At 35.9% G+C, this 60,948-nt stretch overlaps 1 protein-coding gene across 2 annotated transcripts; it reads right to left on the bottom strand.

Moving 5' to 3' along the window:
• Positions 1-4,450: 4,450 nt before the first annotated feature.
• On the bottom strand, positions 4,451-41,072 carry LOC145693201 (uncharacterized). Of its 2 annotated transcripts, none has more exons than XM_081768984.1 (5): positions 40,939-41,072; positions 26,396-28,689; positions 17,567-17,825; positions 10,103-10,276; positions 4,451-5,519 (listed from the first exon to the last, which is right to left on the bottom strand). In XM_081768984.1, the coding sequence occupies exons 1-5, from the start codon at positions 41,000-41,002 to the stop codon at positions 5,353-5,355; spliced, it is 2,958 nt and encodes a 985-aa protein (XP_081625110.1). In that variant the 5' UTR covers positions 41,003-41,072; the 3' UTR covers positions 4,451-5,352. The 2 variants fall into 2 exon arrangements, with proteins under 2 accessions (XP_081625110.1, XP_081625109.1); XM_081768983.1 differs by lacking the exon at positions 40,939-41,072 and adding an exon at positions 32,083-32,213.
• Between the last annotated feature and the right edge of the window lie 19,876 nt (positions 41,073-60,948).

Raw genomic sequence — 60,948 nt, 5'->3', positions numbered from 1 at the left:
TTATTGTTTTTATTTTTTGAAATGGATCAATCTGTCATAAGGAAATGAAAAGAAGACAGCACGTGGTTAAAAGCAGTGCCATTATTGAAGAAAAGAAGAGAAAAATTAATTCAAATGATAGTTTTGCTGATGGATTACAACCTGAAAGTGACAATGGAAATTCAAATCTCGTATCGGTCACCATCACCATCAATGTCTATAGAAGAAACCTCTCAATCTCCACGTCTAGCAAGTGGTTCAGATTCTCCCCGCCCTTCGAAATTTTCAAAGCCCAATTAAACTTTAGTGTTACCTACAAATTTTCCACAACAGTCTCTGAAAGGTCGAACATTGAAATTTCTGCCAACTTGGTTACTTCCGTGGTTGCACGTCTATCCAAACAAAATTAACGCCATAAAAAAGTTCTTAGTAAAACCATGGAAGATGCTTTCTCTACTGTAGGATTTTGCAACTGGAAGAAGGCTAAAGAAAACTTCCATATACGCGAAACTTCAGAATGCCACCAACTGGCCGTACTTCGCTACATACAGAGAAAAGAATCCAATAGAAAACCAACTAAACAGACAAATTTTAGATGAACAACTGAAAGCCAGGAAATCCCTGAAAAAAAAAAAAATGTATTCTCAAGTATACGTTATCTTGCAAGACAAGGGGTGATATCAATAAAAATAAGTAACTACTCCTGAGAAGTCCTGCTCGAGAATCGGAGTAACTACACCTGGAGTAATCTCCTCCCTCAATTTTGTATCAATAAAACAAGCCACTATTCAAGTCTAGACTGCTCCAGATTTATGAACGTTCACTCGCGTTTCCTCTGCGTGTAGCAGTGAGTCGTATCAAGAAAAGAAGTTATTACTCATTTCTCCCATCCGTCGCGCGGTCATTTCGTTGTTTTTAACCTATGGCGTAGTATCCTAAACGTCATGGAACGGGCAAGTAGCAACGACAGCTTCAATCACAGTGCATTTGTGGATAGTAGTACTTTCAAAATCACAGTTCCAGAAAGTAAACGAAGGAAAGCCGAAACTTTGAAGGCAATTACAGTGAAATGCAACGAAACACCAAATACATCTACGACTGAGACACAAATCCAAAAGAGAATCTTTAATATTCGAGCGAGAATTAAAAAAAAAAAAAAAAAAAAAAAAGGAAGCAAGAAAGTAACACTGAAACCATGGGAACGAACCTATTAGAGCTGATGGATGTTGATTCAAATCCAACAATATCCATATTAACACGAGCGCATATCGCGTCTTGTCCAAAGTCTTTGTAGATTGTTTGACTTTAAGAACGAAATCAGACACTTGCCCCTTTGTTTCCTTTTTTTTTTAAAAAAAAAGTCCAGCCAGTCACGTCATAAAGTACGTCTATCTGATTGCATTTTCTACACCATACGTGTCCCCTTTCGCCTTGACATAAACAAAATACATTCTCATGTATACACCCTTCTTATTAACGTTGAGTTGATTTTAACGTCCTTTTCAGTAGCGAGGCTATATGAGACGGGACCCACTGATTAACGTGGAATCCGAACCACATGAGCTCCCGCCTGGAATCGAACGCGGGTCTCCCATGCCAAAGGCATGTACGCTAACCGCTTAGCCACGAAGGAGCTCTTCCTATTAGTGTATTCGTCTCCAAAATACTAGGTTTCTTTATTGCCACGTGTGTATAGTCAAGTGCTCCGATAGCACCCTAAAATGTACATTGTTCTTGCCACTCTGCCTTTGCTGTTTGCATATTACGCACACTTCCGGAAACAATCAATTTTCAGATTTCGAAATAATCGCATCCATTACACTTGTAGTAGTCATAGACAGAGTACTTTGAGCTACAACAGAATCCCTTGACATTTCGACCTCGAAACCCGGATCACTCACGTAACGCAAGAAAACCCGCATCTTTTCCTCATTACGTAGTGCACCACCCCGAATTTCGGTTGATTCTTCTAAAAAGTGTTGTGCTAACCACTCTACATTTTCATTCATGAACCTATAATGTTTTTTTTTTTTTTTTTTTTTTTTTTTAATCTCCATTTGCAACATTTCTATGCAGTTTACAAGTTTTTCTACGTAGCAGAACAATCATATACTGTGCCATATTTTGCACGGAGTCACCTATTTAGCTTGCTCCACAAATTTGGAGAAGTTACTAGCATCACAGAGGAGTCTTATTTTTATTGATATCAAACGCGGAGTAGTTACTCAAATCGAGAATAGAGGTGTGGTTACTTCAAAAGGGCGGGGCTTCTCCGAGGTCAGCCGAGACAAGTAGTGCTCAGTTCTCTTTTTATGGATATCAATGCGAGTAACTACTACAGAATTGGAAGATATCACCCAAGGACTTGCATTTAGAGGACATGACTCCCGGTTCAGGAATTTATTTCAATTGATGAGCCTTCGCTCTGAAGATTTTCCACAATTGAAGAGCTGGATAAAGGAAAACACGAAGAGATGTAGTTTCATGTATATTAAAATCCAGAACGAAATCTCGAAACCATGGACCAAGAAATTGCTTTTCATATATGTAACAAAATCAAATATCAAAACTATCCTCTGCTCTCTATCGTGTATGATGGTTCCCGTGATGTGAATGGTGAAGAACAATTAAGTATTTGTGCCAGGTGAGTTGATGAAGATCTCTGTCCTCATGAAAGTTTTCTTGTGTTCTACAGTATATCAAAAAACTACAGGTGAGTTTATAGCTTCAGTTATTCTGGATGAGATGGTGAGACTCCAGCTTCCCATTGCTCAACTTAGAGGACAAGTTTATGATGGCTCTGGAAATATGAGTGATGCAAACATTAGTGTTCCATCTATTATATGTAAACAGCAACTTTTTGCTTTGTACGTACATTGTGGAGCTCCTAGTACTAATCTTGTGATTAACCCCTTCAGTGTGGGTGGCGAGATGACTCGTTTCTTCAAAACGCACCTGCTGTGTGGATGGCGTATATATACGCTTTCATTTTGCTTTGGCTATTTTGTATTGCCTATGGCGAATATACTTGTCCATAGTATGAGTAATGTTATTCCTGACAATATTTATCGAGTTTGCGCTCACTTAGGAACCCCAAGAGACAACACAGAAAAATTGGGCTTAATCTGTTGAGGCATTCCCAAATTTTGTGTAACCTAACCATATGATGATGATGATGATGATGATGATGATGATGATAAGCATAAATACGACAATAACAAGTTATAGTAGCTAATTAGAAGCAAGAAAGATCATAATGCAGAAAATTTCATTGTGATTGCTTGAGAGGTTCAAAAGTTATTAAAAGGTAACACATTCCAAAGTTCTAAAAAATAAAAATAAAAAAAAATTAAAAAAAAAACTTTTTACAGCGGTTCGCATCTGAAAATTACGCACTGAAGGGGGATAAGGGTGCCTGTAGTGCGTCAGAAGTAGTGAGAAACTCTTTGCACGGGTGCATGAACTAGGAGTAGTGTTTTCGCAGTCACTTTCAGTAAGGTCAAGATTTTCTGCTCTGATCGAGGCTAATGCTGATGGTCTCGTCTCAAACATTATAAACATTAAACTCTTGTGTCCCACTAGGCGAATTTGTAGACTCAGTCTAATAATGGGAGTTGTTTAACATTATGAAGAAATTCTCTTTACGTTGGAAAAGATGACTGACGGAATTGTCAACACATTTTTAGGATCAGCAGCTGGGCCTTTGAGGCTTTTTGAAAAAAGGATCCACGTTTCTTGGACTCATATGGCTAGATAGACCCTATTATCAGAGGTTGAAGCTTCTTAACAGGACACTTAGAGACCCAATTTCAGTGTCAAAATGGGAAACAATACAAATCTTAAGTGAAAACATGAACTTGAATAATATGCTTAGTCACTGATCATAAGTTCATTGTACTGTCATGAAACCTACAAATCAATCATTGCCCTGGAAACCCCATTAATTTTAATAAATATTGTCAATAGTACCATGAATAGGATTTTTCGTGTCGTTGGAATACATTCTCTTATCACCATTGATAGGATTTATTTATCCTAAATTGCAGCACTATGATTCATGTTATGTGACATTTTGAAAATTGGGGGGGATGACATAAGCCTTTCTTTAAATTTGGCCCACAATGTTGAGTGAAGAGTACTACCCCACCCGCAGAAATATTTTCGTGGGCACGCCTATGCATTCACTTGTATTCTGTATTGAATCAATATGGCGGGCTGCGCAACCCGTTCACCCAACCAAGCTGTAATTTCTTAGTATTATGTAAACGAAGAATGACATTTTTGTTACTTTGTAGTTGCTGAAGATATAAAAAACAAGAGTTAAAAAACACGTCTGTTAGTGCAATTACTATACTATTTTCGCATAGATGTGCTGTTATGAATTGTCCAATGTCACTAGAATGTAGACCTATCATTTTAAGTACAAATAAAAGGAAATGGTTTATAATGGATAAATAATATTCTACGATCGTATGTATAATGATTTGTTAAAACTTTTTATTTTCACTTGTAAAACACATTAAATACTAGTGTAATATGATATATAAATAATTATTTTTCATATACAAAAAGTCGAAATACAATAATAAGATCCAGAATATGAACATCTACACACAGTTCCATACATAAACATATTATATGACGCATTCAGTGCACAAGGAAATGTTAAGACATATTGAATCTTTAAGATCTGTGCGTGAAACTCCTTTTAGCAATGGCGGATCTAGCCCGGGACCGGGGGTGCTTAGGCCCCCCGGTTTCTTAGTGATAAAAATAATTTAAGCTATTATTTATATATTTTTGGAAGTTTATAGTAATCCTACGGTACCTATACCATAGTCTGGATACTGGAGCCCCCCCCCCCCCCAGGGCACCTTCTAGATCCGCCTCTGCCTTTCAGAGTTAAAAAGATTCATGTCCAGATATTGCAAATGATTGTTATAAAGTAAAATCAATGTTAACTTTTCCATGTACAAACTTTATGCCTCCTGCTCTCACAACTTGGATAACTGAACTTGATTCCCTTGTGCTCTGAGCGACCTATATACAAAAGAAATAACCATTCATGATATTACAATAAAATCAATGGTGGTTTGTCGCACACAATGCCGGACAAATAACTTAGGCTTGCAAAAATAATTTAAGGACACTAGCATTTCTTTTCTTCAAACTGTATAAAACTCTTTTCTTTCTATTATAGTTGTAACTCGTTGAGAGTTATGTCTATATATTAGAGATGAACACAGAAAGACACGTTACATAGTATCGTGTTATAACATTTTTTTTTTTTTTTTTTGTATCATCCGTTTACTTAAGTGTCCACTCACCACTGAAAATAGTCTGTCCTCTAGTCCAAAATGTGACAAAAGTCATCTAAAGCATAAGTTCAGATTTGTATTGTGTCCTTGTTCTAACTTTGTAGTAATACACCAATCCACCGCCAGCAGCGATTAGTACTACACATGGAACCGTAACACCCACAGCAATGGCTACAGTGTTATCTGAGTCATCTGAGCTACCTGATTGTTGACAATCAACAGCTGGAATAAAATTCATATTATTAATTGTTATTACTCACACAGACAATTACGTGCAGCACTATATGTAATTTTGAATTCGTGGAAATAAGTTACTTTTAGCGGTTTGAATAGCTACGCCATTCTTCTTAGTCCATTGATTTATAAGAGGAATTATATTTCTCTTTTTCTTTTCTTTTCTTCTCTTTCTTTTTGAGTTTAACGTAACACAATTATGCATCGAGGCTAGGGGAGATAGTGATGACTGATATTGATAATAATGGTGGAATGAAGAAAGCGAGAACAGAACAAGGGCGCCGATTTCTTTGTAATATGCGGAGGAGGCATTCAGATGTGTGTTTGGTTGAAGACAAGGGTCTAAGAAGGCAGATTTTAAGACAAATTGAATTCGAATTAAGATAAATATTGTATATTCATAAAAGATACACATAAGAATACATATAACAATACAAAATACATGTTCATAAAAATGTAAAGTGGCCCACATGTGCATTGGGGTGCCCGAGCCCCCTCGAATCGTTGCCCTTGGAGAAGAACCCCAAGAAAACCTGCGCACATGATGTTCACCCATTACAAAGTTCTCTTGGCGCGGATTGGGATCGAACAAGGGACACTATACACACCAGAGGTGAGCGCTCTACCATTGACTGAGCTTCCGCGGACCCCATTTTCTTTCAAAATGAGGTGGTACTTTTAATGAGATGTAATTTTACTGATTTCTTCCTCAAGTCTAGTAAAATGTCCCTTTTTCAAAATGGATTTTCATTATATGTAAATTTGCTATTACTTTAAATTAAATATGATTATTAAATATTAAAATTATATTTCCCAAAATTTAATTTTTACGAAGTAAGGGACTTTTAAAAACAATTCAAGAAGAAATCAGTAAAATCAAAAGATTAAAATTCCAGTTCGTTAGAAAGAGAACAGAAAAGTAATTTCCTTTATAAACCAATGGATTGAAGAAAAACGTAACAATGTTGGTGCAGCATTGAACATCGTTAAAAATAATCATAGTATGCTTTTGTTTGTTTGTTTGTTTGTATACAACTTATTGTTTCCTTTTCAGAGCCGATTCTATACGAGACATAGATCTTCAGCTTGACATATAATCCATGCCTCAAACTGGGTTCTTAATTCTAAAAGTAATCCACATTAAGCAGTAGGTTCATGTCTGATATACAGGGTTTGTCCGGAAAGTAATAGGACTGAGTCGATTTAAAAAAAAAAAATTATTGAGCCAATCTTTACAATTCTTTAAAAACTTTCAAAATAGGCTCCTTCTGCGTCGATCCAGCGCTGCTAGCGCGATTTCCAAGCATTGAAGGCGTCACGGAAGTCATTCTCCGGAATAGCTTTGAGAGCCGCTGTGCAAGCTGCTTGGATCCCCTCTGTCGTCTCAAAATGCTTGCCTTTCATCGGGCGTTTCAGGCAAGGAAACAAAAAGAAGTAAGGGGGGCCACATCTGGGCTGTAGGGCGGCTGCGGAAGCGTTGGGATGCCGGCCTTGGTCAGGTAGCTGTTCACAAGAAAGGCGGTGTGAGCCGGGGCGTTGTCGTGGTGCAGCTTCCAGTCGGCTCCGATATCTGGTCGGAGACGATTGACCCTTCGTTTGAGTCTCTTGAGCACTTCCACGTAAAACTTGGCGTTGACGGTTTGTCCAGGAGGAACAAATTCATGGTGGATGATGCCTTTGATGTCAAAAAAGACAATGAGCATCGTTTTCACTTTGGATTTGCTCATTCTTCCCTTTTTTGGGCGAGGAGACGCCGGCGTGTGCCACTCGGAAGATTACCTCTTTGTCTCGGGATCATACTCAAAGATCCATGATTCGTCACCTGTGATTACGTTATTCAAAAATTGGGGGTTACTTTCACACATGTTCAAATTTTCTTGGCACAATTCCACTCGCCGCAATTTCTGGTCGTCAGTGAGCACTTTTGGGACAATCTTCGCGCACACCTTGCGCATGTTCAAATGCTCCGTCACAATTTCATGAACCACAGTTTTTGGTAAATTTAACATCTGGGCAATTAAACGAATACTTAGTCGACGGTCTGAGTTCAAAACTTCGCGCACACGAGTCACATTGTCGGTGTTTGTCGAAGTCGAAGGTCTTCCAGCACGGTCTTCATCGACAACCTCTTCCCGGCCCTCCGAAAAGGCCTTGTGCCACCGAAACACACCACTTCTTGCATCATCTGGGTAAGCCTGCTTGATCATATCAAACGTCTCTGTCGCAGATTTACCGAGTTTAACACAGAATTTAATCGCGTACCTCCGCTCTAATGAACGCTGCATATTCGGCTTGCACCACTCACAGAAACACGTCGCGCGAAAAAGCCTGTCCTGACTCTCCGTGTGCTCGGAGACAACTGACCAGCCGCTCGTTCGTTAGCTAGGAACGCTCTCTACCGGATCCAATCGGTGCGTGCACGCTCCGAAATACAGTCATGGCGGAATAAAATCAGTCCTATTACTTCCCGGACAAACCCGGTAGTCTCGGGTTGAAATCCCTACAGTTGTATTGTATTTTTGTAATCTATTATACCGGATCATCAGTTTATTCGAAACCATGAGTAGGCCCCCGTGATTCCAATCAATTTCAGGCAGACCATCCAGAGTGAGGTTTTTCCCGGGTTTTCCTCATTCACATCAGGCAAATGTCAGGTTGGTATACCTAAGATAATTATATTAGGCTGCTTTCTTTTGTCCCCATTCCTTTCTTCTCCAATTCCCCGGTCAATGTGATCGCCAAGGAACGTCATCTCTCATATATGTGACGGACTAACATGGCCGTAGACGTCGAAAGCCCAAAAATCTAATCACTAATACCTAAAGCAATGGTGAATTCATAAACCATTCCTTATACCACGTATGTTAAAAAATTAATTGAGGGACCCAAAACATGTCACGAAGCTTTCAAGGAAATGACTGGACACTTCAAACTATGAATTGACTGTGCTAATTCAATAGAATGACTATGTGTCACCCGAGTTGTGTTAAATTTTGATACATCGCTGGTGCTACTTAAACTCTAACGCACTTTGGAGTAAAGTGTTCAAATGGCAGTCAGTAAATTAACCACATGATTTGGTAAGGAATCATTTTAGTACACATCATTGGTGTTGTATATACAGTTACCAAACAACTACTTTTACGTACAAGAATATTTTCTTTTTGTTTATGAGGAATAATAAAGAGATAATTTATCTCTCTTAAAAGAGGCATAATAAAGTGTAGTATAAATTATCTGAAAGTTGTTTCAAGGAGCGAAATGTACTTGGCGATGTGAAGGAACATCTAGGAACAACAGATAGCAGCACTTCTACTAATGTAAATGTTGAAAGAAACTATCGCACACTCACAAAACTAATTATTTTCGTGTAAGATTACAGGAAAATATAGTACGTTGTTTGTTGCTTAGTATAAATGTCAAATAAACCGCGTAATGCTTTGTTTATGACAAGAAAAGAAAAACTAATATAAATTTTCAATGTCAGTTATTAAATATTTATGATATAGTCGAAAGGCAATGTACATACGTAGACATATCTATCTGATACACAGTATTTTTAAGTGACAGTGATACATTTGTTAAACCATTGTTTTTAGCAAATAAAAGATTTTGCAGACCACAGATAAATAATACGGTTATTAATATTAGTATCTCAATAGCATCCGTTTACCATAAGAACATATTGAAAGATCATCGTGGCGCTGTTCCTACTTCCGCATTCCTTTGTTCATTCACCTGGTTCTGTAAGACCGCTTCACTGGTATTTTCAAACCGCTCAATACCGTCTCTGTGACAGATCGGTGCTGTGTTAACCGCAACATCAGACTCTTGGTGTTCAAATAACACGCTAAAGGGATCGTGCTGAGACCACTCACTCGCCTTTGTTAAAATTGGGTTCTTTGAACACTTTTTTTTTTGTTTACTGTGTAGTAATAAAACTTTGAAAATCTCCAGCACATACTTACAATGCTCGCCTAATTATTATATATATGTTAATAGGTACATTAAGTCAATTTTAGGTAGAGTACTAAAAATTTATAACGAGAAAAAAGTCAAGAAAATTAACAACAACAAAAAAATATAATTATATCCCCAAGTATTTAAATTAAAAAAGAATGTACAGTCTGTGTTTTAATATATGTCAAGCTTGTAAATTTAAGATTGATTCAAAACTGTAGTAATTAGGCGAGCATTGTATATTTACTAATTTATTTTTAAACACAAATACTGTAGCTTTGAATGTACTTTTGAGAAAATGCTGCTCTTGATTTACCACTGTTACTAACACTATAAATAAGCACTTTATTATTAGGTCTATTCTGTTAACATTAAGTATAAAGGCTACCAATTGTGCAACCAGTAAGTAATATACGTATGTGTGATGGTCCCAATTGCACTTTCAAATGTTTTTTGTCAATAAAGAAATTGACATGGAACGAACTCTTTCTATAGCTAATAAATACGTAGAATGTACACGTTCTTAATTTATCCAATATTGAACATTAAAAAAGAGGCAGCTAAATATAACAAACTAAATCATAAGTTAATTAATTTGCATATTATCTTACCTAATTTGAATCCTTTATTGTTATCGTCATTATATGCTTGATATTGGAAATTGCTGAAGTTAATAGTTGTATTTTCGCCCAGCTCAACGGTTTTCTCCAAGTTGCATTTATAAGACTTCCCTACAGATGTCTCGAATAAACCTAAATTGTCTTGTTGAAGTGAAACATTGTCACCTATATTAGGAAATATAGAAAAAATAAGAGAAAAAGTTAAGCAAATATATATTTATCAACAATAGTGTTATATTTTATTTACATTTAAATTTAATAATTAAACTAATAAAATTGCAATGTATAGCATAATTTGAGTATTCTGCATGAAAATGCAGACATTACCTTCGTGTTTGCAACTTCGGTTGTAACCATGGCAATTATAGAGTATATCAATTTTGTTTAATACAATTTTATACTTTTTATCAATATATCGTGCAATAATTGGCATGGCTGATGGCTGCGGCATTTAATTCATATAAAACCACAAGTGGTTCTAGAACAAGAACAGGGATTACCTTAACGATATTAAGAACCTATACCATATTATTTTTATGGGGGAAACTACTAAATATTTTTCAAAAGCTAACAATTTTTCTTTTGCCTGTTTTTCGTAAGTGAAAATAGATAATGATCATCATCATAGGTATTCTGCCTTTATTGGCAGGTCACTTGCCGCAGCTGAGAAGCTTCCATGCTCCACGATCCTCCGCTAACCTTTTCGTCTTCGCGTATGATCTTTCTGTTTTAATATCATCCATTAATTGTAGTCTCCTTCGCCCCCTCCCTCTCTTTCCCGCCACCATACCCTCTAGGACGTCCCTCATGATACAATCTATATCCCATATATATATCCCATATATAGTAGTCTGCCCCCTTAAGTCAGTGATTTATATGGGAATAGATAATGAAAGGCAACGAAAATACGAATCGGAAGAATAATCAGTGTTGCCATCCATAGAAATGACAGTGTGGCCAAAATTTGAATTACCCAAAATCTTGGTTAAGTCAGAGACTAGAAAAATAAATTCAACGGTAATTGATGACTTATCATGATATCTGTGTTCCTTGTTAACTACTTTTTAAATGTTATTTGTATTTATTTTGCAATAACTTACATAAGTTTTTACAAAATAAATAACTTATTAACAAAATAAATACAAATAATATTTAAAAAGTAGTTAACAAGGAACACATAGCCCTATATCATGATAAGTCATCAATTACCGTTGAGTTCATTTTTCTAGTCTCTGACTTAACCAAGATTTTGGGGTAATTCAAATTTTGGCCACACTGTCATTTCTATGGATGGTAACTTTGATTATTCTTCCGATTTGTATTTTCGGATGTACAATAACATTATCTATTATGGTGGTAAGTTACCTTTCATTATCTCTCTTCACTTACGAAAAACAGGTAAAAGAAAAATTGTTACCTTTTGAAAAATGTTTAGTGGTCTGCCCCCTTAAGTCAGTGATTTATATGGGAAATTATTTTTCTGGATTCTTTGAAAGTATCATAACTGAAGTTTTAAAGATATGATCTTACTGATTTCTTTATCAACACTTAAATTTCCCTTGCTTTTGCAAAATAAATTTGAAAAAATATGTAAATTTAATGTTGCTCAAATTAATTTTAATTAAAACATCAAAATTGTATATCAAAATTTAATTATTACGAAATAGATTTACATATCAGGAACAAGAAATCAGTAAAATCACATTATCAAACTACTTGTTTATTTCAAAGAAAAAAGAAAAATAATATCTCTACATATAAAAGGAAATGTAAGTTTGTGTGTGACCTCATTACGCAATACTCTATATACACTGTTACGCAATAACTACTAACCAATTAAAATGATAGCATAATTATCAATCTTAGACCTCTGAAGGAGCTTGCGATATTACATTGATTATTGCATGGTGGTTGAAGGGGAGAACGGCAGGGACTCACAAGTAAAAATAACAGAAAACAACCTATACTAGTGTCCAATTCATGGTTTTCGAGGTTGCTGAGATGCATAATGACACTTCCGATGCATCTGAAGTCCAAATTCATCTCCTGTTCGCATGTGAGTGAGAAGTGGAGTTGGAAAGGAATGGCAATAAAAATAATCAAAAATGACCGATATTCGTGTCCAATTCATAGTATCCTGGCTTGCCGAAATGGATAGTTGAACTTCAGATGCTGTTTAAGTGCACGATAAGCCACTATTAGCATGAGGTAATAAGGAATGAATGGAACGGGGTGACATTACAGATTTTTGTAATTAAATTTTCATTGAAATGCGTATCTTAAGAGCTGAGGAGTTCAAATATTTTCCACAAATCTATTCTTCCCGTGCGAAGAACGACTATTTCAGCTAGTTCTCCATATAAAACAATGAACTATAAGACAAATATAGACAGATATTGAACACTAGAACTAAGTTTTTTGAATAGATGAGTGGTGGAACAACAGTTGACAAATCTATTATTTCGGATAAACACTGTCTTGCCCATTTATATTTGATTTAATATGTTACATACTGTTCTTTGCATGGGAAAAATAAGGTTTATGGGAATTATTTGAAAGTTATACACAATATTTTCTCTAGTTTCAAATACTTGCCAATGTAAGTTTGATTTCGCTTAAGTTATGTTCACAAGTACTCGGTAAATTGCTTCCAAATAATTGTTCACTACGTCAAGACCGAGTTAAGTCGTTTTCTCGCATCCGAAAGCAGCAGATTCACTCAAATACATAGAAATCATTTGGGTAATTTTTATTCAAATTCCATCACCGTCGGGAAAATAACTTTCACGGGTACCAATTTTGAAAAAGTTAGGTCGTAAAATCCTCCCTTGCACCTGAAATCGGACGATTTTCTCCTCTTCATAGAAGCTGTCACTCAAAATTTATTTATCGCAAACTGAATTTTCCAAGAATCATCTTAAGTCTTTTTTCCAGTGTCGATAATTAGCCAAATTATCTTTTTGAATATATTAATATTTTATATGTGAAAATATATAGTAGCTAGACAAATTTCATATGCTGAAAGATCTAAAAGAAATTCCTATAAAGGTAACCAAGAAAGTTCTGTTTCTTTTTTTGGAGGTCTGTGTTCAATTGGCCCTCAATTCCGTGAGTAGAATGCGAATGGAGTTAAAGCGAAGGTCAGTTGTTGGTGTCGGTATATCCAACATACTAGTTGTGGCACTTCAGTTACACCGTGAACTAGCTTCAGGACAGAGTGAACATGGGACCTCCACAGAGCGTCATAAGAGCGTGTATGCAGTACAAGTTCGAATTGGGATCAAACGCTGCTGCAGTGGGGCGAAAAATATGCCAGGCCTTTGGTGAGGGTGTCGTGACTACGCGGACAATGCAGCAGTGGTTTAATAAGTTTAAGGACGGTGACGAAACACTCGAAGACGCAACACGTACCGGAAGACTAACACATGTACAAAATGAAGATCTCCAGCCAGCAATTGAGGCAAACAATGGCCAGACATGTGAGAAATTGGGACTACAATTCAGTGTGAGTGGAGAAAACATTCTGCAGCGCCTGCATCAACTTGGGAAGCACTATAAGTTGGGCCGATGAGCCCTACATGATTTGACTCCGGGCCAGAAGGCAACGCAAGCAGACACCTGTGTTTCTTTGCTGTCTCGTCTGAGGAAGGAGTATTTCTGGTTAGCATCCCATGAAGCAGTTCCGAAACATCCGAAACCAGCACTGCACCAGAAGAAGGTCATCTTGTGTGTTTGGTAGATGGCTCGCGGGATCGTGCATCGGGAACTGCTACCAGCTGGTCAGAGTATCAATGCAACTGTGTACTGTCAGCAGTTGAGCCGTGTTCAAGAAAAACTCAAAACTGTGGAGCCAGCACTTCTGAATGCCAAAGGGGTCCTCCTTTCACAGGACAACGCTAAGCCCCACATGGTTTGGAAGACCCAGGATACCATTCTCCACCTTGGATAGGAAACACTATTGCATCCGCCATACTCCAAGGACTTTGCACCGTCCGAGTATCATCTGTTCCATTCCTTGGACAATCACCTTAGAGGACGCCAGTTCAAATCCCTAGTAGAGATGCAAAATGCACTTGATACCTTCTTCACTTCATGCCCACCAAGTTCTACAGCAACGAATCCATGGCCTTCCAAAACGATTGCAGAAGGTCGTCGATTCTGATGGAGACTATTTTTGATCCTCCAGGTACGTCTTAGGTGACATATCGATGTTCGAAGGTGGTAGATGCAAAGGTGACAGAACTTTCTTGGTTACCTTTATAATAATGTAAAATTTTCTATAAAGCTATGTACATCTCGGAGTAGGATAACTCAAAGCTCAATAAGTAAATAAGTAGTATTCAATAAGTAAATTTGTACCAATTTCACGTTCTACAACCAACTGTTCCAAAGATCTGGTAGATATTGAAACAAATGTTTAAGGCTGCCTTCTTCTCTATACGAGTACCATTTCGTAATTACATCATCAAGGAGAACATTTGTACGAAATGTCAAGTTCTTATGATCAAATGTTCGTAAGATGTGATAAAAGTCGAAGAAAATTTCCAAGGCCTCATTTTGAGTTATAAACCTTACTCCCTCAGTCTAGGGTACATGGGATATATACAAAGTTTTTGGGTTCTATGCCTAATAGTCCGCAGGATCTGATAACGACAAAAAATATTCATGCCTCCCTTTAACCTCATGCCGACGTAGAAAAAGTCTTATTTACAGCCTAAAGTATCAGAAGAAAATTTATACAAAATTTCAAGATTCTGTACCTGACAGATTCGGAGATCTAGCGAACAGAAAAAGTTATTAAAACCTTCATATTCCTCCTCCTTGGCGCACTTTTCGCGAAATACTGGTTTATCTACAGCCTAGAGAGTAAGGAAAACGTACATACAAAAATTTCAAGTGTTTCAGATGCCTGGTTAGAACTTTTAAAGATGGCCGCAAGAATGTTCATGATGAGGAACGAAGTGAGTGATCTGTCATCACTGGAGACTTGGTGCAGAAAGTTCACATAAACGTGAAAGAGAACAGACGCTTTACAATTTCGTCGCTATCTGATAAGTTTTCCTCAAGTTTCAAGAAGTATTGTCTATGAAATTGTGACTTAGCGCTTAAATTATCGGAAGTTGTGCTCACGCTAGGCACCGAAAATGTTGACTGAGGTACACAAAATTAAACGTTTAACCACTGCGTTGACTTTTCTTGAGCGGCATAGTGAGGAAGATGATTTCTACAGCGAAATTTCACATGAAGGAACAATCCATGGAATGGTGGCATTCAACATGAGACTAGAAAGTGAAGTTCAAGCAAACAATTTCAGTCCGAAAAATCATGGTATCAGGACATATGCGGTACAATCAGAAAACCAGTTTTTCTGGGACATTTGCGGTACACACCGTGGAACGTGCGCCAAAAGAATCCATTGCACCCCACGTTAGTCTAAATTAGAATGAATATAATAATAAAGGAGGTGGGTATCGAGACGGAACAGCCTAATATTATATGATTCATTCTGATTGGCTGATTTTGGTAAGTTATGAATATATAAGAGAAGATCACGCGGACTACCTAATGGAAACTATCACAGTAATCGAAACCTCTAAGAAGACACTACGCACTTTTCATCAAGGTTTCCAGTAGAGACAGTATCGAAATTTCAAGAACGGGAACATACATGACTTGTAGGAAACAATTGTTCCTTTGATCTTCGGCTTCTTACCAGCAAGAAATAGTAAGACAAGAGTTTTTTCAGTTTGGTGATGGCTAATATTATGATTGGAATCCGAAATTAAGCAAGTTGGATTTCGAACAAGCACCAATATCATCTCAAAGAACGCTGTTACAGCAGGAAACGCACATTAGTGGGTGTAATTTTCATTTTAATTTGTCTGTGAAAGAAGGTTAAGGAATTGGAACATGAATAACCACAACTCAGTTCTAGAGGTAAGGTTCTGGCTCAGAATGTGTTTTGTCTTAGCATTATGTGTTACTGTTATGCGTTTATTTCTAGTGTACAGTTGAACTCTATTATATATCATGAAAATAAATTACTAATTCATTGAACGTTAATTTTGATTTTGTCTCTTATACTTATTCAGAGCTAGATCTGCCCAAAAATCCTTAAATATGCTAATAACAATGGACAACTGTGTGCAAAATGGGTGACTTGTGATAAATCACTCCTCAGGCAAGTTGATCTTTGCATAATTCGTCGTAATTAGAAATATCTCAATATGTTGAAAGCGAAGAAAGAAGAATATTATATTTCAACTCTAAGTAAACACTGGCAAATAGTTATTGGAAAACTTAATGAAACCAAAAGGTCAAAGTGGTCACCTCTGTCCCTGCCTACACCTCTGGAATGGGTGGTATTGAACTCACATACTGATCCGGGTTTTCTTTACGTAGCAACCATACTGTTTGGAACTGAAATTATCATAGGCCTACTTAACTCGTTCATCGTGGAATACCCAGAGGTTTTCCATTCACAAGTAGACGAATAACGGCAGAATAAGTGGAAAACCATATTATGTGGTTAACGAAAGCTGGCGCCTGACAGACAGCTGCATGCGTTATAGACAAAATAAAGTGGATGGTTCATGCTAATCACTTTTTTTAACGTTGTTTCTAGGGAACTAAAGTCGCTGATCTTGGTGCCGGTAATCGAACATTGAATCTTCTGTCAAATATTCGAAATAGTATTATTTTTGTCATTTGGAAATCATACGTTACCGGTACTAACTATTCTGTCATATTATTACGATTACAGAATTATAACTTATTAAATATTTTAAAGTTTGTCACAGAGCTGATGTCTCTATTGTGGTAGAGGTTTGGGCAGCAACACTTCCAGCGCACCACGTGTTCTGTCAAACTGTCAGATTTCCTTAACTCACAGTGTGTAATGTGTGTGAGAAGAAGATGGGCAACTAGAAGGAATCACAAGCACTCCAAGAAAAGCAACATTGTGAATCTTTCTCCAACAGACTGTAGCGGATAACATCGTGTCCGTGGTTTTCTCGGGTACTCCCGTTTCCTCCCGATTTTCATTCCACAGTTCTTCCATCATTCAATTGTCTTAATCATTTGTCACTCTTAGCCTAACACACATGATCGTAGGACGTTACACTGAAAGATTTCATTTCATTTCATATTTTCTGCACCAGATAACCCGTACGATAGTATGATGATTTTATCACATATGCTTGTAGTCTTGCAAACGTAAGACCATTATCGCTAATCAATTGAAGTCGAAAAGTAGTGCGTGTTTGCTAACCGTTGTCACAGCTAACAACTAAGAATACTCAAGAAATCAATAGTATGAATTATCAAACGTGTAAGTAATATGCTTTCTCAAGATTTATAGCCAAATTATAGAATACAGTGTTTGACCACACCACTTTTGATTGCAAAATTTGAGGTATAATAAGACTACAAGATAAGATTTTATATGCAACTTACCTTTTTGAGCATCATCAAAATATGAATCTAAGTATATTGCCAATTTAATTCCATCAAGAACAAAGGAATTAGTATTATTTTTAAATTTCAAAATAGCAAAGTTCTGTCTGTCTTCTTCCTGTATGCGATTAGTGAGGTCAAGAACTGGTGCAGGCCATGTAAATGAGATATATTGTCCACTTTCACCTCCACATTTACCATCGACAATCACACCACCAGAATTAGGATCGGTTGGAATAGATATTTTCCCTGTTTTGCTCTGAAAAAATAAAATCGAGAAAAATTTAACCCTTGTATATATTGACTTAGAGGCCGATTAAATATTGACTTATGCGATCGCAACACATCTTTGCTATCAATTTACGACAAACAACGTGGCCGATTGAATATCGTTTTTCAGAGCCTTAGCGATCACAGTACCTCGCAAAATTTTTCTCTACGTTTACGATTTGTTCGTAATTTTAGGCATATCAATTTGTCTGGATGTTATCAAACTGTAGACGGTTATTTGGACATGCATCAGAAACTAGCAGTCTTAAATTTATTGAATTACTATTTAAATCAAGAAAATTAATTTAAAATACTTCTATGAAGTGGTCCCGACATTCATAATCTGCGGATGTCTGGTACATCGTGTTCACTTATTGAGTTCTTCATTGCATAATGCATCCGTTTTACGCACAAAAAAAAAAAAAAAAAAAAAATTACAAAACAGATAGCATGTTTATTCAGAAATTTTGTTCTAAAATTCGGATTCAAGACTTTTAATCTCATAAATTTAGCTTTAAAATCGCAAAATCTTACGACTGACGTCATTACACCAATTCAAAAATATATATAAAAATGTATGTATTTAACGTTTGTCGGAAATTGATCGTAAATATAAACTTGTGATAATGCAAGTCAATATTTAATCCGTCCCTTAGTTTTGGCTATCCTAATAATAAACGAGAAACATTTCAGTCTATGCTTCACGCTAACCTTAATAATCAACAATCACGCTAATACCTAGGTAGATGTTACTACATGCGCTGTCACTTGCAAAATAACACCATGTATGTATAAGTGAGTCCTTGAGTAATCTTAAGAATGGTATGGAGTTTGGGTTGCTGATGGCCTTAAATGTAAAGAATTAGAGACTTTAATCAACCTATTTTAAACCTATAGTATACAGGGGCCAAAGGCTGGGATAAAACAACTAGTTAATAACTACATTTAGGTTGCTGGCTGGTTGAGTAAAAGTTTTGCGTTCCATTTACCGTCTCGTTCCAAACGTGTACCACCAGTGTTCAAAGTGGAAAAAAAAAGCAGAGGCGGTATGTTTCATTACAATTTTGACTCAACATACCGGCTATCTAAACGCTGAAATACAGTGAGAGTATGTTGCCTAAAACATTGCATTTCTATTTACGTAATGACTCAAAATCATGGAAGAGCTTCTCCGTAGTTACGGGGAAAGGGAGCATGGAGAGGCTTTGCCTCCCGCCCTTAACTTTCTGAGAAAAATAAAGAATATCCCTTATGTTGTATTGTAGAGAATTATACACCAAAATGATCAAAAACCGAATTTTTATATGAACAATTTTTAAACAATTTCTCGTGGAACAACTCCGAGACCCCCACTCGACTGAGGGGCATTTCAGACCCACAGAAGATCCGCCCCTTCACAGCAGACAACCCCTAAATCTACCCATGCTCAAATTTTCAGATTTGATTGCACCCAAAGTTCCCTTCGCATTTGTACATATAGGAGAACCAAATCCACCATTATTGTATGTCAGTCACGTATGTTCTTTAAATTTGGTCTTCGATTATGCTTTAGTAAGAAAATTAGGAAATTCAGTGAAATTCATATCATGAGGATTAACTTCCTGCTAAATGAATATATTGGGGAAGCATGTAAGAGATATGTTTTTATTTTTACTAAAAACTTCTCCATATTGAAAATATTTAACTTACATTAACTAACAATAACAAATTGAATTAAAAGCAATCGCCACAAAGATCTAAATATTAGGGATACACTCACACACAGAGATAATCACCGCACACATATCCACAGTGTTATCCAATTATTAGAAAGTAGGCACAAAAGAGGTTCCGACGAACTCATAACAATACTTTCCGGTTTCAGTTTAAATGAGTCGTCTAAATACACTACATTTTGTTTGTATTGGAACCATGATTCATTCCTTTTTGTCATGTGACCCTTACTGCAACTAACACGAGTTCTTGCGTAGATGCAAGAGGTGAACTTTGTAGAAACCTTATTTTAAAAACAAAAGGTAGGAAAAATAACGAAAATGTCGGTATTTGGAACTTAGAAATTATTTCTACAAAAGAAATAATAACATCTTTGACGTGCAAAGTTATTCGTCAATTACTGTCTACAAAAATGGATTAATTAAAGGTATATTAGCATCCACTTCCCAGTGACGATATGTCTTGATCACTGAAAAATCAGAGACGGTATGTCTTCATCACTGAAAAACCAGAGGCGGTATGGCATGCTACCGCATACCTCTCAGTTCGACCACTGTGTACCACCGTATGAGACATGAACCTACTGCTTGACGTAGGACCCGAATAGGATTACCAGGGGATTTTATAATTTTTAGGAGGAAAAAAAAGGAAGAGATGTTGTATTTATAACTTACTATATAAACACATGTATATGCTTTCCGAGTTTGACATACTGGGCAAGTCAAAATGATAGACCCGATTTCAGAAATTTATTCTGTGAAATCTAAATAAACATGTTATTGTAAGACATGTGCTAACAAAGGTAAATTGTCAAAATTTTCTTCAAATATATCACAATCACAAGTGTCTCTACGTGAGCACCTCGCGCAACACGGCATACATCAAGCCGACAGTCAATTTCCTGCCTGTTAGTCGATTTTAGTTTACAGATGCAGCCCGAATCTTCTGAAATGTTCAATACCACTTACGAATGGGCTTGTCCTTAGGTCAGTCTCTCCGATATTTAGTACAGAAATGCCGTTTCACACTAATCACAGACTCGTTTACATGATAATTAAACACACAGAAATATCTCTTGTTCTCCAGTCAATGCCACATTCCTTAACTGCTCGCTGCTGAATCTTAGCAATAGAGAGTGGAAACTAAATTTTGGAAGTTGACATTTCAAATCGCTTGTCTCACAGTAACATATATTCACAGAATAAATTTTTGAAATCCGGTTCATCATTTTGACTTGTTCTGTATAATAATTTTATTTAGAAACTGAGGCAGTTTCATTGAAAATAATTGAAATGCACAAACACACACAAACTGTATTTAGTTGGGAGCTCTTGTACTTCGGATCCCATGTTAACCTGTAGACATTACACACATCTACATTAATTGTGTTCATTACACAAACCTCTATTGCATTTTAATTATATTTTAATAAAGACTACATCTCTTAACACTGTCCCACATTCTTTTTTACACACAGCAACAGAAGGCATGTTGTGCTGTTGAATATGCAAAGAAAATGTCCGTTATTGCAGTTTAACGAAACTTTCGGCGACAATTTGTGCTAGTCCACCTGACAAGAACTACATTAAGAGCTGGCATACATAACTCACGGGGACAGATTGCCTATGCAAGGGCAAAAACCGTCCTTCACATTCGGAGGAGACAGAGTTCAGTAATCTTTCCAACGCAGCCCCGAAGTCAGTTCGGAAAGCACGTCGTGAGTTAGCATTGCCCCCCTTAACAGTCTGGGATGTTCTCCGTAAGTGTTTGAAATTCAAGGCTCACAAGCTGCAACTTGTGCAGGCACTCACTGAAGATGACAGAGAACTTCGCATCGTCTTCTGTATAGACATGTTGGGATTCCTGGAAAATAATCTTAGGGGCAGAGTAGTTTTCAGTGATGAGGCGACCTTCCGTATCAACAACAAAGTCAACAGGCATAACATTCGAATCTGGGGTTCAGAACACCCTCGGGGAATCATTGAGCATGTCAGAAGTTCTCCGAAGTTGAACGTCTTTGCTGCCATGTAGAGAACGAAGTTTTATACGCCACTCTTCTTTGCAGAAAGAATTGTGATGGGGCACGGGTATCTTGAGATGCTCCAGATGTGGTTGATACCACAACTTGAAGAGGATCCCCCGAGATATTTTCCAACAGGATGGAGCTCCATCCCACTTCCATAATGATGTGAGAGGGTATCTGAATGAACATGTTTGGATAGGTCGCACTGATCCTGATAATGAAGCGTTGTTGAAATAGCCTCCTAGGTCTCCAGACATGTTACTATGTGACTTCTTTTTATGGAGCTTTGTCAAAGACCGTGTCTTTGTCCCACCATAGCCTCGAGTTCTGGCGAAGCTGTGAGAGTAGATCACAGAAGCCTTTCGTGCCGTTACAAGATTCACGTTGATTTGAGTATGGGAAAAAATGGACTATCGACTAGATATCTGTATAAAGGATTCTAATATCCCATCAAGGAGCCCGAGAATATTTTTTGAAACGGGTACATTCTTTTTCGGACACCCTATATAAAAACTAATATGCAAAAAGTTAAAATTTTGTACCATCCAAATATCGGCAAGGAGACACTGTTTGGCATACTCTATGACACAACCAGATTAACAGTGTTGCCATCCCAACATAAAGTTATGTTTTTCTAGTGGTGCTACATCAGGTTATTACATATTTCAAATTTACATGTCAAACAAAAACTTACAATATCATGTTTGGTATTCAGTGTTGCAAACTAAGGACACTACATAAGCAGTATCATAAACATCCAAATTTCGATCTACAGTAGTAATAACGGAAATGAGACGGACGAGTCAACACATATTCAAAGTATCTTAGTGTCTAATACTATGATCATGATATAAGGGATTTCAAATGAATAGAAATAAGTATCCAAGGATTAAAAATGTAACATTTTTCAAAAGTCTTTATTTAAAAAAATGCTTAGATAAGCACCTCATCCAATCACAGAGATAGTTTTCAATAAAAGGAAAAATCATAATACAGTTTACAGTAATTTGATAACTCGAACCGTTCTGGAGTTATGGTAAACACTAGTAAAGTTTGCTACACTGCTTCCAATTATGTAATTCTTAGAGCTTGTGGTAATTAAACCTTTAAAAACACTTATATTGAGATGTTACGGAAGCTAAAGAAAGCAACAACCGTTTTTAAAAAGTTTTCAGAAATACATCATTTTAAGCAATATAGCAATTTTTATCATTTTGTTCATTCCTCTGGAACGGTTTGAGATATTGAATTGCTGCCACCGTCATTATAATCTTTATTTCTAAACAAAACTATCTTCGTAATTGGATTTCATATTTGTCTAAATACTTTTCGAAATAATGTTATTTGGAAAACGTCAAATTTGCAATTCGTTGTAACGCTGTTCTTGCTTTTCGAAATATACCATATCATGATTGTAATATGTAACACCAAAATACTTCGGATAAGCATTGCCTCGTCCGTCTTACTTGCGATATTGCTGTTGTAGAAGCTTCCAAAATTTGATTGTTTGTCTATGTCTGTGATGCTGCATCGTCCTTAGTTTGAAACTCTGCATAACAAGTGTACTAGTGTAAATTTTTGTTTAATACATAGATTTGAAATGCGTACGTCAAGTAATAACCTGAAGTATTGTCATGTGAAAAAAAAAATACAATTTTATGTTGGGTTGACAACACTTTTAATCTGATTGTATTTCACTGTATCTCAAACAATGTCCCCCTATCGATATTTATATTGTACGGAATTTCAGCATCTTATATCTATTAGTTTCAAATTTACAAGAGTGAATCAAGATCAATGGTCCACTCTGTATATAGTGAGCTTTTTTTTTTTTTTAAATTTAAGTCAACCTTGTAACATATAAACAATCAACTAGATAAAAGCACTGTTATTGTACAAAGCAAATATCAACAGGAAGAAATCCTTTGACACACTCCGCAGAACCAACAGATGAGCAGTGTTGCCAAGGTCAGGTTATTACATGGTTTAAACCAACATGTTAAATGAAAATGTACAATTTCACATTTGTTATTCAGTGTTGTAAACTAAGGGCGCTATAGACATAAAAATTTTGGAAGACTTTACCATAGGAAAACCTAATTGGGTCCGACGGGGCAATACAGATCTAAAGTATCTTACGGTTGAATAATATGATCGTAATATTCGTTTTCCGTTAACATGCTGATTTTTTAAATAAGTAATAATCTTAAGTAGTGCAACTTTGAAAAAAACACTTTATGTTGGGCTGGCAACACTGTTCATCTATTAGTATTGAGTAGTATGTCAAACGAATAGCTGTGGCTGTCTTGATAGAGACAATGAGAAGGTAGGAAAAAACCTTCAAATACTGTTGACAACTCTATCTTGGAGGCAACAACGTAACTCTTTCGTCATTTGAATATTCGCTCGCAAGTTGCAGCATTTTTTTTTTATTTTACTAATATACAAGGCTAAGTCGGTAAATAGTTTTCCCTGGTAGTTATGAATAGAGATGTTATGTAAGACAAATACTATACTGCGAAAATAAAGAACAATGCTTACTCTTTTTCACCACATAGGAACCAATAACGTCTGATGTATTTATCAAACCAATTTACAAGGTTTATAAAAACACTCCTGGAAAAAATGCATGTGCTGAATACGGAGGATCATATTCATGGTTATCTTTACTACGTCATTTGTTCCAAAGTGTTTTCTGGTGAGAATCTTGTTCAATACCAGAAAGAGATGGAACTCACTAGTCGCTAGGGGCTGTATGGCACATGGACAAAGCGTTCCCAACTGATAATGGCTAGATGCTTTTGCGTTGCCACCGCCAAATGTGGTCTCGCATTGTCCTTCTGAAGGAGAAGACCAGGTTGCTTCTTGCGAATTGCGCAATGTCTTGTAAATGTTTTACAAGCTCAACAAGATCAACAAGCTCAAAGCACGTTTCTCCATACTTACCGGGCATAGAATGGGCCGCTAATCCGAAATTTCTGCTAGCACTGCAATGTAAGTGATATATATGGATGGCTCTCCCATTAAACCAATGTTTTGTTTGTCACATTAGTGTACGATTTCTCGGCGTGGAGGAAGGAGCAGATACTTGTAACTTCGATTACTCGTATCCCGGTGGGAGCTCATGTGGTTCGGATTCCACGTTAATCAGTAGTTCCACGTCTCATGTAGCCTCGCTGCTGAACGGGAACTCGATTACTCATAAGACGAGTCACGAGGTATTTGCATTAAGCAAAGCATGACTAGTACTTCTAGTGCTAATAACTATATGAGTAAACGCACTGACGTGAGTCACTTATTCACTTGGTCATTAGCAGATCTCAAAATAGGACTAGGAGCTCTAAATCTTGTACGAATGGTTTCATTATACCTTGATTGTGAGTAAAATGAGTTTTTATAAATTTAGCCCTTAAGGAAGGGAAGGTTGTGGTTAATTTTTTCTCGTGTTCTATTGAACCATTGAACGTAAGGCAACAAATTTGCTGTATCCAAAAATTTGGTTGCGAATCAAAGATGTAGAGAGAAGATGCTCTCCTTTTAAAACCTTTGGTCTTAAAGGGACGAAATTTGGTGCTTGGGATGAACATTTTTCACTTACAATGCAGAACACAAATTTGTAACTTACTTGCACGAATTCAATATTTAACACCATGAGGATAGCAAAGGGGAAGATACCGCAAAGTATTGGCCAGCAGGTTGACCCATGGGTGCATTTCGTATGATTATACATAAATACAGAGACGGCATATTTAGAAGTAACTTGGACATGTCTCTGTAGCAACTTTATAGATTTATCATACAACTGGCGTTACAACCATCTTACCTTTCTGAACCCTTTCTGACAAACCTATGCGTCAACAAATTCTTCGATTTCTAAAAGAAATGACGAATTTTTAGTACGTGATGATACAGTACGTTAACTGAATTAAATGAGATATTAACTCTACAACTGCACAACATTGCCAGAGCGACGGATGGCAACGTAAAGGTAAGAATGCTTACTATATTAAGAACACTATACTGTCAATAGGAGGAGGCCAATGTTATGCAACCGTATGTGGAAAATATATTGAGTAAAATAATCTATCAAGAACTTTGGCATTAAGGAATATCTGCTTGACTACTCTATATGCAATTGCATATCTTCATTTGTAGACAAAATAAATTCTTTGATTCACCCAATACGAGAGGCCTATTTTCCTACAGCACTAAGCTTTTTGATTGGGTCGGAATGTGTTGTTCCATTTAGCACTGGGGCTATGTGAGACGAGAAGCTAGAATTTAAAGTGAGAGCCGAAACACATAGACTCTCACCGGGAATCATACCTCTAAGAATTTTAGTATAATTGCATTCAACAATCATTAAAATAGAAGAAATTTACGAAGATTTTGTGGTTTTGGTCATTGGTTAACTCTTGAATCAACTTTATAGTTCTAAACACATGATTCAGAGAAGGCAAAGAAGAAGAGAAGAATGCAAATAAAACTTGTTATTTCTTTGCAATGCTTACGTGGTTCGTTGCTTTAATGTTCCTACAGATAAAATGGATAACAAATAATAGCGAAGCGAATATAAGAGAAGTTACGTAGCATAAGCCTATCAGCGCACTAGTTAGTCATTCAAATTAATGACAATGAAATATTTCGTTCTCTATCAAGGCCACGGATTTACATACGTAGAAGAGTAATTTAAGCATATCATTATAGTATCATTTCAAATTCAAGTATGATTAATTAATCTCAAGGAGATATTATTGCTTTGGAGTAATTATTAATCTGTGTAACAACTGGATTTATTAAGATATTTAGAAATCTAGACTTACCTCCCCTGTTTTGTTTGTGTATGAAACAGAAATATTAATATTTCCACTTAGAAGTATGCATACTTTTCCGTCTTCTTCTACTAAAGCACTACCATCATCACCCGTCGGATTTGTTGTTGAAGTTGTTTCAGTAGGTGTGGTTTCAGTTGTTATAGTAGGTGTAGTTTCAGAAGTTGTTTCCGTTGATATGGTTCCTGTCGGTGTAGTTTCAGACGTTGTTTCTGTCGGTGTGGTATCAGAAGTTGTTTCGGCTGGTGTGGTCTCAGAAGTTGTTTCTGTTGGTGTGGTCCCAGAAGTTGTTTCTGTTGGTGTGGATTCAGTAGTTGTTTCTGTTGGCGTAGTCTCAGAGGTTGTTTCTGTCGGTGTAGTTTCAGAAGTTGTTTCTGTTGGTGTTGTTTCAGAGGTTGTTTCTGACGGCGTGGTTTCTGAAGTGGTTTCTGTTGGTGTTATTTCAGAGGTTGTTTCAGTCGGTGTGGTTTCAGACGTTGTTTCTGACGGTGTAGTTTCAGAGGTTGTTTCTGTCGGTGTTGTTTCAGAAGTTGTTTCTACTGGTGAGGTCTCAGAAGTTGTTTCTGTTGGTGTGGATTCAGTAGTTGTTTCTGTTGGCGTAGTTTCAGAGGTTGTTTCTGTCGGTGTAGTTTCAGAGGTTGTTTCAGTCGGTGTGGTTTCAGAAGTGGTTTCTGTTGATGTTGTTTCAGAGGTTGTTTCAGTCGGTGTGGTTTCAGAAGTTGTTTCTGTTGGTGTTGTTTCAGAGGTTGTTTCTGACGGTGTGGTTTCAGAAGTTGTTTCTGTTGGTGTTGTTTCAGAGGTTGTGTCTGACGGTGTGGTTTCGGAAGTTGTTTCTACTGGTGTGGTTTCAGAAGTTGTTTCTGTTGGTGTGGTTTCAGAAGTTGTTTGTGTTGGTGTGGTTTCAGAAGTTGTTTCTGTTGGTGTTGTTTCAGAGGTTGTTTCTGACGGTGTCGTTTCGGAAGTTGTTTCTACTGGTGTGGTCTCAGAAGTTGTTTCTGTTGGTGTGGATTCAGTAGTTGTTTCTGTTGGTGTGGTTTCAGAAGTTGTTTCTGTTGGTGTTGTTTCAGAGGTTGTTTCTGACGGTGTGGTTTCGGAAGTTGTTTCTACTGGTGTTGTCTCAGAAGTTGTTTCTGTTGGTGTGGATTCAGTAGTTGTTTCTGTAGGTGTGGTTTCAGAAGTTGTTTCTACTGGTGTGGTCTCAGAAGTTGTTTCTGTTGGTGTGGATTCAGTAGTTGTTTCTGACGGTGTGGTTTCAGAAGTTGTTTCAGTCGGTGTCGTTTCAGAGGTTGTTTCAGTCGGTGTCGTTTCAGAAGTTGTTTCTACTGGTGTGGTCTCAGAAGTTGTTTCTGTTGGTGTGGATTCAGTAGTTGTTTCTGACGGTGTGGTTTCAGAAGTTGTTTCAGTCGGTGTCGTTTCAGAGGTTGTTTCAGTCGGTGTCGTTTCAGAAGTTGTTTCTGTCGGTGTACTTTCAGAGGTTGTTTCTGTTGGTGTGGTTTCAGAAGTTGTTTCTCCTGGTTTGGTCTCAGAAGTTGTTTCTATTGGTGTGGATTCGGTAGTTGTTTCTGTTGGCGTAGTTTCAGAGGTTGTTTCTGTCGGTGTAGTTTCAGAAGTTGTTTCTATTGGTGTTGTTTCAGAGGTTGTTTCTGACGGTGTGGTTTCAGAAGTGGTTTCTGTTGGTGTTGTTTCAGAGGTTGTTTCAGTCGGTGTGGTTTCAGAAGTTGTTTCTACTGGTTTGGTCTCAGAAGTTGTTTCTGTTGGTGTGGATTCGGTAGTTGTTTCTTTTGGCGTAGTTTCAGAGGTTGTTTCTGTCGGTGTAGTTTCAGAAGTTGTTTCTATTGGTGTTGTTTCAGAGGTTGTTTCTGACGGTGTGGTTTCAGAAGTGTTTCCTGTTGGTGTTGTTTCAGAGGTTGTTTCAGTCGGTGTGGTTTCGGAAGTTGTTTCTGATGATGTAGTTTCAGAGGTTGTTTCTGTCGGTGTAGTTTCAGAAGTTGTTTCTGACGGTGTGGTTTCAAAGGCTGTTTTTGTTGTTGTTTCTGTCGGTGTAGTTTCAGAGGTTGTTTCCGTAGGTATACTTTCAGATGTTTCTGTAAGTCTGGTTTCGGAAGTTGTTTCTGGAGATGTAGTTTTAGAAGTTGTTTCTGTAGGTATGGTTTCAGAGTATGTTTCAACAGGTGTTGCTTCAGAATTTATTTCTGCTGGTATGCTTTCACGATCCGTTTCTGCTACGTTTATTCGATAACTGAGTTCGTTTCCTTCTCCTTTGATACTCTTCCTTTGTTCGATAGCTGAGGAAAAGATGAAAATAAAATTTCTTTTACTTTTATGGATAAAGTTTAACAAATGCATTTTGTAAAAATTAATTTTAGTTTTCATTATTCTATGTAAAATAAAATAAGTGTAACTTCTTTTTCAAATTAACAAATATATCATTGTTTATGAAATTATAAAAGATTAAAAGAGAAATTTATTTTTCATGAAATTTTACCTAGATAATTATTACTAGATTATTATTACTATTATTACAATCCATTCTAAGTAATCAAGCATGTGCCGCTCAACCACCACCAAAAAATCTAATTTTTTCATGAATTTTTATCCTATATCAGGGTACTTCAAAACCACAATTAATTCTTTTTTTTACAACATCCCATGGCGACGAAGTGGCTCCCGCCATTTTGCGTTTTTTTTTTTCGATTTCATATGTTTACGTTGTTTTGAATATCTCAGCATGTATTTGTCCTACCAAACTGAAAATTGCTGGACGTTTCCAACTCGTGCAGAGCTAAAACTTTGATCTCTTAACATTTTTGCCTAAGACAACTTGCAAGGGATGAAATCAGGGACTAAAGTGGCAACATTTTTGGACATTGAAGACATGTTTGGGAAGAGGAAACAACTGACGTAGAGGTCTGAATTTGTGTGTGCATGTAGTCCGGCATCATAAGTTAATACACAAAATTTACAGACCTGTAGCTGCTCCCAAAGGGCTGAAAACAAATATAAAGTTGGGGAATTACGCCAATTGGGCATGTTTCACTGTCCAATATCACCAATAGGCCTGGATAAAAAAAAATCTGAAATTTTGGGAATAGTTAGTCCTTTAGTATGCCATAACACACAACAAAGCGTGTTTTGTGTTTTTGAGCAAAAGGGACTCAAAGTATTAAGTAATGACGTCATACTCTAGGTGTTTTGTTCACAAATTCAATTGGAAATTCATTGTTGTAAATGAATGGTTAATCCAGTCAAGGCTCTCAAGCTCGTTTCTTTCCTCTAGTTGTAACACTGTCTTATCACACCCACAGCAGCACTGGTTAAGAATGATGCTATCAACAGAAGGCGAGGAAAGTCAAAATGCATACTTGACTAAAAGGCAGTAAGTACTCGTTGTTCTTGCTGTTTGCTATATCAATGATATTCAGTCCTATTTATTCTTGTTTTAACTGTCAACTCATGTAGGAGACTGTTGTCTTTTCGTTTGATCTTCATTTTGCAGTCAGTATATTTTTCATTGTTGGAAATCTGAACTACCAGAGGTTGCGTATCTTGCTCTTATGGACTCACAGAAAATTGTGACAGATTTTTGTTACAATTCTCCAAAATACAAGTTCTAAAACGTAAACAAAGACGCGCGCAACAATAAAAATCGTCGAAATGTTAAGTCTATGGCATAGCTTTTCGTAATTATTCCTAAAGAACACTACCGATCACTGATTTCTTAACTAAAGACCTAACTATAGCGCTAGGCAAAATTTGAAGATTTTGAGCAACGTCGTTCTTTAATAAATTAAATTTCCCAAATGAATCCACAAGATAACTGGAACTCGGGAAGATATAAACCAAGAAGTAATTTGCAAATGTCAATGACTCGACATTGGACAAAAATATAATTTTCCAGAAGAAATAGGGACATAGAGAAAAGAGACTTCAATAATCACGGATCAAAGAATTACTTCACGATACAAAGGCCACACAATTACAAAGACTATATATTCATTACATTACATAGACTATATAATCAAAGAACTTGAACTGCAAGTATTGCAATCTACAAAGAACTCTAGAACATAATCATTGAAATATCTCAAAATTTGGGTTGTGATATCAACACCATACTTTATCTGATTATACGAGATCTATCGATTGTTGTAAGACTCTATAAGAATTATAGACGAGGAGGATTTATTCCTGACATATCAAGTTTATTAGAAGGCAGAGCGATTGGTAGATCTCGTAAAAATCTTATAAGATAATGTTGTTTACTGAAAATGGCCAATTTTAGGGTATGTTTATAGGTTATTCCAATGACGATATCTTCGAATCGGAATCGTTACGGAGCAGGGGGATTGAATGATTTATGTAACTCGCCAGATGTCCAAGACTATTAGACGTAGAATTTTGAAATTTTGTATAAATGTTCTCCTTGCTGATTTATAGTGTTAGGAATCGATGGACATTGGTAGCACTAAATTCTAAACGTGAAATACTGAGAAAAATGACAATGTCTTACAGCAATTTAAAATGAAAATATGTTAAGAGAAATAGCAGGGCAATTCTTATAAAAAAATTAAACTGTTTTAAATTTATAAGAAGGGATCTAGCTGCCAATCTTGATTTTATTGTTATCACGTATCTTTAGTATATCTTTATGTTCTAATGTTTTATTCAAAGAAACCAATCTTTTATGTTGAAATATGACTATAAAGGACCAAGATATTTTTCGCATTGCTGGATATGCAATTTTCAGAAAAATTGACATTGTTTTAAATTGTAGTTGAATGACACTTTAATTTGCCTAGTTCTATTAGTGGTATATTATGAAATTGACTATTTTTTTTTAAATTTTAATCTTGTTTTGTAAATCAGTTTGAACCTTATTATTTGAATAGGCCTATATTAATTTTCTGACAACGACTTAAACCTGCCCTTTAACATTCATTCCATCCATATTTGTAAATTTTCTGGTCTGTTTAAAATGATTATATAATTGTTTTAACATAGTGCTCTATTTTTGCAAATGAGCTGTTCATAGCACTTAAAATTAAGTTATTATTATTATTATTATTATTATTATTATTATTATTATTAGTAGTAGTAGTAGTAGTAGTAGTAGTAGTAGTAGTAGTAGAACTACATTTCCTGTATTTCCGAAACTGTTGATATCTGATCACACACTTTCTGTATTTCCGATCCGAAAGTGTTGATACAAACATTTCCTAACTTAATAATTGACAGTATTTCTCCTAAAAAGCCTGTGCGTACGTATATGTGAAATTTAACAAAATTTTTCGTGGTAGGTACGGGAGTTCAGTGGAAGAGCGCTCTCCTTTAGTGAGAGTTTTCTCGAAGTTCTCTCCTTTTCTTCCCACATTCTCATTCTACCAGATTTTTCATATTTATTCTCTTTTTTACTTATCATTCGTTCTAAAGGTTATATATATATATATATATATATATATATATATATATATATATATATATATATATATATATATATATGTGTGTGTGTGATGTAAAAATGTAAAACTGAAAGTTTTTTTTTTTTTAATCTTGTTACAATTTCTTTTCCCTTCAAGGATACGAAACTCGGGCCAAATATGCCGACAGCATCAACAGCTGTAGCCGGAGTGATTACAAAACTATGAAATAATAATTTAAAAAGTTCTTGCTGTACTTACCGCTTTCCATTTTAGCTTCATTTATGAAATAAATACTGTAAATTACTAATAGAAAAATTATTTTCATTTTGGACTGTATTAGTTGAGGAATATAATCACTTCAACACTTTCACTGCCAAAGCTCAAAAAAGGAATGATTCTAGATGTTTTACGTTGTAAGTAGTGTGTGCTTTATCTTTTTTTTTTTTTTCAACAGTTAGGTATTACAGAATTATCTATTGAAGACCCAATTCTGGTTAATCACATCAATTAATCGCCTATTTTTAATCAAAGAGTGACGCAAATATTACAAATACAGAACGATTATTATCTTGTTTTATGACTAAGTTTTAAAGAGTTGATAAATCTTCAATTGGAATGCTATACTGACAGATTAATTTTAGTCATTCTTGGCATACTTTTATAATATTTGTATATGCAGTGGAATTAGTCAGTCTTATTCAGAAAATAGGTCATGTACACATACTTTTTGCAAACAAATATTATTCACCTCTATTCGTAATACTCAATTCGTAATCCATGCTTGAAATGCACTTTCTCTATTCGAGTGGCTGAATGGATCAAGTGCGTGCTTTTCTGTATGCGCAGTTCTGAACTGGATTCCATGTAGGGGTACTTACTTCAGATTCAAACCCGCCCCCGCCAAATGTACTTTGTGGTAGACAAACACCGTGTGCGTGGACAAACAGCTTTCCTCGGGGTTCTTCCGTTTCGTCCCACTTTCTTCATTCCACCATTTCATTCATTACTCATCATAACCGTTTCCTTTAGCCTAACCGGCATATTCGTGGGACGTAAAACTCAAAGATTTCCTTTAATTTCATTTCAGATTCAAACCCGCGTAGTTGTTCGAATCATTCCACTTCTCGTCTCATTTACAGTCTCAGCATGAAAGAGGCATGAAGAGGCATTGAAATGACAAGAATTCGCAACTCAAACCGATCTTGTTCATACTTCATATATATGGGGCAGGGGCGTCATTTCAGACCTCGCTTGAGGGGGGCAAGAGCACCACCGAGCATGTTTTGTACTAGTATATAGTAGACAATCGATTAAAGTGTATGTGTTCCTCAAACTCTTGAGGGGGGCAATTGCCCCCTCCTGCCCCCCTAAATGACGCCCCTGATATGGGGTGTTCTAATAATGGTACACATGGACTACAGAGCACTATTCTACAAAATGAAGCTCGAAATATATATATATATATATATATATATATATATATATATATATATATATATATATATATATATATATATAATTGTATATTTTTCGGGTCCTCGTCTGGAGACATGAATATGCCAACATAGCAGATAAAGACTCACAGAGTAGATCTATTATTTCTTCAAATAGTTACATAGATTGTTTCCAGGTGACAGTTATACGCTACTAGCATCTCTATTAGCGTTACAATCAATGTACCTGCTTGATGGATTCAGCAGTACTAATGGTTCCAAGTTATTTCTTGACGTTGGCGCATAATGAAATTTTGACTCCTTATAGCGGCTGAAGGAAGCTCAGAAAGGTATACCATTATATATCATTTTCGCTTTATTTCAACCTGTAGGATAGTGTTCTGTTGTCTGTGGGCGTCATTTTTAGAATACCCGATATAAATACTTCATTAGTAATGTGACAATAAGACAAAATTCATTTGTCCTGAAAAAAAAAAATACACAAGAGGTATTTTACTTTTGGATAAGTTTTTAAAAAAGTTATTCTCAAAAACGACTCAAGTAATTTCGTACAAATTTCATAAATAAATATTTCATTAGTATCCTGACAATGTTGGATAATTCATTTGCCTGAGAAAATATAATGAGGGTAGTTTACTGTTAAGGGTGAGTTTTTGGACCATTTTCTCAAAAACGACTCGGATGATTCATATTTCATAAATAATTGTTTCACTAATAACCTGACACTAACATAACGACTGACAGCAAAAGACCTGTTGTAAACTTTTAAGCTGTTTAACAATGATACAATGTCAACTTCCTTATCCTCACTGTCGAGAACTTCAATAACCTTACTTTTAAATTTAAGGTAAGCAATCAACAGATCATGAACATTTTTATCACAAAACACAGTCAACGATTTAAACAACGGTTCAGTTATGTTGATGTTTACATCTTTATGAAGTGAAACAGTTTCTGGATCAAATAACTAGCAGAGCTTTTTGTAAACTCGCCTCACAGAATTGTAGTCACTTGCTTGGGTGTAATTTTGGAGCTTCATCAATACTATTGGCACACAAGTTTTCAACATTACTTTAACTTCAGCCTGATGAGAAGCACTACTCTTTTTAATTAACTCTGCAGTAGCAGATCCAAATTTTCCTGCTTGAGCTAACTCTAATTTATTTCGCAAGTTTTACGTTTTCCCGACAATAAGGTAAGCATAAGGGTAATTGGCCTCTTTTGCTTCCTTAGTCATTTGAGCAACAGCACTTCCATGATCAGTGACAAATGATGCTTGCACTTGAACCTCAAACTTCACTTTTTTGTTGCTGCTAAAATTTTCGGTAAAATTCAACGATTTTTAAGTTAAATAATATTGGAAATGTGCTTTTCAGTTATTAGCAATAATTAGCTAGGATTTCACTTTTTTCGCTTTCATTCGCAATTAATGTCGAATTTCTAAAAAAAAAATTCGCGATAATAGAAACGTGATTTCTGGGTTTGAAACGAAAAGTTTGAGGTTTTCTGAAACATATACGCATTTTTTGTAACGTTTCGCACATATCACATTAGCGGAAAGGTTTCATCTCTAGGCATTTCAAACAATTTTCTCAAAAACGACTCGGTCGACTTCACTCATATTTCATAAATAAATATTTCATTTATAACTCTACAATGGAAATATCCACAGGGGATAGTTTAATTTTGGGGGTGATTTTTTAAAACAATTTCATCAAATATGACTCGTGATATTTTGTTGATATTTCATAATTCACTAATAACTCCGGTTGTGCATAGGTCATTTGAATAAAAATATCCTCAAGGGATAGTTTACTTCTTGGGGTTTCTTCGAACGAAGTTTTCCAAAAAACATCTTTTAATTTTATTTGTATCTCACAAATAAATGATTCAGCAACAACTGCAGCCTAACATGATTTAGTTTTAAAAAAATGGAGCGAAAACAATTTACTGACTTGGCCCGTACCTTTTATTCCTCCCTCAACTATTGTAGTTTTTATTTCTACTGTTTCTTGAAAGTCAAAGGTTTTTTTTTTTTTTTTTTTTTTTTTTGCTTTCCTGCAATAGATCTAAAAATAACAGTTACTCTGTCACAATATCAAATATCGAACTTTGAATCTGCTTGAAAAGCTTCCGATACTCAGAAGAACTATTGCATTTATCACTCTTAAATACGTCATTGACTTTTGTGCAATTGTTATGAGCAATTCAAAGAAAGTTTTAAGAGAAACTTCAAATCAGACTTTAAACTGAGTCAGTGAAATGATTATTCCATTGATAAAATCAATCAACTGTCACGGGTAAGATTTTATACAGTAAGTACTATATCAAATTGGGTAAATGAAAATGATTAGATTAAACAATAGTCATTTCACTGTAAATACAGCATTCAATCTGTGCTATTTATGTTGAAAGCTTCTAATATCTGATATTACAATATCCAATGTAAACTTAAAGGTTCTTATACTTAATAGCTCGAGACCTCGAGATTGGTGAATCAATAAAAGTGAACGCAGAAATAGACTAAAAGCATGTATTACCATGTATAAGAACTATACTTACATGATCATATTAAAACAATAACCCTAAAAGAAGTTAAAAACAGATTTAAAAAAAACGAAATGCAGTAATAAGGGGAAATATTAAAAATGCACTAAAAAAGGAGAAAATATTTCGTTTCGTGAAAAAAAACTGAAAACAATGAGCACTCTTTCTAAAACCTAATGCTTTTAGTCTGACCTTTTTTTTTTATTTTACAACACAAAAGTTCTCGTTTCTCAGTGTATTTTATAAAAGCATTGGTTTTTATTTTTATTTATTTATTTATTTATTTATGTATTTATTACATTTATTAAGTCTCTCCAATCAATTCTTTTCTTGTAGTATGTAGTGTGGGAATACGTGAAATTTAAATTGCAAGAAGATTTGACTCTAACAGAAAGTAATGACGATCTCTGAAATGAAATGAAATTATATAAAAATATTTTAGTTTAACGTCCCACGTTTCTCCCCCTTCGGCTAAGGGATACGCATGATGATTAAGGCAAGTGAATGATGTTGGAAGCATTAGTTGCAAGAAAATGTGGAGGAAGCGGGATTACCCCGAGAAAACCCATGGACACAATGTTGTGTGCCATAAACTTACTTAGCTGGAGATCGAACCAGGGACCTCGTGCTACTACCACTGAGCCACCGTGCCCTCATAAAGATCTCTGCCAGACTATATTACTAAAAGTACTATCTCGGTGGATCATTCCAAATGTATACGTTTCAGCTTTCTATTTAACTTCATACATAACATTTATGCACCAGTAAGTCAATCTTACAAAGTCAAAGGTAAATGTGTGATCTTTGCTATAACGGAAAGTGAATTACTGCTGAATCCTTGTAATAAAAACAAGATCCTTCAGTCTGTCAGGCACTCTCATAATGTTTCACATCACAGTAATAGTTGTCACTAGCTGCACTGCCTCCTATCTGACTCCAAAAGATCTCTCTAGTGTATAGACAATTTGGAGACGAGCAGGGAAACAAGTTGCGGTAAAGTACGATATAGTTTTTTTTTTAACGTGTAATTTGTCAGATGACACTTAAACATGCTAAGCAATTCCCAATAGATCACTAAAGAAGGAGTGGAAACTCGATATTTCGGTTGCGAGACAGATGCTCTATCCCTCCCTGAGCTATTAGCGATGCAGGAACTTTTTTGTGTATTGGGTTCGAAATTTGGGTTCGATTTCTCGCGTTTCTTCTCAAATATTATGTGTGGTTTTCAACGTTAAGCAAACACTTGTAAAATCATATACAGTCAGACTTTATCATGATGTTCGATGTTTATATCAAATTTATTCCATTTACTATGAAAGATACTTTTAAGCACATTTCAGGTTCACACATTATTCTAGCAAAGTTGAATTATATGGGATTTGTTGTGAGATTCATCCCTACCCGTAAAGCTACAGTAGCAAAACGACTTTAACTTCCTTGAAAAAACATCATTTAATATTCTTCAAGAAAGATTAAATAAACCCCATAAACTAAGTTAAATTAGAATTCTATTTTTAATATCTGACTGAAAGATCTACGTGTGTTTTGGCTTAATGAGTGGGAATTTGGTTATTATCATTTTGAACCGGTATCCGGAATACGTTCATTTTAACTCGAAAGCAAATACCAGTTTGTAATTATGCCCTTAGATAGTGTCACCAACTTATATTAAAAGATAGAAATTTAATTATGAATATTATCAGTCATTTTTCTTGGATGAAATCGTTTTTAGTTTTAGTGTTGTCGCTTTCGATGTGAGAAACCTAGCTTAAATTTCCGGTGGGGATACATGTGGTTTTGATCCCACGTTAAGCCACAGATCCACGTCTCATAAAGCATCAATGATACAAACTTAAGTTAAACTTCAAAGACAAACAACTTTGCTTTTATGTATATTTACTGTGACTATATTTATTTGCTTAACACGATAATAAAAATTTCTTTTCTTCCCCCCTTTTCTTGCCCATTTGATTCCCCCCTCCTGAAAAATCAGTGACACGATATATCATATGAGTTCAAGCAAACTCAACCGATCGGGACCATAACTTGACATTAACTTTGACCTGCTGTATGAAAGCATGTGAAATATGATGCCGTGCAGGCTTTTGATTGTTGCTTTATGAGCGGTCAAACTTTGAGTCATGTTTTTGAAAGCAAAAACTCATGCACTGAATTCATGTAATTGGGATCAAACTTGGCATCGTGGTAGACCTTAACCTGCTGTATAAACGTGTGAAATACTATGTTGTTCAGGCTCACACGTGTGCATACAAGACAATTTTTCCCAATCATTCCCACTACTTGGATTTAAAATCAATCGAGAACGAGAAAGCAAATATCTCTTCTCCTCCCTGTCCCCCCTTAATTTTAAAAATAATATGTCTTATCATAACTTTCATAGACATTGTTCGATTTTAACGCAATATGATGTATGTGTTTATTGATGTTTAGACATAATCCTGAATCTTGTAGTTGAAGTCAATCAAATATCGGGACCCACTTAACCCCCTTGAAGATTTAAATAAAAAATCTACAATAACTTTACAATTTTGTCGTATATGGTCTAATTTTATTTTTCTGAGAATTTCCAATCATTTCCATTGCTTTCAATCAATAATGCGAAAGCGCGTTCTTTTCAGTTTTAACATACTAGTATTTTCCTAAATATGGATTAAACACATTCAGATTTTCATAACACATTGAATGAGTGTTTGGTTGGAGATTAGGTATCATAAAAAATTAGTGAGAGGAAGTCTCTAGCTTCAACAATGACTAGCATCACTAGTTAAAAATAGCCTATACATCATATAACTACTACTATTACCCTGTACGAAGTTTTCATGGGCAGTCTTGCCCAATTCTATGGAAGTCTCGCCTTACCTCGATCCTTGAAAAATTCTTTCTCGTATGATCTCAATTCCCAACAAGATTTTTCTCGTCTCGTTTTGCAAATGTATGCACAAAATTTCGCACGGTTTTACACTAGACTCTCGCTAATCCGGCCATTCTTGGCACATATGGGTACCGGATTATTGAGTGTCTGACATTTATTTGGTTTATTTATTTATGTTGTTTTCTTATTTATTTTGAAAACATAGTGGATATAGTGTACTGTAGTTTATTAAATCGAAGGATACAATTTTAAAACATAGAGGATATACTTTATTAAATCCAAATATACATTAATTTTCAAAGAAAACCTAGTCCTTAAGTAGTATCACTCACTATGAAACATGTCCCTAATTTTTAACTGTCATAATGATGATACGCGACGGTGGCATACTTGATCACGCAACCGAACTGTAAAGAATGCTACAATTTCGAATACGTACAGTATATAAAGCATTAAGAATGCTACAATTTCGAATACGTACAGTATATAAAGCATTGTTTAACTAAGCATTGTTGCGCATACGCACGATAATTCATTGTGCACGTGTTTTTGGTTGGATGTGCGCCGGATTACCGAGAGGCCAGACTACTGAGGGCCGGATTAGCTATATATATATATATATATATATATATATATATATATATATATATATATATATATATATATATATATATATATATATATATATATATATATATAATTTTATCTAGAAGTTATCAGAATTCTTCCGGGACACGAGAATTTAAATAAGGTTGTGTGGTATGTATAACAACATTTCAACTATATTTATTAGTGGAGTATATTGTGTAATTACTAACATATCTTTTGAATATTGATTAACACTCTTCATTTTTTCCATATAATTACTTTATCAATTTAGAGTTTTTTTCTTCCTATTACGAATCAAGTAACTATGAAACAGTGTTTGAGATTTAAGAATTGGGTGAACTAGCACTGCTCACGCGACTCGTGAAATTTCTAATCTCGTCTCAGAAACGAGATAAGAATTGTCATCTTTCTTGTTTCGTTTCAAATTTAAAAAATATATTTTATTCTCTCGACTCTCATCTTATTTTCAGGACAAGAAGTGAAATTGGTCGTCTCCTATGGAACATTATTAATGAGGCATTTTAAAATTATACTTTATTGTATTAATAATTTATTTCCTTATAGAGTTTCGATTATAAATAAAATTCCTTCGAGATATAAATAAACATATAAACGTCCTTTGACGTCAAAAATAGATGAAAAACGCAAAAAAAAAAAAAAAAAAAAATGATTTGTTCAAACAGGCGAATGACTATTCGAGAGATTTTCGAAGAACTAAACATCTCGTATAGACCCGTGAAAATCATTTTAACCGCCAATTAAATGAGCAAATGGCTTCCTTCTTCACTACGAAAACGCGCCGTGACTACACCTTGGTTTTGATCCGCGAGTGCTTGGACGAAAAAATATTCCTGTCTGTTCACATTCGCTGTGCTCTACAGATGTATAGCACCATGCGACTTCTGGCTCTTCCCAAAACCTAAAACTGTTCTTAAAGAAAAACATTTTGACACCATCTCTGACATGAGCTCCTCCGTGGCTAAGCAGTTAGCGTACGCGCCTTTGGCGCGGGAGACACGGGTTCGATTCCCGGCGGGAGCTCATGTGGTTCGGATTCCACGTTAATCAGTACGTCCACATCTCATATAGCCTCGCTGCTGAAACGGGACGTTAAACTCAAAATCAACTCAACTCAACCATCTCTGACATTAACAGGGCCATAACAGAGCAGCTGAACACCTTTCCAAAAGAAACCTTCCAGAAATGCTTCCAGTCATGGATTCAACGTTGGGATAAGTGAATTGCTATCCAAGGACAATACTTTGAAGAGACCAAATCAAATTCCATGTAAGCTTATTACTTTATTTCTAATAAAATCATTCACCGTATTTTTCGATCACACCTCGTATATAAGGGAGCGTGTTTGTGGCCCACGTTTAATCGAAACTTTTAATCCATACTATTTGCATGTATCCATTCATAATCTCATTTAAAAATCAGTTTTTCAATTATTTTGTGCATTGACCACGAATAATCTACGTAAATAAGTTAAATGACATTAGTATAGCTTCATGAGTTTCAAATCACATAAATAAATGTAAACACTTCGTGTCTTCACACTATGTGTTAAAAGATACGTCAGTTTATTATTATATCTATAGTAATACTTACGACAAACTTGCGTGATATTTATAAGAAATAATACACAAATCGAAAACAAAACAATTGGCTTCATTGTGTAGAGCAAACTTGATTATCACAAACACTTGAAAACTGTTGTTGCCTACTTCTATGTGCGACTACTTAGAAAGAAAGTGATCCGATGTTATAAAAATTTAAGGTTAATATAGCCTCGAGTTTTTTTTTTATCACGAATACGAATTTTCTATCAATTGTTTTATCTTCTGAAGAAGCGACTATTATCTTTCTTGAAACTTATTATCTTTTTTATTACTTTTACGTTAATCACTGACACAAATATTTCAAAAATGGATTATCATGCGCAAATTGAAGAGGGGTGCGGGAGGAAAGAAGAAGAAATTTAATCGTCAATGAAATTGTTCGGGATTCGGGTATTACGTCTGGAGGAATGTAATCATTTCCTTGTATTATCATTTCACGTAAAAATATTTGAGTAATTCCAAGCTGCATCATCGCTTATAATTGTTAACATGAATCAAATTTGTCTATTTAAATAAATCAATCATCATCATTGTTGTTGGGTATGCAAACGGATAAACTGAAACACAATAATCAGACTTGTATTATGGTTCATGGAAAAAACATGGATGTTTTTCTAAAGTATCAGAACAAATAAAGCCAGCGGATACCATACGCGAAGTTCATCAAGAGCAGCGCCGTAACTTAGATTTTTTTCTGGGGGAGGGCAAGCATTAATATGCGTATTTTGGTCCCCTAGATAAAGTTGTTTTTTCTAATACTTGAGCCCCTCTTTCCATCTTTCTCTTACTCTTTATGGGTCCCCCGGAACCTGTGGGACCTTCCGCACGGCAAGGTCTGCGGGGCCATTAGTTATGCCTTGGGCCCGTTCCATACACGACAAATTAAGGGGATAATATTGACATATCTCAAAGCGATACGAATAAATATTATTTCTAAGGCCCCTAATAGTAGACAGTTTTTTACTGAAATGGTCCCATGACTCATTTTTGTTTTATTTACATTTTATGTGCTGTTTAGTTTATGTAATGTAGTGATCCTGTTTGATGCTTCATTTATAATTTCATGTTCGTATCGTATATGGAGTAAGAAAATGTTGTCTTAAAGTCCCCCCCACCAGCACGGCAAGGAGCTTCCCTGGTGTGGAAGTTGCCCCCTCCTGCCTCCCCACAAGTTAACGGCAATGATCAAAAGGACATATTGAATCTTGCTAACCGAAAAGAAATACCAAAGTTAAGAGCGGTAAAAACGAACGAAGAATGGTCCATTGCGACCCAATTACGTTGACTTTTCGTTGATGTCGGAACTACTGTAAAATTCCATAAAGAAATAGAAGAGGTGCATCTAGTGCTGCGGAACAAACGCAAAAGCAGTAAAAACAAGAACAAGAATATTCTCGTTAAGGGCAGTGATGTCAACCAGTAACCTTATAAAATCCCATCTTGAAAGTTAAAAATTCTCATTTTGCTCTTAAATTTCCTACGTGCTATACTAATTATAGCATTTTCAAAATTTACAAAATATGAAAATTGAGATTTCTATACACCATCTACTTTCTTCAATATTTGAATAAATTATTTGTAAATTCCGATCTTCTAAATTTCTATTAACCACTTTCTTAATTAAAGGAGAATATTGAAATTGTTGATGAAAATAAGCAAATTTTGTTGTTCGAATTTGGTATTTCCATCATGCTCTACTGAACGTACTGAAAATAGACAAATTTCATTCTCCACTTATTTCGTGTGGAACGTTTTGGAAACTTACTGTTTTTCGTTTAGTAATGTACCTTAATTTACCTTCTTTCGTTCATGATTATTTAAAAATAAAAAAACTCCAGAGTACAACTTATTTTTTTTTTAAATACGTTCCTTGTTGTGCTTTTCTCCTTTCTTTTTTGAGATTCACAGTTTCCTGCATAAATCACTTTCACTCTAACATGCATTTTCAAATTACAAAATTTGACAATTAGCACTGATTCCACGTTTATTGAAGCACCATTAGCCTAGTTTCCACATATGTCATCATAAGTTCTACATATGCTACCAATTTTGACGTAACTGCCCTTTATCCCTACCTGGAAAGTAAACATCAAAAAGTTCCACAACATGGGTTTTCTTTCACGGGTTGGCATCACTGGTTATGGCCTTCTCAGCGAATGAGGATAGTACTGATTTTTTTTTTAAGGGAGAAAAAGGGGGAATAATGTTGGGTATCTGCAAGAGTTAGGTAATTATAGTTGACAACGAATGGTTTACGTTTAATGCAAAATACATCGAACTATAGAAGATTAAATTTATTTATGCGAATCAGAATCAGAATTGTTACTTAAGTTTGTGTCTTAGTGGTCTTATCAAAGCAAAAAGCGTTGTCCCAGGGCCACCCACAAGGTCCCAGGAGGAGTTCAACTAAAAAATTGCAAATGGTGAGGGGGTCAAGTAGCATATCGTTGGAAACATGTTGGGAAACGAAACGAAAGAAGGTGGAACAAGTCTCGGCTCTCTAGAATTATACTGTGCAAAATGGCCAACGGTCAAAATGTCAGCAAAAAACGTCATTGTAAAGTCTATGGCCACCTTAAAAAAAAAAAAAACTGAAACGGTGAGACAGATGTCAAAACAGGAAAATACATGAGTAATCATTCCAAAAGTACAATGATTGAAAGTAAAAATATTTGTACCAGGTCCTCCATAGTTTCGCAGACGGGGTCCTACTCAAAATTTTCAAATGGCAAGGGCCTCAAGAAGGATATCGTTTGAAAGTTGTTGTTAAATGAAAGCAGATGGAAGAAGTGTGGGCGGTCTACAATAACATTGTGCAAGCATCTTGCATTTTAGTTTTTCTTTCTGTAGTCGGGTTTTAGTTTGTTTTCACTTGAATTCTTATTCAACGGAAAGAAAGGAAATGCCCCTACTGTGAGATTCTGCTCTTTGAGCCCAGTAATATCTAAATAAACAAACAAATAAATAAATAAATAAAAGAAAAGAAAATTAAGAAACAAAGAAAAGAAAAGAAATAACATTTGACTAGCTAACATATAATGTACAATAGTGGTACTTAAGCTCGTTGTCTGGATCATCAAGTATTAAATTATTCAAACAAAAAACATTTCTTGCACCAGGAACAGCGAATACGTGCAATCGTGTCACAATGACAACAAGTACCGATTGCTAAATGGAAAGCGAATGTGCTTGGAGAATTGAAATGAGGATGTACATTTTGACCGCCCATCATTTTGCACAAGATAGTTTTAGAGAGTCAAGACTTGTTCCGTCTTCTTTCATTTCCCAACAGGTTTCCAACGATATGCTACTTGATCTCTCTTGCCATTTGAAAATTTTGAGTAGGACCCCATCTGTGACCCTGTGGAGGACCCTGGGACAAATATTTTTACTTTCAATCATTGTACTTTTGAAATGACAACACATGCGTTTTCCTGTTTTGACATCTGTCTCACAATTTCGTTTTTTTTTTTTTTTTTAGGTTGCCATAGACTTTACAATGACGTTTTTGCTGACCCTTTGACCGGTCGCCATTTTGCACAAGATAATTCTAGAGAGTCGAGGCTTGTTCCATCTTCTTCCATTTTTCAACAGGTTTCCAACGATATGCTTCTAGACCCCTTACCATTTGCAATTTTTGAGTTGGATCCCGCCTAGAACCCTGCGGGTGGCCCTGGGACAACACTTTTTTCTTTGATACCTTGTACTTTTAAAACTATCAAACACGTGTTTTCCTGTTTTGGCATCTGGTTCACCGTTTGCGATTTCTAGGAGTGGAAATTGATTTTTTGGACACCCTGTATATTCATATAACTCAAACAGTATATGCATTCGGAAAATTTTTATTACAGTTTCGTAATAGGCGTCATTAGTGCTTTCGATTGGTGTATAAGCCATCTTCCACTTGAATATATAATCTCCCTCTCTTCCCTTGTCAGAACCGTGTTTTGGCGCTTGGTCAATTGATGCATAACTCCGTCTAATTAACTGTCTATCTCTCAAGTAATTTCTAACAAGTTTTCTTCCCATTCTGGAACAGACAAAGTCGTGTCTCTTCCTAAAAAAAATCATGTAAAAAAGTATCACATCATCCATATTTCTCCATATATTTTCATGTATTTAAACATTTTGCCTTCTTTTTGAATCAGTTAAAGCAATCAGGAAAATACTACACTTGAAAGAAACAAATAACAAGATTAAACGGCATAAGCCTATCATTTGTAATTTTATATCTACCTAACCTACAGAGATGACATATATGAAACAAAGGAAATTTTGTTTACAAAATATTTTGTTATAAGCTCGAAGACCGTATAATTGAACCTAAGGTAAGAAATCAAGGAAAACATGGTTGTTCTATAAACGGCGGGGGCTTGAATATATACAGATTTGTAGATCTTTTGAAACAGGAGCAAGCAGAAAATGAAATGACAATGTGTCAACTCTAGATGGGACACGTCGCTAAATCAAAGAAAGCATACGGCTAACGTTTTCGGCAGCACGGTAAATCCAATTACACCAGCAAGTCTATGACCATATCTTAGGTGTGTGCAGGGCCGCCCACACGGGGGATGTATGGCGCAAGCTGCGCCATTGAGAAAAATTTTGGGGGGGATTTTACTCTACTTTCGAACTAGCAATTTTACTGTCGGAATAGCATTAAAACACGATTTTGAGAAGCTAATTTTCAAAAATTTTCCGGGGTGAACCCCGTACCCCCTGCTTCGATACTCGATGAATGAAGTACTGCGCAAGTAGCCGTATGAAAGGAAAGGTTGGTTCGTTTTAAGAGAGAAGGGCTGCCTACAGGAGGGATGAATGGCACAAGTTGTGCCATCGAGAAAAAAATGGGGGGAATAAAAAAAATTGGGGAAGAATTTTACTCTAATGTCGAATAAGTAATTTTGCTGTCGTCAGAATAACATTGGAACACGATGCGATATTTTTTTTTAAATCTCGAGAATGAATCCCCCTACCCCCTGCTTAGAAACTCTATGAATGAAATACCGCGCAAGTTGCTATATGACAGGATGGGCTGGTCGGTTTATCGCTTTGTGTAGGTAATTTACCCATTTTCTGCTGGAAGCATTTATTTATTTCTTATTTATACCATGTACGACACTTAATAAGTAATGCTGTTCAATTGCCAAATGATGTATAATAAATGAATTAATGATAATATTTTGTATAGTTTTCTGTTTGTGCGATTACATTTTCCAGGGCCTGCGGTAAACTGAAAACCAGCTCAAAAGTGGCATCACTGTGTACAATAGAGACTTTCCGTGAGAGGTCGCTCCAGTAGTATTCTATATATTCAGCTCCATGTATTGTACAGAGTGAAGCCAGCTAGGCAGTTGTTCGTTTTTCGCAGATTCTGGAAAATGTAATCACACATTCACTCACATAGAAAACTATAGAAAATATGATCATTCATCATACATCAAGTAGTAACAGAATATTGTTACGTATTATATGTCGTCCATAATAAATAAATAAATAAATAAATAAATGTAAACGTATCCGAACAATAGATCGGTTAAAATAGCCTGGTACTGCGGTTCTCTCATATAATTTTATACTGCGTGACATGACATCAATAAAACGACCTCAGCACGCACTCTGTATAGTATTTATCTCTACGACTTAAAGTGGAGAGAGAATGTTTCAGCAGACGTGTTGTTTGCTTTGTTTGTTGCAAACTAGAATTTTGATTGATTTAATTATGCCTCGAAAACTGAAAAGATTGTTGAAATACAAATGCTTAGAGGTCATGTGTAATACGGTGCATCGACAGGACAAATGGGCAGAACATTGCAAAAAGAGACACGCTTACAAGTTTAAAAATAATATACACATAAAGTACAAAGTTATAGCAACGAAAGAAGGTGATAAGCCATGGACACCCTACATGGAATCTAATGAAGTGACATCAAGTTCTACGAAGTCAACTAAAGAAAGGTAAATATTTTTTTAAATATTTTCTCATATCCATTATGGGCTTGTGTATAGCCTGCTCCCCGCAGTTCATTTGGTATACCTGTGCCATACACAGTGTGTAGAAGTTTTTATACCCTTCAATATCCTTATAGAACATATTTAGTATTGTACACTAGCAAGACTACCAATAAAAGTAATGCCATTTTTATAATTACTACTGCCCTTACTACTACTACAAGCATTCTATAATACTACTACAGGAAATAAAAACAACAAAAATAACAATTACTAGTACTATAAAAATTACTGCTACACTACCACTGCTAATTGTTTTTAGAGGACTTGAGTTTTGAGGAGGGAAGAGATTATTAGTTTTGGGGGGGAGTGCGCCATCAGCTTTGGGGGGGATGGGCACCCCTGGGTGTGTGCTTTAGGTAAACTCATCAGTCCATATTCCATTCCAGACACTCTTTTTGTACCTTACTACGTGTTCACCAATCATGAATTTGGAACCAGTCTGATTCCTCTCAGATATAAATTAGTTTACGATCTTGCCTAAACAACACACGAGTTTGCATGTTCGTAAATTGAAAACTCTTCGTTTGCTTTAAATTGTGAAAAGTTACAATTATACTGTTACTACATGAGAAGAAAGAATAAACCTACGTTTATGAAAGCAAATTTTCTGACAAAAGTTTGCTCCCAATTCTTGTCTCCCTTGATTGTCTGAAATTGTATGAAGTGTAAATAAAAATATTACAAATACTTTGCGTAGATCTTGTTTACTCTTACGTTTATATCACTAAAAGTTCGACTCAAAATAGGAGGGTGTGGTGGCTCAGTGGTAGAGCGTTCGCCTCCGGTGCTTGGGGTACCTGGTTCGATCCCAGCTCGCGCCGTGTGGACTTTGTGGTGGACAAACACCGTGCTCGTGGGTTTTCTCGGGGTTCTCCCCTTCCTCCCACTTTCTTCATTCTACCATTTCACTCATCTCTCATCATCACTGTCTCCTTTAGCCTAAACTACATAAACGTGGGACGTAAAACTTAAAGATCTCATTTTCATTTTCGACTCAAAATACAGATAAAACATAATTCCGTGATAGTTGGCAACTATGACGTTCAAGAAAATAAATAGGATTTCTTCACAACGAACACGTTTAAGGCCATTCACAAATGACTAAGAGACAAACTGGAAATAGTTTACAAGAAATATATATTTAAATTATTCCGAACGTATTATTTTTGTACTAACCATATTTAGAAGTCAAAATTTGTACTTCTCCATTTCTTTTCTATTGATTGTCTGGCTTTTATCCACAGCTCGTATGAGAGTTTAAGAACTGTACATTTGGAATATATATGATACTTCTCTTGTTCTTAACATTTCTAGGTGATTTTTTAAAAAATAAAATATTCTGTATAAAATTATTTTTGTAAATTTTATTGATAGTTGGCAACCCTGATATTTGTGAGAAAATTTTCATATTCTGTTAACTGGTTACTAGTATGGTTATTTATGACACATACATAAATTGGCATTCTACTGTCAATAGGATATGAGAAAAATGAAATTATGCTGAGATAATCCAGTAATTTAAAACATATAAAGTAAGATAACACCACCACTTTTGCCCCCCATTTGCGAAGTTTCCCCAAGGTTTAAAGAGTGGCATTCATCGGATTCGAAATTAGCATCTAAAATCATATAAGATCAGCTGAAAAACCTTATGTATTTTAAAAAAAATCATGGCACTTCTAAAAATTGCATCTCCTCCCCCGGACTACTCATTCTGAAAGATGAGCTCAGTAGAAGCTTTCGATACAGAAGCTTTCATTGCAGAACCTTCATATCATTCAGGCACAACCTAGTATAAGAAACTCCAGCAGTGATTCCTACAGTAACAGAATTGAAAAGGCAAAAACATGGGGAAAAAGTGTGTTGTGCATTTCATAGTGGATTCGTGGATATGCTATTGAAAGAGAAGAATCGTATCAATAGTACACTGGATGTTGCCATTTTGTTCTTACTTACATTTCCCAAAATTCAATACCAAGCCAATGAACTGTTTGGTGGAAATTGCAACATAAAACTACATTGTTTATCGCTTCACTTTACTGTTTCAAATTAGGCTCTAAAAAAATACCACAAATTACAAGATATTCCCGAATATATTTTACACATTCACAAACTGCGATCCCCCAGGTCAATATGTAATTTTATACCATTTCGTTATTGTTTATATGTTCTGTGTATTTAATATGTATACTCTACGAATATATGAAAAATAATGTTTTATAAGCACTTAGGCATAACGCTGATGCCTTGCGGCATTCCATAATGAAATTTATAAGGAGAGGCCGCGAGGCATGAGGTTAATACCTCATGTAGTCAGTGGCGCATTTAGTCCGCGGATCAAAGGAGATCGCCAACTCTAGGTAACATGCGTACTCCTTAGTGATGTCCTTGCACTTTGTCGTTAAAGAATATAACAAATTGTTTAGTATTACGGCAATTTAAAAACTGAATATTACAAACTATATAAATGCATTGCTCCCTTGTTCTAACTATAGAAAAGTGTCACATTCCCGCGACATGTGTGTCGAATATCAGCAACTCGACGACACGGCCTGTCGCACGTCTTCGACACACGAAGTCCCGTAGTCAGCGACAAACTGTCGCGAGTCTTCGACACATGAAGTCGCATAGTCTGCGAAGGGCCTTTAGGAGTAATCAACATAATATTTTGTGATTAATACGCGTCAATGATTCGATTTCTACCTATTGATCTAACCAGACCCAATTAATGCACGAGCCACAGAAATACGGACAAGGGTAGCATATTTTAAAAATAATGATTGAAATATGGTATGCGAAGAAAAAGGGTAACAACTCCCCCCTGAGTGCTCTAATTCCATTACTTGGGGTCCAGATAATTTACAGTTTGTCCAGATAAAAACTCCTGGACAAATGCAATCAAACTTACAATTAAGTTTCCTCCACACTGACAGCAGTTGGTAGCACTAGTCAGGTCTTTATATAAGTAAAATTGTAAATAGATGACGCACGAAACAGTTCTCCATTCTAAAATGAATCTCTATGGTTCGAAGCGTGTTGTCCAATAAACACCATATAATAATCTCAATATTGCTGTGTATGTAATGTATTATTTCATTGTATACTGTATATTCAAAGAAATAAAAAGAGTGGTCACACATGAATCAGAAAATACTTGAAAGTAGACGAAAATATCAAATCTAGAACAACTGCTGGAAATAAGTTAGTAAATCATTCTCTCCATTGACAGAACTTCACCAGTTCTCCTAATTCCAACATCTTTTTCTTTCTGGAGAGGAGAAGATATTGCTCGTCACATTGTGCATGCATTGAATTGAAATTGAAATATTCGAAAAAGTTTGAGCCTGGTGGTGATTTGAACCCGGCTCTACCGAATAGAAGTTCAATGTACTAACCACTTACCTACCGCGCCACTTCATCTTTCAGCCAAACTATTAGCTTGCTAAAATTGTTTCATGGAAGACAACACGCAAGATACTAATACTCGTATAAGGAGACGTTGCTTAGGTGAGAGTCAAAATGACTTACTTGAGATTTCCTTCTTTAACTTAAAACAGGTTATATAGACTTTCCTCAATGAGGCAAATATTACGAAATGTTCTTCAAGCTTAGGCTACGTCATCGTTTCCAACACTGGTCCCGATTTACATTACAATTCTTCTTTACCTTAACTTCCAATTTCCGAAGAAGAAATGATGGCAGAAATTATTTTTAGATTCTTTGAATTCTCTCAATACGTGTAGAAATAAAAGTTCTATATTTATCTTCCATAACTACTAGTTTATTTTCTTATTTTCGTATGAAGAATGTGTAGTGAAGTGTGACAGTAGGAAAGCTTCCATTGCAGCAACCCGGCTTTGAATCCCGTCGTGACAATTATTTTGTCTTTATTGGAAGGTATTGATTACGTAATTGGTATTAGAATTCCTTTATTATTATTATTATTATTATTATTATTATTATTATTATTATTATTATTATTATTATTATTACGAGGAAAGAAGGAAAGAGGAAGTCACATAGTCGAAGCTATTCATAGGATCAGAAAATATATATGTCAGATGTTTTTTAGGATTACACATAAACGCAATAATATTATTACGTTTATGGATTTACGAATAGAATTTTCATTTTATGACAAGCAGGAATGAAGTATAAATATTTTTTTAGCTTATAACAGTAATGAATTTCGTAACGCAATTCTTCTCGATAAAAACGCGAGGAGACATCTTAAATATAATAATTCTCGTGACGAGAGTTGTAATTTCGATCACTATTTGCAATTTGTGAACAGGTAGGAGTAATCCCTAAGAAACAACAACACATTTTAGGCCCATACTAACAGTAAGGATGATCCTTACATATTCATCAATTCTTGGCTAAACACGTTACGTTCCCAGACAGAATGACTGAAGATTGATACGGATGGATACGTAATTTTGTGTTCCACCTGTGAAGAAAGTTGTCTCACCTCTAACACCCAAAGAAATTGAATATTTTTCATGTTAGTATACATCAGAAGTATCAATATTCCAATGATAAAAATTTTCCTAATTACCTCATCGGGAATCGAACCCGCAACATCAACATTACGAAACTAACGCTTAAGCCACTACTCTAAGACATCACTGTTCTGGGAGAAGGAGAACTGAGTGTGCAGTGAATGCATTAAATTCCGCACTTTTACGATTTTAATGTAATAATGACGAAACTCTCTGATTTCAGTCATGACAAAATAGTTAAGTGTTATGTAGAAAGAATAGTCCAGAGAATTCAACATTAAATTAAGTAACAAAAAGATATACAAACGCGCAATGACATAAAGAAGAAGAAACTTGCCTTTAGAGGGGTTCGAACCCTAGACAGGCAGAGTGCCGGGCCGTGAGTGGAGCGAGCGGGGCGACGGCCCGGAGCTCTGAAGTAAGGGGGCGTAAAATTCGGAAGGAAAAGAAAAAATAAAAGTAATAAAATGCTCAAAATAAAAAAGCAGAGTTTATTTTTGAAAATTTCCTTATGCTCCGTGCCAACCATGGTAGTGCTTTGCAGCTGGTCTAGTAACCTCACTGGTATGTACGGGAGTGCCGTCCTATGCTCTTGCCCCGGACGCTGATTTTCTACTGCACGGCACTGGGCAGGCACTCCTCTCGACTGTACTCTAGTGTTTCAGTGCACTAGATTATTTTGTTTTTAAGTGAACTAATTTAACGAACCCTCTTTTGTACTACCTGTCAAAGCAGGCACGTAGCCAAGAGGTTCCGGGAAGTCCGAACACCCCCTTCACAACCAGAAATGAATATTAGGAAGGATGAAACAAAAAGAAACGAAGAAAGAAGAATCAGTGTTAAAAACAAAAAGCTACATTAAGGCTCTGATGTCTGTACATTACCCTGTGCCTTTCATCCCCTAACGTGGTGTTAAATGTAATGGCCGTAGAGGGAAAATGAGGTTGCTTTTGTAAATATTTGTTAAAGACAGAATGAGAAAGTTATTGATTTGTGTTTTACTGTCTGTTCCAAATGACAAATTAAATAAGCAGCAGCCAATGATATGCAAATTTGAACACAGCGTTGTCAGTATATGCCCTTCACGTCGTTTCTTCTCCACTCCAGCCTTTAGCCGAATTACTGGCAATAAATGGTGGCAAATGAGCGGGATACCCTTGAAACGTCAGGGAGTTTGAAATATGTAGAAATTCTCAGAATTCTCAGAATTTTTGCTACTAGTCAGGGAAATTTTCAAGTTTTCGAAAACATAGTGTCGTTCTGCAATAGTGTGAACATTTTTTGTCATATTTTTTCGTCATCGCTTCTCTGTAGCATCAAACATGTTATTTCAGAAAGAGTTTTCTACTGTTTCTTTAATTTTTCATTTGGAATAGACAGTAATTGACAGAATAATAAAAACAAAAAGTTATGCGGGAAATAAAATCTGTTAACATTTTATTCAAGAGTTCATTGTATTGATCCCGCCGGGAATCAAACTCGTGTCTCCCACGCCAATGGAGCGTATTGATTCACCAGAGATTAATACAGCTCCAACCGTAAGACCAGTAGGATCTGACGGTTGTTCTCTTCTAATTTGTAGTTTATGCTTAAAAACTAATCAAAAAATCATGGGTAGACATTTTGTAAACTGGCGGTTTGGTTGCAATGTTGTCATCTCTTACTTCGCATTTTTCCTCCTTGTCGGATATTACAGAATGAAATTTCCTTGCTATGTTCATGAGTACTCTCTTCGAATCTGGAATTTGCGCTTCAAAACCAATAACAACAACTAAGGTAAACATTTTGAGAAAGTAGTTAGTTTGTTTGCAGTGTTGCCATTTTTCATATCACAGTTTTTATTCATCAGATGCTGTCGGGAAAATATTCCTTGTTTTGTAACTTACTGTACTCTTCTGATCTAAAGTTTATGCCTCAAAACTAATAAAAAATCGTGAGTAAACATTCGGAGAACCGGTGGTTTGTTTGCAGGGTTGCTAACTGTCATCTTAGATTTTTACTTCTTGTTGGATGCTCCAAAATGAAATTTCCTTGGTTTGCACATTGATCGTCTCTCTCCTGATCTGGAATCCGTACATCAAAACTAATGATATAACCATGGATAAATATTTTAAGAAAACGGTTAGTTTGTTTGCAGAGTTGCCATCTTTCGTATCACGCTTTTTGCTCATCATATACTGCCGAAAGAATTTTCCTTATTTTGTACTGACTATTCTCTTCTGAATTGTAGTTTGTGCTTCAAAACTAATTAAACAAATTCTGATTAAACATTTGAGAAACTGATGGTTTGTTTGCAGGTTGCCACCTCTCATCTCGTATTTCTTCTTTTTGTTGGATGCTACAGAATAAAAGTTCCTTGTTTTGTGCGTAGACATTATGTTCTTAACTGGAATTCGTGTTTCAAAACTAATGAGATTACCGTGAATTAAATTTTTGAGATAAAAGTGTTTGTTTTCAATGTTGCCATCTTTCATGTTAAGTTTTTTACTCATGTTGCCGCGAGAGTTTTCTTTTTTTTGTAGCTGGCTGTTCATATATTCAATCCGACTCATATGTATAAGGGGTGTATTTTAAATAACATACAATAAAACAATAAACAGATCGAAGAAGTCTCGAGGAGGCATAGTTGGACAAACAAGGCAGAAGGGTTATGCAGCTGAATGGGAAATTGTATATCATGAAGTTCTTGCTATTACCAACACGTTCAAGGAAATGCTCGGAGTATCGAATAAGCATTATGAGCTTCAATTACATCACGATTTACGTGGTTCCCATACAAGGAAGTTTGGGAAAATGTATGCATATACCACTTCAAATCCATACAGTGATAGTTCAGAAACAATGCTTCACAATATCTTGACTAATGAACGTTTGCCAGAGAGATGCCCACAGAAGCTACTTAATTACGCCACTGATGCAAACACAGAGTACTTGCAATTCAAGGAAGAAAGATTCATCGCTACAAAGAAGCTGTGATACAAGAGCTGAAGCTTTCAACAACTCGGGTAGTAACTTCAACAGTAACTCAGGAAGCAAAGAACGTTATTAGAGAAGTAACTCGCCTAGAAAGATCTCTTTTCATTGCTAAAGAGAGATTCTTTCATATGAGGATATATTAGAAGTGGCCAAATCCAAGTTGTGGTTCGGAGCCCACGTAAACATTACGCAACGTCCTTCATAACACCAGTGTTACAAAAAGATTCACACACCTATCTACAATCATATAACGCACTAGTAACCACTGTATACGCACCCTCAGTGGTATCATCTTACTTAAGTTACATGTTACTTATATGTTCCCATTATTTTGAAAACTTTCACTATATGTTCTCAAGCATACGTACGTTTCAATACTTTGTTAAATTACAGCGACTACTATTATCCATCACTTAATAGGTTATTATTGTTAATAAATTTTACTACAGAATCTAACTAACATATTGTGATAAATCATAAAGATAGATGGCAGGCGATCATACATGTATTGAAATAATTATTTCATGATTGCATATAAAACATTCTTCAACATAAAACTTGATTATGTTGTAATACTTTGTATGATTTAACTAAATTGCTAAATATTTTTCGTTTCTTTAAAAGTTCTAATCTTTATTGAGAAATATAATAATTCTTACCAAAAGAACAACTGTATCCGGAAATAATATCTTCACTGTGAATATATCGCACATAGAATCACAAATAAACGACGGTTTTATGCTAAAATATTAACTGCACGTTAGCAAGTTACTTGTAAGTCAAACATACCAATTAAATCAATTTTATAACTATCTTCAATTAAATAATTCGCAGAATGTTTCTTCTATTCTGCACATTGTGTTAAGTAACAAATAGGTTTATACGTGTAGTAAATTTATTGCATAATGAATTACAAGGAACATTTTCCGAACACATTGTAATATTTAAATGATTAAATCCAGGCACATTGTGATTCTATTACTCGTTCCTCCTCATCTCATCATCTGCTTCCAGGATGTCAGTCATGTAAGGAGAACAGTACATTCTAAATAGATTTAACAACATGGAAGTGTCCCTGCTCTTTGGCATTTCAGAATATAGTATCGCTAGGAATATATTCACTTAATAGATATTGTATTTCAAAGTCACCTTACTTGCACTGACTATTCTAAGCACCCCCTATTTACTATAAGATACACAAGCTATAGCTTACAGCAGTGGTTCTCAACCGGTGTATCGCGCCCATAAGGTGTATCGCGAAATTTTAGAATTTAAAAATCATGAGGTATTTATAGGCCAGTCAATAAGGGATGATTTAGGGTCGAATAAGGAAAAAAATGGTGGAAAGGTGGAACAAATTTTATTTTCTTTATATAAGTGTCCATAACAACATATTAATTTTGCACCCTTCTACCACCGCGGATTTGGTCGCCATCTTGGAAAAATGGCGCCAAATTTTTTTTGTAAATATCTTGCATGGAAGGCATTTTAGAGCAAAACATGTTATTACAAAAAATAATCTACATTAAATTCTCTACAAGAAATGTTCTCTTCATTTTTTCTCTAGGATGCACCGTTTAGATGCTATAAGCGTGGCTAATTACCCATTTCTCTTTCAGCATCGGTTTGTAGCAGAACCTTAACGAAAATTTTCTTCTATTATTACCTTGTTTTAACGATTTTTTAAAGATTTTTTTAGTGTAAGAGATTTTTTTAATGTAGGTATGACTAAGGATGAGAAATGAGGCCTATTGAATCATCTATATTCAAGATGTCAGCTGAAAAATGTTTGTCTGTGAGAGACTTCTGAGTGATGATTTTACGTGTATAGTAAAAGAAAAGGGACGGGAAACATTAGTAGGCTGCAGTATTAAAGTGAAAGATTGAAAGGAATGCCAACTTAAGGAACTAAAAATTATTACAGGTTATGGAAAGTGTAAAAAGTTTACACAAAAGCAAGAAGTAATAAAACGTTGCTCTAACGACGTACTTAATCACTTACGCCGATAATCCTAGGTCAGAAGTACTAAGCTTTAATTTTCAAGATGTGTGCCTGTTTTGTGGACATTGTACATCAGATGAATTTTTAAAGGGACAGGGTAAAAAAACTTATGAGTAGTATGAGAGTGTGTGTTGTCCCGACCTCAGTTGTTTAGCCTGCTTCGGGGCTTTATGACTTTTACCATCTCACTTCTTGCTTCGGAGCATTGGGGTTTCCTACAACACTCTGCTTAGCCTGCTTCGGAACTCTGTAGAGATCCTGTCCAGGGCCGGATTTCCCAATAGGCACGGTAGGCCCGGGCCTATGGGCGCAAGCTCCGAGGGGGCGCACGGCCGAGAGAAAAAAATTAAAAAATATCTAGAAATAAAAATAAATAGCCATAACTTATTTTTTGAATTGATTTAAAAAATCAGGCTAATAAAGCATTCTGATTTTGAAGATCATTGGAACAAATAATTGTTGGTAAAGTTAAACTATTTTTCAACATTATGCATCAACTTCCTTCCAACATTGATCTCAAACACGGGAGAACTGGCTGTAGGAATGTCGTTGAGCGGTACGCATCGTATTGCCACTGTGGAGTGGTGTTTAAGCAATTAACATATAGGCCTGATATAATTTTTTAATAAAGGTTTTTAGGAAAGTAACTTTAACCAGACTAGGGGGCGGAAAAAATTATGGGCCTAGGGGCGCCAAAATGCTAAGTCCGGCCCTGATCCTGTCCACGACCGCACGATCTTAAGCCACCTAATCTGTACCTTACAAACAGAGAAAAGTATACCATAGTATTTTCTGTATTACTGGAGGATTTTTATAAATAAACCGATAGTGGGAGAATGGATTCCGGACACTAATCGTATCCACTCAGCTCCACCTACCAGAAATTATATATGGTAAAGGCATCTTTGACTCAGACTTCTCTGAATACCTCTCTACCGGACGCTATTTTTATTAACTGGATCAGTAAACTTTAAATTTATAATTATTTGATTTTTCTATCAGTAAACGCAGTGACCTTAACGCGAGTACATTTTTTCTGTGTATGCCTTAGACTCGGTCTGGTAAAAACACTTTTCCGAATAACATTTTTCCGGTATGGCCGAATATAATTTCAGTCCTTCCTTTAACATTCCCCACCTCACCAAATATTTGGAGCAAGTCCGATAGGGTCTTCATGCTTTGTTCACCATCTGCCACTGCTGCACTCGTGGAATGCAGAAAAAAGAACTACTTCATGTATATCGCCAGGACGTTGCTCTCGATTTAGTATTACAATTAAAAGCATGAAATCGGTTAGAATCGCTTAATTATGACCAATTAAAAACTAAATTGGCAGACGTAAGCAGACCAAAATTACCGGCTTATAGGGCGGAGTTTGAAATCTTTCAAATTCACAAGGTGAGAACGAGCCCATAGACGGATATTTTTTAGGGAGACTGAAGGAATTCGCCAGGTAATGCCTCAAGCTACAGAGGAACAAAAGATAAATTAGGGTAACTGTCCCAGTAATTGACAGTGTATCAGTAATTGACACTGTCGTCTTTTTTTCACCACAACAACACTGCGGAGCTAGGTACGAGCAAATCTTGTCTTCTTTTATTCCTTTGTAGTGTTGTCAATCCTACACTACTGCTAATATTTGCTGCTCGGTAGTAGTGCTTCAAAGATAGCGGAACATCGATGGACAGTAAGATGTGAACTGCTTTTTCAGACTTCTAGTAACGGTTTATCTTAAGGCAGGCTGTTTTTGTATCCGGTGCATATCAAATAGGTTATAATAAAAACTGACGAGTTGAAGATGTTTTGAGGTAATTGAAAGACTAATAGATCAGACTAAACCGATAAATATAACTTTTTGAAAGTAAAAGCTCGTTGGTGTCAATTATTGGTCACAGGTTATCTGTTATAACCAGTAATTGACATACCCTGTCAATTACTGGTGATTTGCCTGTACTCAATAAATATCAGTAGAAATTTGTATACCGTATATTTCCTTGGAGTTAAGTTGACTGATTAAGTTAAAAACATTATTTCTTATAAAATTCCAGTAGTTGACAGGGGGTGTCAATTACTAGGCTATTGCAGAAAAATTGTAGAAACAATTTCCCAAGGCACACCTGAGATGTTAGTGTGATTTGTTATAATTCGAAAGGTTCTGGGTTGACACCTTTGTGATTAACAGAGAACCAACCTAGCTTTTTAATTTTTTCTCTTAAAGTGGTAAGTACCTCTTGGTACGGGGTTTAGTACTCTTGCGTCTTTTTCTTTATTTTTCTTTGTCTGTTTGAGCGTTAAGTGTGACTTTTAAGTAAGTGCCTTCCGTTAATCTGCAGTACTCTTACTTAGCACGTTGCCACGGGTAGAGTAGCCTACATTAGCCAATTAGTAAAAAAGACATATGTTTATGCATACTGTAAATGCTTTACACTGATTAAACCAAGGAAAGTTTCTACTTTGTTTCTTTACATGTGAATCATCTATAAGCCTAGAAGAAAGACGAAACCATCAAATGTAATTCAGGTAAATCGAAACCTTTCTTCGAGCACTCAAGGTGCAGTGTCGAAGGCAATCGCAGCAGTGAGAGTAGAATGTCATGTGCAACTGCAACCAAACAGTTCGAGGTTCTTAGAACAACCTTACTAATACAAGTGTTCAGTAAGGACTCCAGAGGGTAGGAAAACGGGGCAACAGACAGTACTTACTAAGGCCGAAGAAAACCGCATAGTTGACTGGGTACTTTCGATTGCAAAGCGTGGTTTCCCATTAATGAAAGATGATGTACTAGTAACAGTTCAGAAAAATGTCTTGAACTCTAACCATCAAAATCCATTCATCAAAACTTGGGCGCCATTGGTAAGAATCATTCATGGGGCGTCACCCCGAATTAGCTGAAAGAATGCCTGAGCAGCTCAAAAGCCAGCGTGCGAATGTCTCCGAAAAGCAAATTCGTAACTGGTTTAACGAAATACAACCATAAACGGAAGACAAAAAGCTGATTGAAGTTCTTCAAGGTTCCTCTCGTGTTTTCAACTGCGACAAAGTCGCATTCCATTTGAATCCAAAATCTAATAAAGTGATTGGGCCACGAGGAGAAAAAAATGTATGACATAATTTAAGTTTCAGATTAAAAAAAATCCATAACCGTACCTCTGACTGCGTATGCCAATGGTACTGTCCTGCCATTTATAGTGTTCCCGTATGCTCGCATTCCAGGTGAAGTTGTGCAGAATGTTCCTGAAGAGTGGCCAATAAGAAAAAGTTCGTCGCGATGAATGACTGGAGAACCCTTTTCGAATATATAACCAATGTGCCTCTGTTGACCCACAGACCCTGCGACGTGTGCAGTAGGACTGGCAAAATAGGGTCTATTTGTGTATCCAGTGCAATGGAGGTCATATTGAGCATATGCTGTAATGCCGACTCTGACAAGTGTCCCAAACTTTAACAGGTCATAACTCCTACATAAATAAAGATATCGCAAAACGGATTGCACAGGTGTAATCTACAGGAAAAGGCAGTGTAAAATGATATGCGACATGACCCCCTTCCCATGTCAAAAACGTGACCGAAATCGAAAATGACATCTATAAGTTGCGGCCCCACCTATGGATACCCCATACCAAACGACATTATAATTCCTCACACCATTTAACTTTTATAGGGGTGTATCCAGACTTCTGTCTCACCCTATATTTTACCCATGGCTTCTTAGTCATAAAGTGAATTTTCCAGTGAATTTTCTTTTTCTGTGCTATGAAGATTTGTATTATTTCAGTATTAACATCAGTTACATACAAAAATACTGTAATAGCTCTGTTAGAGAGAGAAATAAACATATGTTAATGTAAGTAAAAACTTATAAAGCAGCTTGGTAAGTTGGTAGAAAATTATATGGTTTATTAGAATAAGATATTAAGAGATGTCAATTACTGGGTCACGATGTGTCAATTACTGGTGATTATCTCAAATCATAGTGTCAATTTCTGGTACAATGATCAACCTTTCGTATACATATTTTTAAAAATAATAATTATCTGTCTATTATTTTTCTGATACGAGAGATCAGTAAGTCAGGCCCATCTCAAGGGTGAAAAAATTTGCAATTTGTCAAATGCTGATCTTATACTGTCAATTATTGGGACAGTTACCCTATTTGTCTTAGGTTTGAAGAAAAATTTTCTACAGAAAATTGCACATGACTGTGAAGAAATGCAAATTATCCCTGTACTCCCCCTAAATGTGTTACTCGACATCCCAATTGTTCTTGGGAACAAATTTGGCATAATATTAATTCCTCTTTTTGCAACCTGAAATGAGAGCGTTATGGTATAGGTTAGTTTACAATGTATTTGTTACTAACCATTGAGCATGGGAAATCGGTTTTCGACCAGATGCTCAATGCATCCGATGTGGACAAGCTAACACACTCATCCATCGCTTGCAAACACGTCCATCCACCCAGAATTTGTGGTGTAGCTATACACATATTATAGCACGTATACTT

Source organism: Thermobia domestica, chromosome 8 (genome assembly GCF_964235325.1).
Source record: "Thermobia domestica chromosome 8, izTheDome1.hap1.1, whole genome shotgun sequence".
NCBI lineage: Eukaryota > Metazoa > Arthropoda > Insecta > Zygentoma > Lepismatidae > Thermobia > Thermobia domestica.
This window is presented reverse-complemented; position numbering and strand designations above follow the sequence as displayed.

Excerpts from the sequence above, each read along its gene's own strand:
- LOC145693201 (XM_081768983.1), bottom strand. The coding sequence starts at position 32,149 with ATGAAAATAATTTTTCTATTAGTAATTTACAGTATTTATTTCATAAAT. Across the intron at positions 28,690-32,082 it reads TGAAGCTAAAATGGAAAGCG|CTATCGAACAAAGGAAGAGT; the intron begins GTAAGTACAGCA and ends TCTTTTCCTCAG. Across the intron at positions 5,520-10,102 it reads CAATAAAGGATTCAAATTAG|CTGTTGATTGTCAACAATCA; the intron begins GTAAGATAATAT and ends ATTTTATTCCAG.